We start from the raw sequence: 53234 nt of genomic DNA, 5'->3' as shown, positions 1-53234 counted from the left end.
CCCAAGAACACCATTCCTACCTTCAAACATGGAGGTGGAAACATTATACTTTGGGGGTGTTTTCTGATAAGGGGACAGGACAACTTCACCACATCAAAGGGACGATGGACGGGGCCATGTACCGTCAAATCTTGGGTGAGAACCTCCTTCCCTCAGCCAGGGCATTGAAAATGGGTTGTGGATGGGTATTCCAGCATGACAATGACCCAAAACACACGGCCAAGGCAACAAAGGAGTGGCTCAAGAAGAAGCACATTAAGGTCCTGGAGTGGCCTAGCCAGTCTCCAGACCTTAATCCCATAGAAAATCTGTGGAGGGAGCTGAAGGTTCGAGTTGCCAAACATCAGCCTCTAAACCTTAATGACTTGGAGAAGATCTGCAAAGAGGAGTGGGACAAAATCCCTCCTGAGATGTGTGCAAACCTGGTGGCCAACTACAAGAAACGTCTGACCTCTGTGATTGCCAACAAGGGTTTTGCCACCAAGTACTAAGTCATGTTTTGCAGAGGGGTCAAATACTTCTTTACCTCATTAAAATGCAAATCAATTTATAACATTTTTGACATGCTTTTTTCTGGATTTTATTTATTTATTCTGTCTCTCACTGTTCAAATAAACCTACCATAAAAATTATAGACTGATCATTTCTTTGTCAGTGGGCAAACGTACAAAATCAGCAGGGGATCAAATACTTTTTTTCCTCACTGTACGTCAATCTTCACTTCTCTTCCTTCTCATGACTTTTTCCTTGCTTACCTTATTCACTCTATCCCTTCTGAAAGCCACTTCATGCCTTTCTCCATCCAACATGTACACCTCTCCATAACAATGCCCATTCATTCCATATGTACCGGAGTCCCTCTTGTAATATTTATTATGTGCATGCATGCTATGGCACTTTAGCGTTGACACACTTTACTTCAGAGAAAGCATACAGTCAACACTGCAACCTCTCTCTCTCTCTCTCGCTCTCTCTCTCTCTCTCTCTCAGGAGTGCACAGATGGTTATGAGTGGGATGTTCAGAGTCAGCACTGTAAAGGTGGGTGGTTTATTTTGGTTGTAATGTTAAAGCGAGGGGTGTGTATGAAAAAGTTATGTCACTGTGCTTATGAGCGGATGATGTCACACTGTACTGGCTTTTCACTTATCTTCTGTCTCATTGATCTTTCACTTATCAATGAGTGTGAGGCTATTGCAGAAGCCTGCTGGGGGGAGATGAAGTGTTTTAACCACTATGGCGGCTACCTGTGTCTCCCACGCTCTGCCTCTGTCATCACCACCCCTGAACCCTCCAGCCAGTCAGTGGCCACCCTGCCTGTGAAGTCCTACGAGGCCTTGCGATTGTGTCATCTGTGGATCTGTTGGAACGGTATGCGAATTGGAGTGGGTCCAAGGTGTCTCGGATGATGGTGTTGATGTGAGCCATGACCATCCTTTCAAAGCATTTGATGGCTGCAGATGTGAGTGCTTACGGGGTGATAGTCATTTAGACAGGTTACCTTGCCGTTCTTGGGCACAGGTACTATGGTGGTCTGCTTGAAACATGTAGTTATTACAGACTGGGTCAGGGAGAGGTTGAAAATGTCAGTGAAGACACTTGCCAGCTGGTCAGCGAATGCTTTGAGTACATGCCCTGGTAGTCCGTCTGTCCCTGCAGCCTTGCGAATGTTAACCTGTTTAAAGGTATTACTCATATTGGCTACAGAGAGCATGATCACACATTCGTCTGGAACAGCTGGTGCTCTCACGCATGGTTCAGTGTTGCTTGCCTCGAAGTGAGCATAGAAGGTATTTAGCTCATCTGGAAGGCTCGTGTCACTGGGCAGCTCGCGGATGGGTTTCCCTTTGTAATCCGTGATAGTTGGCAAGCCCTGCCACATCCGATGAGCGTCAGAGCCGGTGTAGTAGGATTCGATCTTAGTCCTGTATTGACGCTTTGCCTGTTGGGTGGTTCAATGGAGGGCGTAGTGGGATTTATTATAAGTGTCTGGGTTAGTGTCATGCTTCTTGAAAGTGGCAGCTCAAGCCTTTAGCTCAGTGCGGATGTTGCCTATAATCCATGACTGTGGTTGGGATATGTACAGTGGAAGTCAGAAGTTTACATACACCTTAGCCAAATACATTTAAACTCAGTTTTTCACAATTCCTGACATTTAATCCTAGTAAAGATTCCCTGTCTTAGGTCAGTTAGGATCACCACTTTATTTTAAGAATGTGAAATGTCAGAATAATAGTAGAGAGTGATTTATTTAAGCTTTTATTTCTTTCATCACATTCCCAGTGGGTCAGAAGTTTACATACACTCAATTAGTATTTGGTAGCATTGCCTTTAAATTGTTTAACTTGGGTCAAACGTTTCGGGTAGCCTGCCACAAGCTTCCCACAATAAGTTGGGTGAATTTTGGCCCATTCCTCCTGACAGAGCTGTTGTAATTGAGTCAGGTTTGTAGGCCTCCTTGCTCGCACACGCCTTTTCAGTTCTGCCCACAAATGTTCTATAGGATTGAGGTCAGGGCTTTGTGATGGCCACTCCAATACCTTGACTTTGTTGTCCTTAAGCCATTTTGCCACAATTTTGGAAGTATGCTTGGGGTCATTGTCCATTTGGAAGACCCATTTGCAACCAAGCTTTAACTTCCTGACTGATATCTTGAGATGTTGCTTCAATATATCCACATAATTTTCTTTCCTCATGATGCCATCTATTTTGTGAAGTGCACCAGTCCCTCCTGCAGCAAAGCACCCCCACAGCATGATGCTGCCACCCCCGTGCTTCACGGTTGGGATGGTGTTCTTCGGCTTGCAAGGTACCCCCTTTTTCCTCCAAACATAACGATGGTCATTATGCATTATGGCCAAACAGTTCTATTTTTGTTTCATCAGACCAGAGGACATTTCTCCAAAAAGTACGATCTTTGGCCCCATGTGCAGTTGCAAACCGTAGTCTGGCTTTTTTATGGCGGTTTTGGAGCAGTGGCTTCTTCCTTGTTGAGCGGCCTTTCAGGTTATGTCGATATAGGACTGATTTTACTGTGAATATAGATACTTTTGTACCTGTTTCCTCCAGCATCTTCACAAGGTCCTTTGCTGTTGTTCTGGGATTGATTTGCACTTTTCGCACCAAAGTACGTTAATCTCTAGGAGACAGAAGGCGTCTCCTTCCTGAGCGGTATGACGGCTGCGTGGTCCCATGGTGTTTATACTTGCGTACTATTGTTTGTACAGATGAACGTGGTACCTTCAGGCGTTTGGAAATTGCTCCCAAGGATGAACCAAACCTGTAGAGGTCTAAAAATAAAATGGCTGATTTATTTTGATTTTCCCATGATGTCAAGCAAAGAGCCACTGAGTTTGAAGGTAGGCCTTGAAATACATCCACAGGTACACCTCCAATTGACTCAAATGATGTCAATTAGCCTATCAGAAGCTTCTAAAGCCATGACATAATTTTCTGGAATTTTACAAGCTGTTTAAAGGCACAGTCAACTTAGTGTATGTAAACTTCTGACCCACTGGAATTGTGATACAGTGAATTATAAGTGAAATAATCTGTCTGTAAACAATTGTTGGAAAAATTACTTGTGTCATGCACAAAGTAGATGTCCTAACCGACTTGCCAAAACGATAGTTTGTTAACAAGAAATGTGTGGAGTGGTTGAAAAACGAGTTTTAATGACTCCAACCCAAGTGTATGTAAACTTCCGACTTCAACTGTACGTACAGTCACTGTGGGGATGACATCATCAATGCACTTATTAATGAAGCTGGTGACTGATGTGGTAAACTCCTCAATGCCATCGGATGAGTCCCGGAACATATTCTAGTCTGTACTGGCGAAACAGCCCTGTAGCTTAGCATCTGTGTCATCTGACCACTTCAGGATTGAGCGCGTCACTGGTACTGTTTGAGTTTTTGCATTTGAGCAGGAATCTGGAGGATAGAGTTATGGTCAGATTTGCCAAATGCAGGGCGAGGGAGAGCTTTGTATGCATCTCTGTCACGCCCTGGCTCTGGGGACTCTTGTATGTTGAGCCAGGGTGTTAGTTTCTTTGTGTAGTGTCTATGTTTCGTTTTCTATGTTCTGTTCTAGGTTATGTGGTTCTATGTTGGCCGGGGTGGTTCTCAATCAGAGGCAACGAGAATCAGCTGTTGCTTGTTGTCTCTGATTGGGAACCATACTTAGGCAGCCTGTTGTGCACTTGTGTTTTGTGGGATCTTGTTCCGTGTTGGTTTGTGTTCATGACCGAGGACTTCACGTTTCGTTTTGTTGTTTTGTATTTTGTATCGTGTTTCTAGTACACTATTAAAGAGATGTACGCATATCACGCTGCGCCTTGGTCCAATCATTATGACGAGCGTGACAGAAGATCCCACCATCAAAGGACCAAGCAGCGTGTCCAGGAGCAAACGCCGGAGGTAACGTTAGTGGATGTCCTCCTCGGTTGGGGGCAGATCACGGAGGAGGAGGCCGTCCGTTACCGGAGGGCGATGAAGGGGGAGACCCAGGCAGGAGAGGAGAAGCGGCGCCAACCGGGCCGTCGTCGGACAGGCGAGAGGCACCCCCAATATTTTTTTGGGGGGGGGCACACGGCATGGACGACGGGGCTGCTGGAGGCAGATAAAGGGCGAGTTTGTGGACGAGGAGAGAAGGCCACCAGGTTACAGGGCCATTGGTCAGTAGAGGGAAGGAGAGTGTAGAGGCACGGCGAGAGGTACTGAGGTGTGTTACCAGTCCGGTCCGGCCCGTTCCTGATCCCCACACAAGGCCAGTGGTGTGTGTTCCCAGTACGGTCCGGCCTGTTCCTGTCCCTCGCACCAAGCCTGTGGTGCGTGTCGCCAGCCCGGCCCGGCCTGTTCCTGCTCCTCACACCAAGCCAATGGTGCGCGTCGCCAGCCCGGCCCGGCCTGTTCCTGCCCCTCGCACCAAGCCAATGGTGCGCGTCGCCAGCCCGGTCCGGCCCGTTCCTGCTCTCCGCACCAAGCCTGTGGTGCGCGTCGTCAGTCCGGCACAGCCCGTGCCTGTTTCACCGGTGCCTGGTCAGGTACCGGTCAGCTGCTCCACACCGGAGCCTAAGCAATCCGCTCCACCGATGTCCAGTCCAGCTCCAGCCAGCGGGACCAGACCAGGGGCGCTACGGGGGGGTTGTTAGAGGGTGGTGGTCACGCCCAGAGCCGGATCCGCCTCCGAGGAGGAATGCCCACCCGGCCCCTCCCCTGTTGGGTTTATGTTGGCGTGGTCGCAGTCCGCGCCTTTGGGGGGGGGTACTGTCACGCCCTGGCTCTGGGGACTCTTGTATGTTGAGCCAGGGTGTTAGTTTCTTTGTGTAGTGTCTATGTTTCGTTTTCTATGTTCTGTTCTAGGTTATGTGGTTCTATGTTGGCCGGGGTGGTTCTCAATCAGAGGCAACGAGAATCAGCTGTTGCTTGTTGTCTCTGATTGGGAACCATACTTAGGCAGCCTGTTGTGCACTTGTGTTTTGTGGGATCTTGTTCCGTGTTGGTTTGTGTTCATGACCGAGGACTTCACGTTTCGTTTTGTTGTTTTGTATTTTGTATCGTGTTGCTAGTACACTATTAAAGAGATGTAGGCATATCACGCTGCGCCTTGGTCCAATCATTATGACGAGCGTGACAATCTCTGTGTGTGGAGTAAAGGTGATCTAGAGCTTTTTTCAGCCTCTAGTTGCACAGGTGACATGCTGGTAGAAATTTGAATGTCTAGAATGTCTAGATGTCTGCATGTTACACAAACATACCTATCAAGAGCTAATATCTAATACTGCCTACTACAGTAGTAGGGGAACAAGAATGATTGGTTTTGAAGACAGAATACTGAGTTAAAATGATGATGATTCAGTCCTTCACTTTCATACACTACCACTACACCTTCCTCTATTTTTTCACAGCAAATTAACAACATCAGTGCCATGCTGGTTCAGACCCGTGCTGTGACCGGTCCCGAAGAGTACACCCTGGAGCTGGAGATGGTGTCTGTTAACCCCTTCATGAGCTATCAGACCAGCTCTGCCCTACGACTGTCTGTCTTTGTAGAGCCATACGCCTTCTGAGGAGAGAGATGGAGCAAAGAGAAAGGAAGAGTGCAGGAACAGAAATAGAGAGTGGGAGACAGATGTGAGATGAGAAGAACTGTTAAGGACATGAGACAGGAACATTTCTCAGACACATTACTACTATACAGTGGGGGGGAAAAGTATTTAGTCAGCCACCAGAAACAAAATTGTAGACCTGCACCAGGCTGGGAAGACTGAATCTGCAATAGGTAAGCAGCTTGGTTTGAAGAAATCAACTGTGGGAGCAATTATTAGGAAATGGAAGACATACTAGACCACTGATAATCTCCCTCGATCTGGGGCTCCATGCAAGATCTCACCCCGTGGGGGGACCTAGTGAATGACCTGCAGAGAGCTGGGACCAAAGTAACAAAGCCTACCATCAGTAACATACTACGCCGCCAGGGACTCAAATCCTGCAGTGCCAGACGTGTCCCCCTGCTTAAGCCAGTACATGTCCAGGCCCATCTGAAGTTTGCTAGAGTGCATTTGGATGATCCAGAAGAGGATTGGGAGAATGTCATATGTTCAGATGAAACCAAAATAGAACTTTTTGGTAAAAACTCAACTCGTCGTGTTTGGAGGACAAAGAATGCTGAGTTGCATCCAAAGAACACCATACCTACTGTGAAGCATGGGGGTGGAAACATCATGCTTTGGGGCTGTTTTTCAGCAAAGGGACCAGGACGACTGATCCGTGTAAAGGAAAGAATGAATGGGGCCATGTATCGTGAGATTTTGAGTGAAAACCTCCTTCCATCAGCAAGGGCATTGAAGATGAAACGTGGCTGGGACTTTCAGCATGACAATGATCCCAAACACACCGCCCGGGCAACGAAGGAGTGGCTTCGTAAGAAGAATTTCAAGGTCCTGGAGTGGCCTAGCCAGTCTCCAGATCTCAACCCCATAGAAAATCTTTGGAGGGAGTTGAAAGTCCGTGTTGCCCAGCGACAGCCCCAAAACATCACTGCTCTAGAGGAGATCTGCATGGAGGAATGGGCCAAAATACCAGCAACAGTGTGTGAAAACCTTGTGAAGACTTACAGAAAACGTTTGACCTGTGTCATTGCCAACAAAGGGTATATAACAAAGTATTGAGAAACTTTTGTTAATGACCAAATACTTATTTTCCACCATAATTTGCAAATAAATTCATTAAAAATCCTACAATGTGATTTTCTGGATTTTTTTTTCTCATTTTGTCTGTCATAGTTGACGTGTACCTATGATGAAAATTAAAGGCCTCTCTCATCTTTTTAAGTGGGAGAACTTGCACAATTGGTGGCTGACTAAATACTTTTTTTCCCCCACTGTACATGTATCTTTAAAAAATCTGCTTGGGGCAAAGCAAGTTGTGAAACCATTTTTCCATAATTCTGTGTCACCACAAACACACATGCTCATGCACACACATACAGACCAGTGGTGGCTGGTGATGCTTTAAATCGGAGGACGGGCTCATTGTAATGGCTGGAATGGAACATATCAAATATGTTTTTGATACTGATTGATTTATTCCGTGCCAGACATGATTATAAGTTGTCCTCCCTTCACCAGCCTCCTCTGACACACACGCACGCATGGCACACTGGCACAAGGTGCAAATGGCTGGCACACGGGTACATCACAATAGTTCAAGACATTCCAGTCAGTAATTTTCACGTTACAGTTATATTAACAGATTAACCTATCACCTTTTGTTCACCATAACACAGTTGGAATCTAGTGTGCATCAATCTGCAGTGTGCATCATCTTTTCAATAGTTTCTTACTGCACAGAAGATTAGCCAAGAGGGTCCATTATCTTGTTACCAAGGCAACTGATAAAAACATCCATTCAAAGCTACCATTTCAGCCCATGTCATGTCATACTGTATGGTATTTTTCTCTCCATCAGGGTCGCTCTCTTCTCTTCCTAACTGTTCTCCAGATAGTCCACTCTTAACTGTAAAGAATTAACATTGTTTGTTACTATTCTGTCTGGATTTTTCTTTTACAATTTATGGTTGTTTTGACATGTTACTAAAATTTAAAGAGATGAAACCAACATTTGGATGAATGATGTTCCTTTTAGTTGCTGTTCCTCCTCTTCCACCTCCCTGCACATGCACCTGCTTAACCTCTCTCTTACCTCCTCTTCTGCTTCATTAAGGCCCAATAATGGGTTCTCTTGCTGACCATCTTTTTTCTAACTCTTTCATTCACTCTGTCACGTTTGCTTATTTTCTTTAGGTACAGACACAGATAAATGCACTCTTTCAATACAAGGAACACTGCTTCAATATACTATCACATTGGAGTATAATTACACTACAGTATACAGTATGTGCAGTTACCATAGATTAGCATCTTACTTTAAATTGCCAAATTACCCTAACTACAGGTTTAAATGTCACCCTAACTACATGTTTAAACGTCTTTTAAATGTGTATACTACAGCCTAACTTAAAAGTTGGTAACAATTGGTTCAGTCAACAAAGTCTCCTTGTTATTTTAGCTTACTTTATCAATGTAATCATGTTGCGTCGATGTGGCTAGTTGGTCGAATTTGCATGAGGTCATCAACATGCACATTCTTTGTCTCATTTTAACACAAAATCAACAATAGGGTTCAAATCAACAATTCAGTCAAAGATCAACCAAATGGTTGATCTGACGTCTTGGTGAGTCATGTAGCTGTGTAAGAGTTAGAATTAATCTAAAAGTGGTTGTAGCCCGTTTATACCTGGTTCTAACATGCAGCCTTTGTCTTGATCTTATCCACATTCTGATTGTGCCCACACTTTTGGACAAGTGTAGACGATTAAAAGACGCATTGTGATCTGATTGTGATCAGATCTTGTAAGTGTAAACAAACAAGATCAGGACGAAGGACGCATGTTAACGGCAAGTATAAACAGGGCTTATGTGAATGCTCCGCTGTAGAATTGACTCCTACCTAAGACATGAAACACAGTTATCTGTTACCTAAATAATTATTTTGAGAAATTGATGTTATTGTCATGTCATCATATACATGTTCAAAAGGTTGACAATATGTGAATGTTCCACTTTAGAATTGACCCTTACCTAAGACATAATTCACAGTTCTCATCTGTTACCTAAATACTTATTTTGACAAATGGATGTTATTCTCGCTTGATCATGTTCTTTTTCACACAAACAGTTTTTTTTTTCAGCTTTGCCCCACACACACACGGCCAGTGGACTGAAATAGCAGTATAACTCAATGTCGCGACATAAATGTACATTTAGCAGACAGCCATATCCAGAGCGAACTAGGGTTAAGTGCCTTGCTCAAGGGCACAGATAGATTTTTCACCTAGTCAGCTTGGGGATTCAAACCAGCGACCTTTCAGTTTCTGGCCCAACGCTCTTAACCGCTAGTCTACCTGCCGCCCACATAGTGGCAGAAACATAGAAGCCTGAATCTGATTCCCTTGATTAAAAAACAAGAATAGTTAGAGTATTCAGAAGAAATCCTGGTTTACTCAAACCTTACATAAGAACGCGCAGCAAAAATGGTGTGTTTGCATGTTTCAAGTTTCATTAGTTGTACAGTGAGGGAAAAAAGTATTTGATCCCCTGCTGATTTTGTACGTTTGCCCACTGACAAAGACATGATCAGTCTATAATTTTAATGGTAGGTTTATTTGAACAGTGAGAGACAGAATAACAACAAAAAAATCCATAAAAACGCATGTCAAAAATGTTATCAATTGATTTGCATTTTAATGAGGGAAATAAGTATTTGACCCCTCTGCAAAACATGACTTAGTACTTGGTGGCAAAACCCTTGTTGGCAATCACAGAGGTCAGACGTTTCTTATAGTTGGCCACCAGGTTTGCACACTTCTCAGGAGGGATTTTGTCCCACTCCTCTTTGCAGATCTTCTCCAAGTCATTAAGGTTTCGAGGCTGACGTTTGGCAACTCAAACCTTCAGCTCCCTCCACAGATTTTCTATGGGATTAAGGTCTGGAGACTGGCTAGGCCACTCCAGGACCTTAATGTGCTTCTTCTTGAGCCACTCCTTTGTTGCCTTGGCCGTGTGTTTTGGGTCATTGTCATGCTGGAATACCCATGCACGACCCATTTTCAATGCCCTGGCTGAGGGAAGGAGGTTCTCACCCAAGATTTGACGGTACATGGCCCCGTCCATCGTCCCTTTGATGCGGTGAAGTTGTCCTGTCCCCTTAGCAGAAAAACACCCCCAAAGCATAATGTTTCCACCTCCATGTTTGACGGTGGGGATGGTGTTCTTGGGATCATAGGCAGCATTCCTCCTCCTCCAAACACGGCGAGTTGAGTTGATGCCAAAGAGCTCAATTTTGGTCTCATCTGACCACAACACTTTCACCCAGTTCTCCTCTGAATCATTCAGATGTTCATTGGCGAACTTCAGACGTCCCTGTATATGTGCTTTCTTGAGCAGGGGGACCTTGCGGGCGCTGCAGGATTTCAGTCCTTCACGGCGTAGTGTGTTACCAATTGTTTTCTTGGTGACTATGGTCCCAGCTGCCTTGAGATCATTGACAAGATCCTCCCGTGTAGTTCTGGGCTGATTCCTCACCATTCTCATGATCATTGCAACTCCACAAGGTGAGATCTTGCATGGAGCCCCAGGCAGAGGGAGATCAAATCAAATTTTATTGGCCACATGCGCCGAATACAACAGGTGCAGACATTACAGTGAAATGCTTACTTAACCAACAGTGCATTTATTTTTAATAAAAAAAAGTAGAATAAAATAACAAAGAAGTGTTGAGAAAAAAAGAGGAGAAGTAAAATAAAATAACAGTAGGGAGCAGTGGCGGCTCCTGAAAAAATTCTCAGGAGGGGCAATTTTTCTGATGATTTAGGTGACCTACACACATTTAAAAAAAGATATGTCCAGCAACAACATGAAGACAGGGGCAGCATATAAGTCAATACCAGAAGCATTTATTGACTGATCTCAAAAGTGTTGGCTTACCAGGGTTGGTGGAGCCCTCAGTTTCATCTTTGCCTCGCAAAGCTAACTCAAACACTCCGCAAAACTTCACACACTGGATTAGCCGGCTGAGGATGTGGCGGTTCTTGCTAATGTCGTAGTAAATATATTTGTTATAGTGAATATGGAATATGATATGTTGAGTAAAATGTTGTGCTAAGATCTATTTAGGTCAGGAGCTGGTTATAAGTTATGTTCCTATCCAATAACAATGGACAAAAGGGTCCTATCTTGTCAGCCTTGTCAGCAGGTGGCCAAGGACAACACCCACGCCATAGGCCTCTCAGTTCTTCCAACTCACGAGTTCTTGCTCTGAGGACACACACACACACAAACACACACACACACACACATCATCACTGTTAAACACACACACACACACACATCATCACTGTTAAACACACACACACACACACAAAAATCCCCTCTCTTAGGCTGAACATTTGAAGACAGAGAACCCGACTCAGAGCCAATGCAACAGTGACAGTAGCCTGGAGGTGACCTCGCCCAACTCATCAGGACCAATCAGAAGATCAGAACTACTAGATTGAACCTACTTCATTTATTGCATAAAATGTCTGCACACAATGTTTCGGGGCTCTCTTCAGATAATAATAATAATAATAATAATAATAATATGCCATTTAGCAGACGCTTTTATCCAAAGCGACTTACAGTCATGCGTGCATACATTTTTGTGTATGGGTGGTCCCGGGGATCGAACCCACTACCTTGGCGTTACAAGCACCATGCTCTACCAGCTGAGCTACAGAAAGTGGATACTCATGGATGCGCATTGCAATTGTAAAATGTCAACACAATTGGAGACACCACGTCATTTTTGGAGACATGTTATTGACAGTAAACTATTGTAGATGCGACTGCTAACTAAATAAAACATTTTAGCTGGCTAGCTAATCATCTTAGCTAAATGTGGGGCAAACAATTCAGTTATTTACCGTTAATTTGAGGGATTGGGGTGAAAGAAATCGAGTTACATAGTGATACTTTACGATATACTGTATTGACAATATCGCAATATTTTAGCGCTAGTTGGCTGTACCTGCACCAAAACACCATTATTGTTCCTTCATAGCTTGTTCTCAATCTTTTCACATTGGGAGCCAATTTGTTTTCAGCACTTTTATTTCCATGACTGATCAAAACTCGTTCTCATGGCTTTCTGATCCCTCTGCAACAGACATATGGTGCGCAATAAAATCACAGTATCGAATCGCAATACGTATAGAATCATGAGACTCGCAATGCTGATGCATATATCTTATCGTGAGGTTCCTGGCAATTCCCAGCCCAAGTTCATTTGCCACAACAAATCTCTTCGCTAGCAAACGCGATGTCTTCTCCAAAACGGCAATGTGTCTCCAGCAATGTTTACTTTTTTGACGTTCTATGGCATCTCCACTTTCCAAGCATATATGACCACATGTAATATTTTGGTAAGTGATGCAAATAGTGAACTATGTAGGGCCAGGATGTAAAATATATGTAGCTGCAGCAATTTCTCTTATCTGATATGGTAAGTAATGGGGCTTAATTTATAGCTCCCTAAGAGTTTGACGAACGGGTCCGTGAACGCGATTCCAGATATATTTACCTCTGAATAAACTGCCTTTATTACACCATATCCACCCTGTCCAAAGTCTCTACTTGGTCTCAGTTGGTTCTCCAGTAAACTTGTGATTATCAACACTAACCTCATCGTTGTGGCGGCGGACAGCTAGCCTGTATCCCTCGTCATCCAGTTGAGTGAGTGGCAATGTCTTTTTTCGTTCGTACCAATTTTTGGAAAATCCTCGGGTGTAGGACTTTCCGCCTTTAGTAGAAACCTGTTGAATTATTAAATTTGGTCTGGGAGGTCCTAATTGTTTCGTTGCCAATTTATCTTCATTTGTTCGCCGACAAAAAGGAACTTCTTTCAAACAATCCACTCTTTTCTCAGTTACGTTCATGGTTACGTCACGTATGACGAAAGCGCGTAAGTGCAAGCCCACAGACACCCATAGAGAATGTATTGAAAGCTTTGAAATTTGAAAAAAATAGATTTTACATGACAGGCTATGAGAGACTTCTGGGCGATTTTCAACTTGACTGAAATCGCCCCAAAAACGGGCGGGGCCATTTGAAGCACGACTTTAGCCTGATTTGACATTTAGTGGCTGGCAGATCAGACGTGAACACTGATAACTACTGTTGCCGTGATATAATTGATTAGAAAAAAAATCCCTTCCTTTTCCCGTTTGGCAGTGCGTCGCCCATATCGCCCTATTGAACAGGCCGTCCCTGGTAGGGAGGCTATATATACAGGGGGGTACCGGTGCAGAGTCAATGTGCGTGGGGGCACCGGCTAGTTGAGGTAGTTGAAGTAATATGTACATGTGGGTAGAGTTAAAGTGACTATGCATCAATAATTAACAAGAGTAGCAGCAGCGTAAAAAGATGGGGTGGGGGGGCAGTGCAAATAGTCTGGGTAGCCATGATTAGCTGTTCAGGAGTCTTATGGCTTGGGGGTAGAAGCTGTTGAGAAGTATTTTGGACCTAGACTTGGCACTCCGGTACCGCTTGCCATGCGGTAGCAAAGAGAACAGTCTATGACTAGGGTGGCTGGAGTCTTTGACAATTTTGAGGGCCTTCCTCTGACACCGCCTGGTATAGAGTTCCTGGATGGCAGGAAGCTTGGCCCCAGTGATGTACTGGGCCGTACGCACTATCCTCTGTAGTGCCTTGCGGTCGGAGGCCAAGCAGTTGCCATACCAGGCGGTGATGCAACCAGTCAGGATGCTCTTGATGGTGCAGCTGTATAATTTTTTGAGGATCTGAGTTCCCATGCCATATCTTTTCAGTCTCCTGAGGGGGAATAGGCTTTGTCGTGCCCTCTTCACGACTGTCTTGGTGTGTTTGGACCATGATAGTTCGTTGGTGATGTGGACACCAAGGAACTTGAAGTTCTCAACCTGTTCCACTACAGCCCCGTCGATGAGAATGGGGGCGTGCTCAGTCCTCTTTTTTTTCCTGTAGTCCACAATCATCTCCTTTGTCTTGGTCACGTTGAGGGAGAGGTTGTTATCCTCGCACCACACGGCCAGGTCTCTGACCTCCTCCCTATAGGCTGTCTCATCGTTGTCTGTGATCAGGCCTACCACTTTTGTGTCGTTGGCAAACTTAATGATGGTGTTGGAGTCGTGCCTGGCCATGCAGTCATGGGTGAACAGGGAGTACAGGAGGGGACTGAGCACGCACCCCTGAGGGGCCCCCGTGTTGAGGATCAGTGTGGCAGATGTGTTGTTACCTACCCTTACCACCTGGGGGAGGCCCGTCAGGAAGTCCAGGATCCAGTTGCAGAGGGAGGTGTTTAGTCCCAGGATCCTTAGCTTAGTGATGAGCTTTGAGGGCACTATGGTGTTGAATGCTGAGCTGTAGTCAATGAATAGCATTCTCACGTAGGTGTTCCTCTTGTCCAGGTGGGAAAGGGCAGTGTGGAGTGCAATAGAGATTGCATCATCTGTGGATCTGTTGGGGCGGTATGCAAATTGGAGTGGGTCTAGGGTTTCTGGGATAATGGTGTTGATGTGAGCCATGACCAGCCTTTCAAAGCACTTCATGGCTACAGACGTCAGTGCTACGGGTCGGTAGTCATTTAGGCAGGTTATCTTAGAGTCCTTGGGCATGGGGACTATGGTGGTCTGCTTGAAACATGTTGGTATTACAGACTCAGTCAGGGACATGTTGAAAATGTCAGTGAAGACACTTGCCAGTTGGTCAGCACATGCTCGGAGTACAGGTCCTGGTAATCCGTCTGGCCCTGCAGCCTTGTGAATGTTGACCTGCTTAAAAGTCTTACTCACATCGGCTACGGAGAGCGTGATCACATAGTCATCCAGAACAGCTGGTGCTCTCATGCATGCTTCAGTGTTGCTTGCCTCGAAGCGAGCATAGGAGTGGTTTAGCTCGTCTGGAAGTCTTGTGTCACTGGGCAGCTCGCGGCTGTGCTTCCCTTTGTAGTCTGTAATAGTTTTCAAGCCCTGCCACATCCGACGAGCGTCAGAGCCGGTGTAGTACGATTCAATCTTAGTCTTGTATTGACTCTTTGCCTGTTTGATGGTTCGTCGGAGGGCATAGCGGGAATTCTTATAAGCGTCCGGGTTAGAGTCCCGCTCCTTGAAAGCGGCAGCTCTACCCTTTAGCTCAGTGCGGATGTTTCCTGTAATCCATGGCTTCTGGTTGGGGTATGTACGTACGGTCACTGTGGGGATGACATCATCGATGCACTTATTGATGAAGCCAGTGACTGATGTGGTGTACTCCTCAATGCTATCTGAAGAATCCCGGAACATGTTACAGTCTGTGCTAGCAAAACAGTCCTGTCGCTTAGCATCTGCGTCATCTGACCACTTTTTTATTAACCGAGTCACTGGTGCTTCCTGCTTTGGCTTTTGCTTATAAGCAGGAATCAGGAGGATAGAGTTATAGTCAGATTTGCCAAATGGAGGGCGAGCTTTGTATGCGTCTCTGTGTGTGGAGTAAAGGTGGTCTAGAGTTTTTTTTTTCCTCTGGTTGCACATTTAACATGCTGGTAGAAATTAGGTAGAACGGATTTAAGTTTCCCTGCATTAAAGTCCCCGGCCACTAGGAGCGCTGCCTCTGGATGAGCGTTTTCCTGTTGACTTATGGCCTTATACAGCTCATTCAGTGCAATCTTAATGCCAGCATTGGTTTGTGGTGGTAAATAGACAGCTATGAAAAATATAGATGAAAACTCTTTGGTAAATAGTGTGGTCTACAGCTTATCATAAGATACTCTACCTCAGGTGAGCAAAACCTCGAGACTTCCTTAGTATTTGATTTTGTGCACCAGCTGTTGTTTACAAATATACAAAGACCGCCACCCCTTGTCTTACCGGAGTCAGCCGTTCTATCCTGCCGATGTAGCGTATAGCCCGCTAGCTGTATGTTGTCCATGTCATCGTTCAGCCACGACTCGGTGAAACATAAGATATTACAGTTTTTAATGTCCCGTTGGTAGGATAACCGTAATCTTAAGTCATCCAATTTATTCTCAAATGATTGAAGATTGGCTAATAGGATTGATGGGAGCGGCAGTTTACTCGCTCGCCGTCAGATCCTTACAAGGCACCCCGACCTACGTCCACGATATCTCAGTCTCTTCCTCATGCGAATGACGGGGATTTGGTCCTTGTCGGGTGTCTGTAGGATATCCTTCGCGGCCGCCTCGTTGAAGAAAAAATATTTGTCCAATACAAGGTGAGTAATCGCTGTCCTGATATCCAGAAGCTCTTTTTGGTTATAAGAGACGATGGCAGAAACATTATGTACAAAATAAATTACAAATAATGTGGAAAAACACACATAATAGTTCAATTGGTTAGAGGGCTGTAAAACGGCAGCCATCTTCTCCGGCGCCATTTGAGATTGACAGTTATTTTGTGTTTCTTCCATTTGCGAATAATCGCACCAACTGTTGTCACCTTCTCACCAAGCTGCTTGGCGATGGTCTTGTAGCCCATTCCAGCCTTGTGTATGTCTACAATATTGTCCCTGACATCCTTGGAGAGCTCTTTGGTCTTGGCCATGGTGGAGAGTTTGGAATCTGATTGATTGATCGCTTCTGTGGACAGGTGTCTTTTATACAGGTAACAAGCTGAGATTAGGAGCACTCCCTTTAAGAGTGTGCTCCTAATCTCAGCTCATTACCTGTATAAAAGGCACCTGGGAGCCAGAAATCTTTCTGATTGAGAGGGGGTCAAATACTTATTTCCCTCATTAAAATGCAAATCAATTTATAACAGTTTTGACATGCGTTTTTCTGGATTTTTTTGTTGTTATTCTGTCTCTCACTGTTCAAATAAACCTACCATTAAAATTATAAACGGATCATTTCTTTGTCAGTGGGCAAACGTACAAAATCAGCAGGGGATCAAATACATTTTTCCCTCACTGTATGTATAGGATACATACTGTATGGTATACACCGTCCAACAAAATTGGTTACTTGCAGGTTCCTTCTCGACAATGCAACAACAATAAGAAATAGGAAAAGATAAGAATATGAGAATACGCATGTGAGATAATGTGTGAGTATATTTTGGTATGTTTGTACCAGAGTGTTGGGCATTCCTCTGTGGCATCGCCAGTGTAGGAGCTGAGAGCCAGGTAGTCCAGGCACAGACGGTATGTAGGTGGGCAGGAGAAGCAGATGGGTGTGGGTGGTGGGTAGTACAGGGGGTAATGTTGTCAGGGCACACCTGGGATTGGATGGATTTCATCACAGGGTGCCATGGCATGGGCGACACGGGTCACATAGCAGGCTCAGTCTGAGGTAGATGGAGAGTATTTTACATTTTAGTCATTTTAGCAGACACTCTTATCCAGAGCGACTTACAGTTAGTGAGTGTATACATTTTTTATACTGGCCCCCCGTGGGAATCGAACCCACAACCCTGGCGTTGCAAGCGCCATGCTCTACCAACTGAGCTACAGGAGGCAAGATTAAGGCCATCAAACAAAGATGTGGGTATGCTCCTTGCAGTCAAATCACACTCAAATGCCGAAACCCGGGATGAAACCAGGGACCTTTGGATCTTCAGTCTAACGCTCTCCCAACTGAGCTATTTCTGCAAGTATGAATGTACATTAGGATTTAGTCTGAACATGAATTAGCCTACCAGAGAGGACTTAAAAGGTTATTATTAATCGTGTTGACACTGAACAATGACTCATTTGTATATAGAGCATAATAATAACATATTTACAATAAATGTCTAAATCCTCACAACATATTCCAATTATATACTGTAGCTTCACCACCAACATCTTTTATTAACCTATGCCGACGTGAAATGGTTTCTAGGCTTATTTATTCCTGTGAATAAATATATTTTTATATTTTCTGTACAGAGAGGAGGAAATTGAGCTGGGTCAGGTGGAGAGCAATTTTCTCCCCACCCCTCAAGAGTCACTAGTCATCATCAGTCAATTAAGAGAAGGGAGAGACATAAATTAACAAATGCATGAAAAAGGATATGAATAATCGTTCTATTCACATTTAAAAAGTGTAGGACAGTATGAGTGAAAGAAGGATTTTATGTTTATTTTCATTTAGCTTGTACATAAAAAATGTAATATCATTAGAGAAAATGTAATCATATCATGACTAGAGCCAAATGTGCCACCATTACCTGATAAAACTCTACAGAGGAATATAATGTTTGGTCATGTTACACATCATTTCTCTCTACTGGAAAGATCACACTGTGCTCTTCCTAAACTGAACTTATGATGAAGAGATGACAGTGGTCCATGTAATCATATCGCTCTACATTAAATTGCATTAGATATTCAAAAATCGTATTTTACATCTCTGACAACATACTTGCTCTTATCTGTAATCCGCCTGTAACTAATAAATTGTGGTTATCACCTGCCGGCTTAAATGGTGTCTTTGAGAATAATTCCTTTCCTCACATCTCTATTTGTGGACCAATGTGGTTACTAAGTAACCACAGTATTGTTGCCATGGGCACAAAGATGGAGACAAGCAAGTGACAAGTACCTTGTGCTTGATGAATGAATACAGAAAGAGAAGGAAATAAATGCTGAGTTAAAGAAAGAAAAACTTGCCAACACCTCTAAAGATGCTATAACATGGGGAAATGTCTCTATATACAAAATAGCAAAAATAACAATTAAAGAGTTGGGTGAATCAAAGCCCTGCACCATCAGTGAATATAGATGCTCCATAACTCAACATCATTGTGGTTTCAACAGATGGCCACACCACCCACGATAAAAACATAAATTTCCACAGGGTGCTCAGGATGTCAAACAGTAGTTCCCACTGTGTCCCATGGCCCCGGACCAAACGGAAGCCAATAAAATCACAATCTATCTGACGTTATCTGATTATTAATGTTTTTATAATTACAGGAGAATCCAGTTGGTCAGACATACAGTACATGACGATGACACTTCAATGTTGAGTAAGGCAATCAGTAACGAAAAAGTGGGTGGCTGTAGTCTCATTTGTGGTTGCAGTTAAACAGTATACCACATTTCTAAATAGAGTATACTGTTTGACTTCAACACCTGATATATATTATCTTCACTCTAATGTACTGTAACTCCAACTCTATGAACAAATGTAGTCTTGACCCTTTGTAATTTAGCTGTAATTGGTGCTGACCTCAACCTCAGTATGAAAAGTGAGGTAGCTAAAAATAGAGTATCATTACAATCAAAACATTCTACTCAAATCAATGTTCTAAAAATAAACTGAACAACCAAGGCAAGAATAAAGCAAGGGACATGTACAAGGCTGAATTCTTGCCAGAGAGAGAAGGGAGGAGGAATGTGTAGGTGTTTGCTTAGTTCACCTGGAAACAACACTTATGTGCCTGTGCTTTTGTCAACACACACACGCACTCTCTCACTCTCTCTCTCTCTCACTCACTCACAGTACACACATGCAGAAAACATGCTGAAATATACAGATGGATGCTTTCTATGACACTTGATAGAGCAAGAGAGAGAGAGAGAGAGAGAGAGAGAGAGAGAGAGAGAGAGAGAGAGAGAGAGAGAGAGAGAGCGAGAGAGAGAGCGAGCGAGAGACAGCGAGCGAGAGAAACAGAGAGAGCATGCAGTCCTCAATGCTAATCAACCCCTCCCCATCTCCTTTCAAATTCTATTCATACTTATGGTTGCTCAACCACCTCTCCACCCCAACATCAGCCTATATAAAGAATATCCTCGTTCATGGACTTTATAATCACGACACAACTAGTCAACATAGACTGTTACCCTAACAGCCGTCTGCCCCCGGGTAGAGCAACTGGATAATAAAAACGGATAGAGACAAATTACAATTAATTGACAATACAAACGCATCTGTTAAACTAGTCATTCTCATTTTAACAATTCTGTTGTCAATTTATAACGTTCTAATGAAGTAGAGAGACAGAACAACACCCCGTCTTCTACAAACCTTCCAAACTCTGAACGAACACCTGTTTCAGACAGGCACGCGGCAATGAATCGGTCCACAAAAGGAGCATCGAAGGCTCGGAGGGACCAAATCAACGCAGAGATTCGGAACCTGAAGGAACTGTTGCCCATCTCCGATACGGACAAAGCTCGACTCTCCTACCTACACATCATGTCACTTGCCTGCATGTACACCAGAAAGTCTGTATTCTTCGCTCAAGGTAGGTTCACATTAAGTGTGATTAGGCTAATAGAGAAAGCTTGCTTTTGCTCTTGTGGTTTTTGTCACCAGGTGCACTTCAGTTTAACTTGCATGTTTGACAACTACTGCAGCATATCATGCACTGTAATTTAGAAGTTGATCTATTATTTTATTATTTGGCTATAGTTCGATTTTTTACATAATGACCCTACAAGTCTTTCGCTGTCCAACGTGCTGAATGTGTTTGGCGCTGTCCATGGTAGTCTGTTGCAGTGAGTAAAGAGTGCTCGTGACTCCAACCTGTTTGAGGCGTAATATTTTAGTATGAACACCATCCCCATTGAATCAAATGCAAATACTAGAATGTCTTCTGTGCTTTTTTGTCTCATTGAAGATATTCACAACTAATGTTAGACCTCTTCTTTTCGCTGCCAAAAACAGACGCTCTTCAAGACGAGACCATGGATTTCATGTATTTTCACGAGCTTTCGGGGTTGATGCACGAATTGTCAGGTTTCATGCTACTCCTAACAAGCGACGGAAAACTTCTGTATCTATCAGACAACGTCGCCGACAACCTCGGACATTGTATGGTGAGTAGCCTAAGCTACAAACTGGTGGCTGTTGTTACTTTGACATACCATACACTGAAAGTATTTGTATATAAGACTATAAAAGTCTCATTCAATGTCACTCAACTTGGTTTTCTCATTCAGGTGGACCTGGTTGCCCAGAGTGACAGTGTGTATGATATCATCCATCCTATGGACCACTTTATCATGAGGAGCAACATTGCAGGTCTACCAATAACCACTTCTGATACAGGTAGACATCTCTCATTACTGTGCTGACTTTCATTACTCAAATGTATACCCGTTCTTATAATTACAACAGATTACATCAATCTACATCAATTTACATCTCTGTTTTGTCCTCCTCCAGACAGGTTATTTCGATGTCGCTTCAATACTACAAAGTTCATCCAGCGGCAAGGTGCAAGGAACAAGTTGATGCTGGTCAGAGCTCGCTGCCTCACCCCACCTTGCCCTGTCTCTAATTACTGGACCTCCAACCCAGTATGGGTGTGTTTCTGTACCCCTCTGAAGACAAAAATGTCTAACCTCACAATCGCCAAGAGTGCCCCCCTTAACCCACCCCCTGAGCACACCTCCCTGCTAGCTTGTTTCCACTCTCAACACCACAGGGACATGAGGCTTTGGGACGCGCAGGACAGGTAAGAATGAGCCTGGTTCATTCAAACACTTTTAATTGAGTATAGGCATGAGAACAGGGGGTATGTTATCAACTCTGTCTTCCCTTTTCCCTCCAGTGTGAGTGTGTACCTGGGCTATGATGTGGAGTCTCTACGCTCTCGCTCCTGGTACAGCCTGGTTCATCCCAGGGATCTCTCCCATGCCTCTGAACAGCACCATATCCTATGTGAGTACACCCACAATAACACAACTACTCAACCAGACTATGGCACCACAGCCACTTAAAATACACTCCAACACAACCAATAATAGAAACACATGAGGAAGACAGACCAGTGAGCAGATGTGAACATGGGAATGTGTCTGTCTCTGCAGTAAATGAAGGAGGGGAGCGGCAGGTGGAGATGGTATTGCAGGTGGAAGCAGCAGACCACTCCTGGGTCTGGCTCTATATGGTCCTCCAGCTGAACAATGGAGAACACCCCATCAGCTGCCACAACTACATCATCAGGTACCACAGCTACACTTGTCATATGCCATTTGTTTAATCTCCAACCTTTAATAATAGCCTCTATACAATATCTGTGAGATCCAAATAATGATTGTCTCTTTTCCTCTGTCTCTCTTTCTCTCTCTCTCAGTGAGTCAGAGGCGTGGTCAATACGCCAGCAGCTGTGTTTGGAGCAGAGCCAGTTCCCTGGGTATTTGGGTTCTGGTGAGAGCCTGTCCAGTCCAGACCAGGTCTTCACCCCCAGCAGCAGTGGCCTGTCTGCCCACTCCTTAGACTTCAGCACTGCCACGTCTGGTGTGAGCGCTTGTGAGGAGCCCATGCAGCCAGTTGGTTATGGTCCTCAGTCCAGCCTGTCATCTCTGGATGAGGAGAACTTCCCCGAGACACATGGAGGACAACACCAGTGGAAACCAAAGTCCAGCCATCTCTCTGTTGGACCAACCACTGTGGACCCTCCTGCCTCACTGACTGACCCTGAGTCTGATATTCTGTCTCAGAGAATAACCTCTCAATCCCTAACCAATATTTCAGACCCCCTCCCCTCCTCCCTCACCAAGCCCCTTGACCCTCTTACTATGCCCCACCCTCAACAGATGGGGGAGTTTGCATGCACTCCCCCGTACACCCCTCATCTTGTAAGTGGCGGTTTTCCTTTTGGGGAGCAACTGCAACTCAATTTAGTTCACATCAATGCTGCTGTGTCATGCCCAATTATTACCTCAGCACACAGAGCACCAGCCTTCTCCCAGGCTTTCTCCTCTGATCATCCTGAGCTGTTGTTCCCAGCAGAGCCCCATAGAAAGCTGCCCCCCACCACCAATAGTTTTGGGGGAGATGAATGCTCCATCATGGGCCTGCCACAGATTATGGGGCCCTTGTATGTGGATGTTCCCCACAGGCCCTTCCATGGCCCTCTGAATGAGCTCCTCCTTACCCCAGAGGCATCACCCACACACCCGCCCTGCTCCTTCCTCTCCATAGATAGAGAGCAGGAGAGAGAGAATGAGGACATTTCTCTCTTGGCTAAATATATTAGCTCTTTAGCTGAGGGATTTTGCTGTGACCCGCTTCTCCCCAGAGTGACCCCATCCACCTTGACTTCACCCGGCCTTCAGGCCACATCCCAGAGTTCCTCTCCTCCTTGTGGAGGTGAGTGCCAGCCATGGAGGGGGCTAGACCCGCCCCTAAGCCGAGAGGATATCTCTCTGTATGAGGAGAGTCTGTTACTCGAGAGCCTAATTGAGGAGCTTTCATCTTTCCCTTTGACCCGCTCTTCATGTTCCTCTTCTCCCTCTTCCCCCTCATCCTCCTCTTTTAACTCCTCCTCCTCTTGCTCGCCACTCACTTCAGTGAGCAGATGTAACCCCAGCCTCATCGAGGGTGAATCTTCAATCGGTGTAAGACATTTCTGTAGCGTCCAATCGACGCAGTGTAACTGCATGGCAGTGGGTGGAGCTATGATGGTCATCAGGGTGATGGATATGGAGGTGTCAGAGGGGCCTCCATCGTCGCTACCATCATCAGCCATCGCTCTCACAGCCTTCCAGGAGTGTGCCTCTGCCTTGGTCCATCCGGCCCCCACCATTGGTTTGCCCCATGCCCAGTCCCTTCTGGAGGAACTGGGGGCCATGGAACCTCTGTTTGATGCAGATGCCTCTTCCACCCCGTGTTGGGGTAACAACCTGAGTTGTATCAACTCCCACTCAACCATGCATTCACAAAGCTTTCACCAAGGTAAGGGGCCATTTTTGTCATGCTCATATGTTAATATAAGACAGCAGGCTATATTACCACTGGCACATACATTTTTTTTCTTTGTCTCATCAGTTATTTCCATTTTACAGTATAAGATGCATGAGACTACTAAGAATTCAGTGTGTATAATACTGGTTGCGGAACTAAATTAACTAACTCTTCTCTGTTGTTTTCTTTCATTTCAGATGGAAGCCTGCGTGACCCTACGTTTTAAAATAAGTCTGTGACTTACTTCATTCAGTATGGCATATTGTCATATTTTAAGATGCAGCTTTTCCTGTAAATGTATACAAAATATTTCCTGTAAATGTATACAAAATATTCAGAAAAGTGAAAATGTATATTCTCCTATCTATATTTAGGATACTTAAAATCCAATATTGTATAATACTGTTTTCTGATGATTCAGTTGTACATGCATTACTTTTAATTGATTTTATTACTAAGTAACCTCATAAGAGGTAATTTAAAGTGCCATATTTATATTCACTCATAGTGAGGAAGAAGGCTTATTTGAGCACAAAAGATCACATGGTACAAATCACAACAACAATTTTGTTTGGTTTTATGTATAAAGATACAGAGCTTGTTTTGTACACTGATCTACAGTGGCTTGCGAAAGTATTCACCCCCCTCTGCATTTTTCCAATTTTGTTGCCTTACAACCTGGAATTAAAATGGATTTTTTGGGGGTTTGATTAATTTGATTTACATAACATGCCTACCACTTTGAAGATTCAAAATATTTTTTATTATGAAACAAACAAGAAATATGACAAAAAAACTGAAAACTTGAGCGTGCATAACTATTCACCCCCCCAAAGTCAATACTTTGTAGGGCCACCTTCTGCAGCAATTACAGCTGCAAGTCTCTTGGGGTATGTCTCTATAACCTTGGCACATCTAGCCACTGGGATTTTTGCCCATTCTTCAAGGCAAAACTGCTCCAGCTCCTTCAAGTTGGATGGATTCCGCTGGTGTACAGCAATCTTGAAGTCATACCACAGATTCTCAATTGGATTGAGGTCTGGGCTTTGACTAGGCCATTCCTTAAACCACTCGAGTGTTGCTTTAGCAGTATGCTTAGGGTCATTGTCCTGCTGGAAGGTGAACCTCCGTCCCAGTCTCAAATCTCTGGAAGACAGAAACAGGTTTCCCTCAAGTATTTCCCTGTATTTAGCGCCATCCATCATTCCTTCAATTCTGACCAGTTACCCAGTCCCTGCCGATGAAAAACATCCCCACAGCATGATGCTGCCACCACCATGCTTCACTGTGGGGATGGTGTTCTCGGGGTGATGAGAGGTGTTGGGTTTGCGCCAGACATTTTCCTTGATGGCCAAAAAGCTCAATTTTAGTCTAATCTGACCAGAGTACCTTCTTCCATATGTTTGGGGAGTCTCCCACATGCCTTTTGGTGAACACCAAACGTGTTTGCTTATTTTTTTCTTTAAGCAATGGCATTTTTTCCTGCCACTCTTCCGTAAAGCCCAGCTCTGTACGGCTTAAAGTGGTCATATGGACAGACACTCCAATCTCCGCTGTGGAGCTTTGCAGCTCCTTCAGGGTTATCTTTGGTCTCTTTGTTGCCTCTCTGATTAATGCCCTCCTTGCCTCGTCCGTGAGTTTTGGTGGGCGGCCCTCTCTTGGCAGGTTTGTTGTGGTGCCATATTCTTTCAATTTTTTAATAATGGATTTAATGGTGCTCCGTGGGATGTTCAAAGTTTCAGATATTTTTTTATAACCCAACCCTGATATGTACTTCTCCACTACTTTGTCCCTGACCTGTTTGGAGAGCTCCTTGGTCTTCATGGTGCCACTTTATTGGTGGTGCCCCTTTCTTAGTGGTGTTGCAGAGTCTGGGGCCTTTCAGAACAGGTGTATATATACTGAGATCATGTGACAGATCATGTGACACTTAGATTACACACAGGTGGACTTTATTTAACTAATTATGTGACTTCTGAAGGTAATTGGTTGCACCAGATCTTATTTAGGGGCTTCATAGCAAAGGGGGTGAATACATATGCTCGCACCACTTTTCCGTTATTTATTTTTTAGAATTTTTTGAAACAAGTTACCTTTTTCATTTCACTTCACCAATTTGGACTATTTTGTGTATGTCCATTACATGAAATCCAAATAAAAATCAATTTAATTACAGGTTGTAATGCAACAAAATAGGAAATACTTTTGCAAGGCACTCTACATGTTAATTGACTTGGTCTTATTTTGTTGAATGGATGCATTTTGGTTTGAAAATCATGATGGGTTGTCTTTCAGCATATGTGCTCTTCGCATACTGTGTTTGACTGATCTATTTAATACATGTTTTAAATGACTAAAAGTGGAGTGAAAAGTGTGTATTACCAGTGTACCAATAATATATGCTTTACATTCATATATTATATCACTTTCTGATGTATTTATTTTATCAGAAAATGTACATCCAGTACATTAGCTATTATATTTAATATAAGTGATGGAAATGATGAATGTGTTTTTTATTGTTGCCAATGTATTTGGATACCAATGAAAAGCAAATTAAAATATATATTTTTAAAGTCTTTGTGCCTTACTGAGGAATTAGACACTGTAGTTCTGTCAATAACCCGTCCACCTGACTTTCCTTCTCTCCCTCATTCTCTCCTCTCTATTGTGTGCTGAGAGTCAGGGACACTTCTGACGTACACTGTGACGCCTGTCACACAATCTTGACTATGGGGAACAATCAGCATCCCATACTGAGTTACAGGCTTTAATGTGCCTGCATTTGCACACACACACACACACACACACACAGAGAAATCAGAAGGCTACCATGAACAGCCACATCATATTTAGCTTACGTTGATTGGACAAAATAGTTTTGGTATCTTTTAGTTGTCACTGTATTAGACTAAGCATAGGTGATTAGATGATGTTCAAATGTTGAAGTTGAAATGGTGCTGGATTAGTGGAGGCAGCGGCTGTTTTCTTTGTGACTTGCGGTAACTCTCCGTGTGTCATGGGCCTCTCACTCCACCGGGTTACCACCTTAATTTTCTTCCACTCTGCTCACCACTCTCTCTACTCAGCCTAACTAGCTCCACCTGTCCCTGCTCTGCTCTGCTCTAATTACTCTGCCAGCTGCGCTGCATTACCCACTACCTCTCCCAGTATTTAAGGCCCTGTCTTTCAGCTCTCCGGTGTCAGATCGTCTGCAAAGCTCACACCCGGAACCTGTTTGCTCGCGCTTCTGGCTCACCCTGGTTTTGTGACCCCGGACCTGCCTGTTTTTTGGATACTCTTCTGCCTCAGGAGATCCAGACCTGCTTCTGCCATTACGACTCCTGACTACTCTTCAATCCCGGTAACTCTGACCAGCCTTCTGCCTTGCTACTACGTATTTTGGATTTCCCTTGAACTGTACTGCTGCCTTGTTTCATTCCGCCCTGTTGTGTCTGTGTCTCCCCCCCCCAGGACTTCTGGACCACCCACCACCGGCTTCATAGGACGCATCGCTGCCACTGGGGGGGGCACAGACCCAGCACATTGGACGGGATCCCTGTTACCCCTGGAGCCTTCATTCACTCCCTACTTCCCTTTTCCCTTAAGTTTAATAAACTTTCTGGTGTGACGCAATTGTGGTCCTCTGGTCGTCTGTCTGAACCGTGACACCGTGGCTCTAAATCAATAGTTTTTTACTAGTCCGAAAAAGTCAGAAACATTAACTTGCTTGACCATGCTGTAGGTCATGTAACTGTTTATTATATGCAATATGCTTTGTGGACTTCACCGGACAGATGTTGCTCTCCGGTTATATGATGAAACAAAGGTGTGGTTGAATCTATTCTGCCACTGTGTATTCTTATTGTCTCGGCCTTAGGCCTATATGTCACGGTGTCAAGGCATATGAACTAACAGGTTATAGAGCAAACAAAGCAATTATCACAACACATACACTACATGACCAAAAGTATATGGACACCTGCTTGTCGAACATCTCATTCCAAAATCATGGGCATTAATATGGAGCTGGTCCCCCCTTTGCTGCTATAACAACCTCCACTATTCTGGGAAGGCAGATGCAACCTTTAATATATTAACTAGAATTATATTAAATGACCCTCATTCTCAAATACCATCCACCCTCCTGGCCCTTTACACCCACTGGGTCTTGTAACGCTGCTGAGTTCTATGAAAGAGGTTCATATTTCTAATGCTCTCTCATTCTATCCTTCCTGCCCTTCCGTCCTTGTGAAAATTGAAGAGGGACGAAAATAGACTGAACCTACATGAGAGAAAAACAGGAGCGATAAAAGGGTAGGAAGACATACAAGGAGGACGGACTTTAGATGTTTTTTTCCCTCCCTCCCTCTCACTTGTTATCTCTCTACCTCTCCCTTCCCTCCCACTCATCCATTCAAGCCATTCGCTTTTTCCTTTCATCTTCCCTCTTTCACACATCTGTATTCTCATGTTCATTCAGTACCTCATTCATGGTAACCATCTCCTTATGAGTCATTGACACCATACTCCTGTTCTCTTCTCCCTCGCTGTGCATCCGCTTGCTACTTAATCTGCTCCACACAGGACCATACACATAGACATTCACACGCACACGCACACGCACACGCACGCACACAAACACACACACACACACACACACACACACACACACACACACACACAACGACTCCCCTCTCTTTCTGGTAGATGGATGTGAAGAAATTATATCCACCTGACAAAAATAACCTTATGCAATGGTCTACCTGTGGTGGATCTCAACTGTTAGATTATTTTCTTCCTGTCAATTATAAACATAGACAAACCATTCTATCAAATATAAGGAACTAGTGAGACGCATGATCTGTCATCTTTGGCTTACCCTCCAGCTTCAGCACAACCCTATTTCAAGGGTTCTAAAATATAGGATACCTTGGGGCTTGTTCAGAAAATGATCGATATCAGATCCACAATCACTGTTTTATCCTCTTGCCAACTCATGCGCATGGTGTTTGTTTTGTTATTTTCGGGTAACCAGCCAGTAGGTGGCAGTAGTGCTGTTATAAAATCTGCAACGGAAGCCGTCGCACTCAATGCGGAAGAAAATATCAAATACTTCCTGCGGTCATACGCGTGAGAGGGGTTATGATTTCTTATTTTCCCTATTATACAAATTGTTATATAGTTTAAAAATACACGTCGGTGGTTTGTCCTTGGAAAGGAACTGAAAATCAGCAGGTACGATTTGAAAATACTGTAGAACATGGCTTTGGACTAAAGGGTAGGGTTAGCTGCAAGGTTAACAATGTGACACGGACAGGTTCCCTTAAATCCTATATTTGTCTCTTTTGCAGGGATGGCGTCATTGGGGAGTCTGAGACCAATGTTGACCTCACTTCTGCAAGGTAACCTCATTATGCCTGCCTATTTTGCACACACACCGAAAAATGTAGGCACGCATGACTGTAAGTTGCTTTGAATAAAAGCGTCTGCTTAATGGCACATAATACAATATAGTCATATTACACACACACGTTTGTTTTACTATCCTTGTAGGGACCAAACGATCGATTGATTCCCATTCAAAATCCTATTTTCCCTGCTAACCTTAACCCCAAACCCTAAACCTAATTTATAACCCTAAACCCTAAAATAGCATTTTTTCTTGTGGGTACCAGTGAAATGCCTACACTTGTCTGAATCTTCCTTGTTTTACTATCCTTGTGAGGACTTCTAGTCCCCACAAGGATAGTAAAACCAAAAACACATGCACACACAGAGGGTTGACATGCATGCTCTTGACTTCAGACCTGCAAGGGTGGGGAATCTTACCTTATGAGGGCCAGTGTGCGGAAACACAGCTGATTAGACAAAAATTATTTTATTATAGACCAGATGATGATAAGCTTCTAAGTTGAATGAAGTATGGTACTGCTTTAGCTGCAGCAAAATCCTGCACACTCACTGCCCCTTTGCGAAGATGATTGCCCATCCCTACTTCAGAATTTCCTCAGCATCTTATTTAGGCCCACACCAGCTGCTATGTTTACGGTTTACTCTCGACATTAGAAGTTGAAGCAGATCTCTTACTCACTCTTTGTACCCTACTAGTGTCTCAGTCTGTATCCCAATGGTCCGGACCTGTCCTCTCCAGAACTATGGCTACTCTGAATCAGATGCATCGCCGGGGAAAGCCCTCCCCCCCTCCCCCGAGTGTCAGCGCCATGTTCGGCCGCCCCCAGCTGAAGGCAGTGATCCTGAAGACAATGATCCGAAAACCCAAGAAGCCAAACTCGGCCAACCGTAAATGTGCCAGAGTCCGCCTGAGTAATGGCAAGGAGGCAGTGGTCTTCATCCCCGGGGAGGGACACAACCTCCAAGAGCACAATGTAGTACTGGTGCAGGGGGGCAGGACACAGGACCTGCCAGGAGTCAAGCTGACTGTGGTCAGGGGAAAATATGACTGTGCTCATGTTGTGAAGAAGAAAAATAACTGATGGGGACATGGGAGAGGGATAAGGAATGTGTTTTTGTTATATATGTGTAATAAATGTCTTAGTTCAAACTTGGCTTGGACCCAGTGATTGATCTCTCTTGTGATTTATCCCATGTTTCAGTAATTACCTTTTGCGGACTTCAGCAACAGACCCCTACGCTATTTCCAGAGATGAGCACATTGAGCAGAATCATTGAGCAAATCTCTTACAGGATATGAAATAAGATTAAAATATTTTAATATCTTGAGATATTACTGCATTATATACTGTTTCATTAAAATGAAATAAATAGCTGCAATTTTAACAGATTAGATATAGAGCATATGTAAGACTTTTATTTTGAAACATGAAACAGGCACATGACAACAGCACTCGCGACGCAAAACGCTTGTTGGTGGAGGCGGAGCTGAATATTTGAAAGTGGCGGGCAAGACGGGTCCATGACAAGCACCGACCGAAGTTCTTTTGAAGGAAAAAAAACGTTGTCGTCAAAATATCTTACTACAACTGATGCGTGGTTACATACGGTTCTTATTCTATCCTCTGAAAAAAAAAATATAGTTTTAAGAAACATTTAAGTAACGTTAGTGGTGATTAATTAGCAAGCTAGAGGCACACTCATTTTAGCCAACGTTAGCTAGCTCATTGCAGGGGTTAAGACCAACGTCTTGACGCCAGCCCAAAAGGTAAGTGACCGTCCTTGGCTACTAAACGTGATTGGCATGGTAGTGAAGTGGTATGATCAATGATGGTTCAGCTATCGGCAAGATAGCTGAACGAACTGCAAAAATCTCTGAAGCTGGAGACACTTATCTCCCTCACTAACTTTAAGCATCAGTTGTCAGAGCAGCTTATCGATCACTGCACATGTACACAGCCCATCTGAAATTAGCCCACCCAACTACCTCATCCCCATATTGTTATTTACATTGTTATTTATTTGGCTCATTTGCTCCCCAGTATCTCTATTTGCACATCATCTTCTGCACATCTATCACTCCAGTGTTAATACTACATTGTAATTATTTTGCACTATGGCCTATTTATTGCCTAACTCCATGACTTACTACATTTGCAGACTGTATATATATATTTTCTATTGTGTTATTGACTGTACGTTTAGTTTATTCCATATGTACCTCTGTTGTTGTTTTTATCGCACTACTTTGCTTTATCTTAGCCAGGTCGCAGTTGTAAACGAGAACGTGTTCTCAACTGGCTTACCTGGTTAAATAAAGGTATAAAAAAGATTGCTAGCTAGTTTGGTAACCAAATACAATGAAGCTAGCAGCCACCGTCCGTACTATCATCAAAGATGGTGGTGGATAAATGAAGAGCTCACTCACACGCCGTTTACCAGTGAATATAAATAGTCAGTTCCGGTTTACTTAACGGGGTGGCTCGGTCTACCAACGAGTGCGTGTCGCATCCTGTTCCCTCTGATATCAGGCGGCTTTGAATGAATTACAATGAGGCAAAAGTAGCTTTCAGAAAATAAAGTTTTCCGATTTGCACTTTTTCAACACTTCCTTTTCCTTCTGATGACAACATTGATTTGATATTGGCTACCCTGTCAGTTACATAAACCTTTTTATGCATCTGTCAATTACCTGATTTCGCAGCATGACAAAGGAGGATGATAAGTCCATCCCTGTGCGAGTTGCCCTGCGGTGTCGACCTTTGGTTCCTAAAGAAATCAACGAGGGTTGCCAGACCTGTCTTACGTTCGTGCCAGGGGATCCACAGGTCAACAATCGATTCTACAAGACATAACACAACACTTGGCCTTGCTTCGTCCCGCAATGAGACATTGTTTACAGATTGCTTGTTGCGGAAGCTTCCATAGCCTGGCGTCCTTAATCAACCAAACCTAAACTATTCGGTTTCACCAAAATATCTAGGAACAATACTTACGATTCGTCAGATTGAATGTGTCCTTCACTGTCAAATAAGCGTTTAAAACACGTTTTTATCCAGGGTCTTCCATCTTCAGCCTGTGGGAGATTTGACGTGGTAGCTTACTCTCGCGTGACTGCATGGTCTTGAGTTGACTACAATGGCAGCCCACAGGTGGAAAACCGGACACCCTGGATAACACCATGTTTTAAACGCTTATTTGAAAACGAAGGACACATTCAACCCTAAGAATCGTAAGTATTGTTCGTACAGATTTGGATATGCTTCTGTTGACGGGAAACATTATTGTAGTGAAACCAACTAGTTTTAGGTTTGGTTGATCAAGGACGCCATGCTATGAAAGCTTCTGCAACTAGCCATCTGCAGCACTTGGCATGATCATATATGGATTCAATTCCATACATAAGGACAATTGTAGGCTCTTATAATTATTCTCTCTTGCAGGTGATTGTTGGCACTGAAAAGGCATTCACATACGATTATGTATTTGATCCTACAACTGAACAAGAGGAAGTCTTCAACAGTGCTGTTTCACCGTTGTTGTGTGGTCTTTTCAAAGGTACGGGGGAAAAAACGTTTACTTTCACACAGGATTGCCTATAGAACCAGTAAGGGTTCTATGGGCAAAATGGAATGGGATCAATAAGCTGTATGTATAATGTTTCTACTCTTCTTTTCAGGCTATCATGCTACTGTGCTTGCGTATGGACAGACTGGTTCAGGGAAGACCTTTTCTATGGGAGGAACCTATACATCGGCCCAAGAGAATGAGCCCACCGTCGGAGTCATCCCCAGGGTGGTCAGAATGATCTTCCAGGAAAGAGAGAAGCATACAGATTGTGAATTTTCTCTGGCAGTGTCTTACCTGGAGGTGTGTGTGAACCTATGTGCATTATTCATCATGACTGTCATAACACAATGCATGTTTTTACTGTAATGATGGACAAAACAATCATTGTTACCGGTACATTCCAGATTATTGACGAAATTCTTTGTGTCTGGAAGTATCCTGGGCATGTTTTTCTGTAACGTTTTGTCTGAATTTTATGTGCCATAGATATACAATGAAGACATCCTTGACTTGCTCTGTCCATCGGTATCCAAAGATAAACCATCAACCATCAACATTCGGGAGGACCCCAAGGAAGGCATAAAGGTGTGTGAACTGTCTGTTACAGTTGAAAATGTTGCTAAATATGTTTATGAAACGAGTCAAATGCACTTGTTTAAAAGGACTGTTTGGGGGAATGTACGTTATAACCCATTCTCCCTCTGCCTCCCTATCTTAGATCGTGGGCCTGACTGAGAGGGAGGTGTTCTCTGCCCATGAGATGGTGGGCTGCTTGGAGCTGGGGAATTCAGCCCGGACTGTGGGCTCCACTGCCATGAATGCTGCCTCGTCTCGCTCCCATGCCATCTTCACCATCACCCTGGAGCAGCGCAGAGGGGCAGATAAGTCAGTCTTCTCTCTAGCTTTCTCCCATAGAGCTGTCTCACTTTCTTATTTTCATCCCAAGGAAACGTTGCATTTCATAAATGTATCCGACACGCAAAGCGCAGCATCATTTTAAAAAATATGCAAATCTCTGTTGATATACAGTAGCAGTCAAAAGTTTGAACACACCTACTCATTCAAAGGTTTTTCTTTATTTTTTTACTATTTTCTACATTGTAGAATAATAGTGAAGACATCAAAACTATGAAATATCACATATGGAGTCATGTAGTAACCAAAAAAGTGTTAAGCAAATCAAAATATATTTGAGATTCTTCAAAATAGCCACCATTTGCCTTGATGACAGCTTTGTACACTCTTGGCATTCTCTCAGCCAGCTTCATGAGGAATGCTTTTCCAACAGTCTTGAAGGAGTTCCCACATGCTGAGCACTCGTTGGCTGCTTTTCCTTCACTCTGCGGTCCAACTCATCCCAAACCATCTCAATTGGGTTGAGGTCGGGTGATTGTGGAGGCCAGGTCATCTGATGCAGCACTCCATCACTCTCCTTCTTGGTCAAATAGCCCTTACACAGCCTGGAGGTGTTTTTGGGTCATTGTCCTGTTGAAAAACAAATGATAGTCCCACTAAGCGCTAACCAGATGGAATGGCGTATCGCTGCAGAATGCTGTGGTAGCCATGCTGGTTAAGTGTGCCTTGAATTCTAGATAAATCACAAGCAAAGCACCATCACACCACCTCCATGCTTCACGGTGGGAACCACACATGCGGAGATAATCCGCTCACCTACTCTGCGTCTCACAAAGACACGGGTTGGAACCAAACATCTCAAATTTGGACTCCTCAGACCAAAGGACAGATTTCCACCAGTCTAATGTCCATTGCTCATGTTTCTTGGTCCAAGCAAGTCTCTTCTTCTTATTGGTGTCCTTTAGGAGTGGTTTCTTTGCAGCAATTTGACCATAAAGGCCTGATTCACGTAGTCTCCTCTGAACAGTTGATGTTGAGATGTGTCTGTTACTTGAACTCTGTGAAGCATTTATTTGGGCTGCAATTTCTGAGGCTGGTAACTAATGAACTTATCCTCAGCAGCAGAGGTAACTCTGGGTCTTCCTTTCCTGTGGCCGTCCTCATGAGAGCCAGTGTCATCACAGGGCTTGATGGTTTTTGCGACAGCACTTGAAGAAACGTTCAAAGTTGTTGACGTTTTCCGGATTGACTGACCTTCATGTCTTAAAGTAATGATGGACTGTCGTTTCTCTTTGCTTATTTGAGCTGTTCTTGCCATAAAATGGACTTGGTCTTTTATCAAATAGTGCTATCTTCTGTATACCCCCCTACCTTGTCACAACACAACTGATTGGCTCAAACGCATTAAGAAGGAAAGAAAATCCACAAATTAACTTTTAAGAAGGCACACCTGTTAATTGAAATGCATTCCAGGTGACTACCTCATGAAGCTGGTTGAGAGAATGCCAAGAGTGTGCAAAGCTGTCATTAAGGTAAAGGGTGGCTATTTGAAAATATATTTGGATTTGTTTAACACTTTTTTGGTTACTACATGATTCAACTTTTGACTGGTACTGTAGTTCATTCAACTAATTTGATTTAAGTAGGTCTGCAAGTTGATTTGTCCTCATTTCTTCCCTTCTGTTTCTAAATGTGTGTTTGTAGATCTGACAATGTGGTGTCAAAACTACACCTGGTGGATCTGGCCGGCTCTGAGAGGCAGAAGAAGACCAAAGCTGAGGGCGATCGTCTGAAGGAAGGTGAGTCAACTACCAGAGGCTGACCCTTTGGAAAACAGTAGTAAGCTGTGTGCTTTAAAGCCCATTTATGCGGTCGGAGGCTTCATATGGAGATTGTGACGCAATTGTGGAGGCATGCAGAGGTCAAATCGAGCTCTGTACCTCATCACCGCGGGCCTCTCAAATGTTGTAATAATGCTGATTGCTCCACATTGACATGATTGGTTGACAGTAGGTGGGGGCAGTACATTGTGTATAAACACAAACTCACTTGCTTGACAACTTCCTTCACTATCTCTGCTCCACTAAGCGCAAGAAGTATGAAAGCCCTGACGTCTGCGGCGGCTGCATCGCAGTAAATGCTATATGGCCACTTCAGACGTCGGGTTGACGATGCAGAGCCTTTTAGTATTGTTCTAATAATTGACCATAACAATCTCCATGTTTAAATGACAGTTCCAGTTCTAATTCAACGTGTGATTCGTTCAGTATCAGAAACGTATTGATTCTCTGCTGTCATCCTGTCTGCTCCAGGCATCAGCATCAACCGAGGCCTGCTCTCCCTGGGGAATGTGATCAGTGCCCTTGGTGACGAGAGCAAGAAAGGCACCTTTGTCCCCTACAGGGACTCCAAACTAACCCGCCTGCTACAGGGTGAGAGCTCGATGGGATGGTTGGGTTCAGGGGGATGTGGTAGTTGGGCAGTCCAAATCCTGGGATTGCCGCCCATGTACAGTGGGGGAAAAAAGTATTTAGTCAGCCACCAATTGTGCAAGTTCTCCCACTTAAAAAGATGAGGCCTGTAATTTTCATCATTTTCAACTATGACAGACAAATTGAGAAAAAAATATCCAGAAAATCACATTGTAGGTTTTTTAATGAATTTATTTGCAAATTATGGTGGAAAATAAGTATTAGGTCAATAACAAAAGTTTCAGCATTCTTTGTCCTCCAAACACGACGAGTTGAGTTTTTACCAAAAAGTTATATTTTGGTTTCATCTGACCATATGACATTCTCCCAATCCTCTTCTGGATCATCCAAATGCACTCTAGCAAACTTCAGACAGGCCTGGACATGTACTGGCTTAAGCAGGGGGACACGTCTGGCACTGCAGGATTTGAGTCCCTGGCGGCATAGTGTGTTACTGATGGTAGGCTTTGTTACTTTGGTCCCAGCTCTCTGCAGGTCATTCACTAGGTCCCCCCGTGTGGTTCTGGGATTTTTGCTCACCGTTCTTGTGATCATTTTGACCCCACGGGGTGAGATCTTGCGTGGAGCCCCAGATCGAGGGAGATTATCAGTGGTCTTGTATGTCTTCCATTTCCTAATAATTGCTCCCACAGTTGATTTCTTCAAACCAAGCTGCTTACCTATTGCAGATTCAGTCTTCCCAGCCTGGTGCAGGTCTACAATTTTGTTTCTGGTGTCCTTTGACAGCTCTTTGGTCTTGGCCATAGTGGAGTTTGGAGTGTGACTGTTTGAGGTTGTGGACAGGTGTATTTTATACTGATAACAAGTTCAAACAGGTGCCATTAATACAGGTAACGAGTGGAGGACAGAGGAGCCTCTTAAAGAAGTTGTTACAGGTCTGTGAGAGCCAGAAATCTTGCTTGTTTGTAGGTGACCAAATACTTATTTTCCACCATAACTTGCAAATAAATTCATTAAAAATCCTACAATGTGATTTTCTGGATATTTTTTTCTCAATTTGTCTGTCATAGTTGACTTATACCTATGATGAAAACTACAGGCCTCTCTCATCTTTTTAAGTGGGAGAACTTGAACAATTGGTGGCTGACTAAATACTTTTTTCCCCCACTGTATGTTCTTTCTGGGTCTAGTGGTATCAATTCAGGGTTTGCTTGTAAGTACAATTAACATAATAAAGATGTGGTACAAGGCCTTGTGGTAGTCGGATGACTGAGAACAGTCGAGATGCATACGTTGTATACCCTAAAGCAGGGGTAGGCAACTAGATTCAGCCACAGGATGATTTTTGTCTGAGCGGATGGTCGGGGGGCCGGAACATAATTATAATAATTTGTACAATGCAAATTGACCACAACTAAGCCCAAAAAGAGATTGTGTTTTCAAATTCAATAATTTCATACCTTGATTACATTGAGACACAATCACATATGTTTATTTTTTTGTGTGGGAATACTTGGGAACAGATTGGCTAAATTAAACGATTTTACAGTATTTTTTTGACCCAAAACAAGACTTTGGGGGGCCAAAGAAAATCGCTGGCTGGACTCCTGTTGCTGACCCCTGCCCTAAGGCATTCAACTCAACACCAGAATGTTTCTTAGATTTAGAGACTGAATAGATATATTATACTAAGACTTCAAGTTTAAAAGTGGCCATTAAATAATAAATTCCTGCTTTCTCCAACAGATTCTTTGGGAGGTAACAGCCACACCTTGATGATAGCGTGCGTCAGCCCTGCAGACTCTAACATTGAGGAGACCCTCAACACATTGCGTTACGCTGACAGAGCTCGCAAGATAAAAAACAAACCTGTGGTCAACGTGGACCCTCGAGCTGCTGAAATGAAACGCCTGAAGCAGCAGGTAGGTACAGTGACCACTGACCACCGTACTAAGTGACCCTACAATTCCACCCTACATTTACATGGTTTAAGTGTCTATTGTTTTGATGGAAATGTTTCCTCTTTTGGACACAGGTCCAGGAGCTACAGGTGATGCTTCTGCATGCACGTGGGGGTGTGGCACCAGTGCTTTCTGGGTAATTACTAAATCATTTCCCCAACTAACATATGTCCTAAGTTCTCTATCCATCTAGTCAGCCAAATAATCTTTTAAACCTATGATGACTGGCAGAATGAACATCCATGGTCCTGGCTATCTGTGATCCTTGGGACATCTCTACCCCATTGAAGGTGTATTTTAAAATGGTTAGGTTTAGGGTAAGGACGTCTCAAGGGTCCCAGATAGCACTACTCGAACATCCATATTGAGAGCTTAAAAAATGTAATTTCCTTTATAAATAATGAATAAAAAAATACTACCAACAAGTATCTCACTGACTCCTTCCATCCCTTCTCTGAAAAAGGACTGAGCCAGCAGAGAACGTGTCAAAGATCCTGGAGAGGACCCGTGCCCTGCAGGTTGAGAACAACAAGCTGAGCCGTGCGCTGAGTGAGGCAGCAGGCCAGACTGCCCTGATGTTTGAGAGGATCATCATGGTAAGGACCTGCACTGGTCTTGGACTGGGTCTGTCATACCGCAGGCCATACCAACATCACACAACAATGCTGACTGACAATTTCAAATATTTGGAGATATTACCAATGATTGTCATGTGCCATACTTTTTTTGTCACTCCACCCACAGACTGAGCAAGCAAATGAGAAGTTGCAAAGCAAACTGGAAGAGTTGAAACAGCATGCAGCGTACGTCTGAACTTATGCATTATGCTCATTGCCTTCATTGTCCTTATAGGTCATTTAGCACCAGAATTATTTGTGTTAAAATATAAGGCTTATCGTTTAGGTGTAAAGTGGACCTGCAGAGGGTGATGGAGACTCTGGAGGACCAGGAGCTGAAGGAGAATGTGGAAGTGATCCAGAATCTGCAGCACGTCATCTTGCAGCTCCAGGTACTGCCAGACGAGAGAGCTCTAATAAGCCACAAGGCTGGATCTACCACTGCATGACTGACTGCATTCAGTCCCTTCTATGTGTTTAGCGAACAATGTCTGCATTCAATTGTAGGTAAGCTGTTGCTGTGCAATGCTATTACTTTATACACTATGAAAGTGGCACAGAATTTTCCAGGAAGTGGCGTTGTTGATTTTTATTTTATTTTGTAGGCTTTTTGAATGCTCTTCAATAGGCAAAAACGTTGCGCAGTGGTCTTCAGTGCAAAAATGTCCTAAAAGGCATCTGGCAGAAGTAAATTCATCCGGAAACACAAAAAATAATTTTATACAGTGCATTCGGAAAGTATTCAGACCCCTTGACTTTTTCCACGTTTTGTTACGTTACAGCCTTATTTTAAAATTGATGAAATTATCAATCTACACAATACCCCATAATGACAAAGCGAAAACAGGTTTTATGAAATGTTAACAAATGTATAAAAATAAAAAAAATGATACTTTATTTACATTAGTATTCAGACCCTTTGCTATGAGACTCGAATTTGAGTTCAGGTGCATCCTGTTTCCATTGATCATTCTTGAGATGTTTCTACAACTTGATTGGAATCCACCTGTGGTAAATTCAATTGATTGGACATGATTTGGAAAGGCACACAACTGTGTATATAAGGTCCCACAGTTGACAGTGCATGTCAGAGCAAAAACCAAGCCATGAGGTCGAAGGAATTGTCCGGAGAGCTCCGAGACAGGATTGTGTCGAGGCACAGATCTGGGGACGGGTACCAAAAAATGCCTGCAGCATTGAAGATCCCCAAGAACACAGTGGCCTCCATCATTCTTAAATGGAAGAAGTTTGGAACCACCAAGACTCTTCCTAGGGCTGGCTGCCCGGCCAAACTGAGCAATCGGGGGAGAAGGGCCTTAGTCAAGGAGGTGACCAAGAACCCGATAGTCACTCTAACAGAGCTCTAGAGTTCCTCTATGGAGATGGGAGAACCTTCCAGAAGGACAACCATCTCTGCAGCACTCCACAAATCAGGCCTTTATGGTAGAGTGGCCAGACGGAAGCCACTCCTCAGGAAAAGGCACATGACAGCCTGCTTGGTGTTTGCCAAAAGGCACCTCAAGACTCTCAGACCATGAGAAACAAGATTCTCTGGTCTAATGAAACCAAGATTGAACTCTTTGGCCTGAATGCCAAGTGTCACATCTGGAGGAAACCTGGCACCATCCTTACGGTGAAGCATGGTGGTGGCAGCATCATGCTGTGGGGATGTTTTTCAGCGGCGGGGACTGGGAGACTAGTCAGGATCGAGGGAAAGATGAACGGAGCAAAGTACAGAGAGATCCTTGATGAAAACCTGCTCCAGAGCGCTCAGGATGTCAGACTGGGGTGAAGGTTCACCTTCCAACAGGACAACGTCCCTAAGCACACAGCCAAGACAATGCAGGAGTGGCTTCAGGACAAGTCTCTGAATGCCCTTGAGTGGCCCAGCCAGAGCCTGGACTTGAACCTGATCGAACATCTCTGGAGAGACCTGAAAATAGCTGTGCAGCGACGCTCCCCATCCAACCTGACAGAGCTTGAGAGGAACTGCTGAGAAGAATGGGAGAAACTCCCCAAATGCAGGTGTGCCAAGCTTGTAGCGTCATACCCAAGAAGACTCGAGACTGTAATCGCTGCCAAAGGTACTTCAACAAAGTACTGAGTAAAGGATCTGAATACTTATGTTAATGTGATATTTCTGTTTATTTTTAATAAATTTGCAACAATTTCTAAAAACCTGTTTTTGCCTTGTCATGGGGTGTTATGTGTAGATTGAGGGGGGGGGACTATTTAAGAATAAGGCTGTAACGTAGCAAAATGTGGAAAAAGTCAAGGGTTCTGAATACTTTCCGAATGCACTGTATGTATCTTAAATTACCGCGTTTTCACGAATGTCATTATTTAATCGCCATGCCCATTCCAAATATTAAGGGACTGATCCCGGAAGTATGACGTAGGGTGACGCCACGTTCACAGCGTATTGATCATGCTAATCATAAAGATAACGGACACTTGATTTATTTTCAGTTTAATTACACACATTGCACGTGTAACACTATCATTTGAATGGCTGGATATTTTAGTTCCCTACACCATATTTCAATCCAATAATAAGAAGCTGCTTTGCATCATGTCTGGGAAATAATATCTGCTCTTGTTCCTCCAGGATGAGAGTGCTGGCCTTGCTGCCAGCATAGAGGCATTGGCTGCAGACTGTGGGGCTGACGGAGATGACAGCCCTCATGGGTCAGGCAGCGGCAACGAGACCCCAACTGATGGATCCCCTTCTGTAAGTCTCTGGTCATCTAGAACTTCTCATCTAATGCAGAAGGCTGTCTGTGCTGCAGATGGACTCTTCTGCAAGGCTGTTGTTTCCTGAAGACATCCTGACATGCATCTCATTTTGGGATTATTGTATTTTCATTGATTCTTTAGAATTGTTGTACATGTTTGTGGGTTTTGTACAACAGGTATGTTGTCTGAAACGGGTGTGTTTTGTTGTCATACAAACATACATCCTCTTCCCCACCCTACACAGGCTGATGCTGACAAAGACTCTACAGAGGGCTTCACTACCCAGCATGCCTTGCGCCAGGCCCAAATGTCCAAGGAGCTGATTGAGCTCAACAACGTTCTGGCTCTAAAGGAGGAGTTTGTCCGGAGGATGTGCCAGAACGACAGCCACCTGGAGCCTATGCAGACTGAACACCAGGTAGGGCTGGAGATGACAGATGGGAGAGAAAATATGGGTTAGCTGTAATGGAGGTTGAGAGGGCTGAAACAGGGGAGGCAGCACCAGCACAGCACTTTGATTCTTATCCACTAGGAAGGTTTTTGACAGGCTGCTTCCAACTGAACTGGTGGAGCAACATTTGAATCTTAACTCTTCATTGATGGTTCCCATCCAGAATAACATCAAAAGTCTGCAGACATCAGTGGGCTCTCTGCAGAAGGAGAAGGAGGACCTCATCCTGGCTCTCCACTCTGCCAAGAAGGACGTCAATCAGGCTAAGTAAGGCACCTGGCCTCATTGGTGGGGTTCAAACAAGGATATTACAGCATCTTTATGTTCAGGCTGTGTATTGAATTGATATGATATCTGTTGCAAGAGTCTCCTTCATAAGAGCCATGAGCTTGGTGTGTAATCATTTACATTTTAGTCATTTAGCAGACGCTCTTATCCAGAGCGACTTACAGTTAGTGAGTGCATACATTTTCATACTGTATGTTTAGTATAAACATTCCTCTGCATTTAGAATGGAATCATCAGTAATTTCCCTGTCTCTATTCCCTCTCTCTCCATCTGTCCACCAGGCTGAGTGAGCAGCGTAGGAAGCGTCTGCAGGAGCTGGAGGGTCAGATCACAGACATGAAGAAGAAGCTCCATGACCAGTCCAAGCTCCTCAAGCTCAAAGAGTCCTCTGTCCGCAACGTGGCCAAGCTCAACCATGAGATCCAGGTATGACCGGGTGCTTGCCTCAGGTGTGTCACGACACTGCGTATATACTGTGTCCTGTGAATATGCCAGTGACTGACCTAATCAGCAGGATTTCAGGACAATGAGAGGTTTTCAGTTGATGGTCATCTGAATCTAAAAACTTGAATTCGGTCTAATGATGGTAATCTAAGACGTGGTTGTTGATGGCTTCCCTGTTTGTCTGCTCTCTTTCCCTGTAGGCTATGAAGAGTCAGCGTGTACAGCTGATGAGGCAGATGAAGGAGGACTCTGAGAAGTTCAGAGTGTGGAAGAACAAGAAGGACAAGGAGGTTCTTCAGCTCAAGGAGAAGGTGTGTGTGTCCATAATCCATACATAAGACACACTGTTCACCACATTCATTTCCATGTGGTTAAGATTGATTTGTTTTTTTCACCTCGCTCTCAGGACCGTAAACGTCAGTTTCAGATGGTGAAGCTTGAGAGTGACTTCCAGAAGCAGGCTAATGTCCTGCGTCGTAAAACTGAGGAGGTGAGGCCTATGTCTAGTACACCATGCTTCTGTTTTCATCTGCAGACCTAATCGACCAGGAAAAAGTGTTTTGTGTCAATTCTTTAATGGTTGTTAGCTGGAAGTACGGAGAGATATTTCTAACTCTGCGGGTGTTCTCCTTCAGGCTGCAGCAGCCAATAAGCGTCTGAAGGATGCCCTGCAGAAGAGGAGTGAGGTGGCAGAGAAACGAAAGGACGTCCAATACAGAGGGATGGAGGGAGCAGCCGGGAGAGTGAAGGTCTGGTCACCTTTGTTTGATTCTGTATGTGTTGGTGTACTGTGAGTTCTTTGATCAGTTTTGAGTGTGAGAAGTCCTGGTTTGCAAGCAAGGAAATGATTACCATAATGTGTTATATGAATCTGCATGCTGTGGTCTGAGTGATTGTGTGTGGTTTCAATGAGTGCTGTCGCTGTGTATTATGTACAGTTGTAGTCGGAAGTTTACATACACCTTAGCCAAATACATTTAAACTCAGTTTTTCACAATTCCTGACATTTAATCTTAGTAAAAATTCCCTGTCTTAGGTCAGTTAGGATCACCACTTTATTTTAAGAATGTGAAATGTCAGAATAATAGTAGAGAATTATTTATTTCAGCTTTTATTTCTTTCATCACATTCCCAGTGGGTCAGAAGTTTACATACACTCAATTATATTTGGTAGCATTGCCTTTAAATTGTTTAACTTGGGTCAAACGTTTCGGGTAGCCATCCACAAGCTTCCCACAATAAGTTGGGTGAATTTTGGCCCATTCCTCCTGACAGAGTTGTTGTAATTGAGTCAGGTTTGTAGGCCTCCTTGCTCGCACACGTTTTTTCAGTTCTGCCCACAAATGTTCTATAGGATTGAGGTCAGGGCTTTGTGATGGCCACTCCAATACCTTGACTTTGTTGTCCTTAAGCCATTTTGCCACAACTTTGGAAGTATGCTTGGGGTCATTGTCCATTTGGAAGACCCATTTGCGACCAAGCTTTAACTTCCTGACTGATGTCTTGAGATGTTGCTTCAATATATCCACATCATTTTCCTTCCTCATGATGCCATCTATTTTGTGAAGTGCACCAGTCCCTCCTGCAGCAAAGCACCCCCACAGCATGATGCTGCCCACCCCTCTGCTTCACGGTTGGGATGGTGTTCTTCGGCTTGCAAGGTACCCCATTTTTCCTCCAAACATAACGATGGTCATTATGGCCAAACAGTTCTATTTTTGTTTCATCAGACCAGAGGACATTTCTCCAAAAAGTACGATCTTTGTCCACATGTGAAGTTGCAACCCGTAGTCTGGCTTTTTTATGGTGGTTTTGGAGCAGTGGCTTCTTCCTTGCTGAGCGGCCTTTCAGGTTATGTCGATATAGGACTCGTTTTACTGTGGATATAGATACTTTTGTACCCGTTTCCTCCAGCATCTTCACAAGGTCCTTTGCTGCTGTTCTGGGATTGATTTGCACTTTTCGCACCGAAGTACGTTCATCTCTAGGAGACAGAACAAGTCTCCTTCCTGAGCGGTATGACTGCTGCGTGGTCCCATGGTGTTTATACTTGCATACTATTGTTTGTACAGATGAACGTGGTACCTTCAGGCGTTTGGAAATTGCTCCCAAGGATGGTCTTTTCAGTTTAATTACAGGTCTTGGCTGATTTATTTTGATTTTCCCATGATGTCAAGCAAAGATGCACTAAGTTTGAAGGTAGGCCTTGAAATACATCCACAGGTACAGTGAGGAAAAAAAGTATTTTATCCCCTGCTGATTTTGTACGTTTGCCCACTGACAAAGAAATGATCAGTCTAGGTTTATTTGAACAGTGAGAGACAGAATAACAACAACAAAATCCAGAAAAACGCTTGTCAAAAATGTTATAAATTGATTTGCATTTTAATGAGGGAAATAAGTATTTGACCCCCTTTCAATCAGAAAGATTTCTGGCTCCCAGGTGTCTTTTATACAAGTAACGAGCTGAGATTAGGAGCACACTTTTAAAGGGAGTGCTCCTAATCTCAGCTTGTTACCTGTATAAAAGACACCTGTCCATAGAAGCAATCAATCAATCAGATTCCAAACTCTCCACCATGGCCAAGACCAAAGAGCTCTCCAAGGATGTCAGGGACAAGATTGTAGACCTACACAAGGCTGGAATGGGCTACAAGAGCTCTTGTTGAGAAGGTGACAAAAGTTGGTGCGATTATTCGCAAATGGAAGAAACACAAAAGAACTGTCAATCTCCGTCGGCCTGGGGCTCCATGCAAGATCTCACCTCGTGGAGTTGCAATGATCATGAGAACGGTGAGGAATCAGCCCAGAACTACACGGGAGGATCTTGTCAATGATCTCAAGGCAGCTGGGACCATAGTCACCAAGAAAACAATTGGTAACACACTACGTCGTGAAGGACTGAAATCCTGCAGCGCCCGCAAGGTCCCCCTGCTCAAGAAAGCACATACATGACCATCTGAAGTTTGCCAATGAACATCTGAATGATTCAGAGGAGAACTGGGTGAAAGTGTTGTGGTCAGATGAGACCAAAATGGAGCTCTTTGGCATCAACTCAACTCGCCGTGTTTGGAGGAGGAGGAATGCTGCCTATGACCCCAAGAACACCATCCCCACCGTCAAACATGGAGGTGGAAACATTATGCTTTGGGGGTGTTTTTCTGCTAAGGGGACAGGACAACTTGCATCAAAGGGACGATGGACGGGGCCATGTACCATCAAATCTTGGGTGAGAACCGCCTTCCCTCAGCCAGGGCATTGAAAATGGGTCGTGGATGGGTATTCCAGCATGCCTTGGCCGTGTGTTTTTGGTCATTGTCAACAAAGGAGTGGCTCAAGAAGAAGCACATTAAGGTCCTGGAGTGGCCTAGCCAGTCTCCAGACCTTAATCCCATAGAAAATCTGTGGAGGGAGCTGAAGGTTCGAGTTGTCAAACGTCAGCCTCGAAACCTTAATGACTTGGAGAAGATCTGCAAAGAGTGGGACAAAATCCCTCCTGAGATGTGTGCAAACCTGGTGGCCAACTACAAGAAACGTCTGACCTCTGTGATTGCCAACAAGGGTTTTGCCACCAAGTACTAAGTCATGTTTTGCAGAGGGGTCAAATACTTATTTCCCTCATTAAAATGCAAATGAATTTATAACATTTTTGACATGCGTTTTTCTGGATTTTGTTGTTGTTATTCTGTCTCTCACTGTTCAAATAAACCTACCATTTAAAATTATAGACTGATCATTTCTTTGTCAGTGGGCAAATGTACAAAATCAGCAGGGGATCAAATACTTTTTTCCCCTCACTGTACACCTCCAAATGACTCAAATGATGTCAATTAGCCTATCAGAAGCTTCTAAATCCATGACATCATTTTCTGGAATTTTCCAAGCTGTTTATAGGCACAGTCAATTTAGTGTATGTAAACTTCTGACCCACTGGAATTGTGATACAGTGAAATAATCTGTCTGTAAACAATTGTTGGAAAAATTACTTGTCATACACAAAGTAGATGTTCTAACCGACTTGCCAAAACTATAGTTTGTTAACAAGAAATTTGTGGAGTGGTTGAAAAACAAGTTTTAATGACTCCAACCTAAGTGTATGTAAACTTCCGACATCAACTGTATGTATCAATGACCGAGTGAGTAATGTGTGCTGTGACCTGAATCTGAACTGTGTGTGTCTGAGAGCAGACCTGGCTCCTGAACGAGGTGGAGGTGCTGGTGAGTACAGGGGAGGCACGGCGCCACCTGCAGGACCTGCTGGAGGACAGGAAGATCCTGGCAGAGGAGATCTCCCAGCTCAAACAGCAGATGGAGGCAGGGGAGCGGCCCGCTGCCAAAGTCAGGGTGAGTGACGTTGCGCTCTTAAAGAGATCAATGAGAATCTTGAGCTTTTAGTAAATGAGGATACAGTGGAAATGTCCACCGCTAGGCTACATGACGAAATGATGACTCTTTGTTTCTCTACAGAAGTTAACTGTTGTTACTGTGTGTTCTCTCTCCCTGTACTCCCACAGCGTCGGACCCTCATCATCTCCGAGCTGGAGAGTCGGGGAGAGCTGGAAGCGTCTCTCAGTAAACAGGTGGACAACCTGGAGACGGAGATAAACCTCAGGTGAGTCTGACTAGTACAGACCTTACCCATTACCTCCACAGCTGAGGGATGCCTTCAAACCTAACACTCACATTGACTTCCCCTTACTGCTAATGCATTTGGGTGTTTTTCATGACTCCACTGATAAAAAAGGGTATCCAGATCATTTGTCTTTTAGTTGCATTGCTATGCATTTTTCCAGACCCTTTTCTCCTTTGCTTGCCTGGAGAAATGTTGTCATAGTAAGGCATTGCTCCAAAGCGCCTTCCCATCTGTTCATTGTTAGTTCCTGTTGATAGGGTATTGTGAATGCTGCCAGATGCAAGTCCTTAAGAACTCGTTTTTTTTAATGAGGACATCAGAATAATGATATGTGATTGATTGGCATAAAATGTGATCAAGTATTTACATTTGGTCAGGTGAATCGCATCCATGTGCATTTATAGACACACATTCACATGTGATGTTCCATTGATTTCATCTTAGGAGTGCCCAGATAGCTGACCTACAGCAGAAGGTTCTGGATGCAGACAATGAGGGGCGGTTGAAGCAGCGCTGGGACAACATCAATAATATAGTGGAGGCCAAGTGTGCCCTCAAGGTCCTCATGTCAGAGGTGAGACATACGCTTATTCGCATATCGTTGAACTGAATGCTTTTTAGTCTCACAAATCAAATTCTAAATGTTTTGAAAAGCATGTTATTCTCTGCCTATTAGCCTACCTTGTAAGCTAATGTTTACTGACAAAATACATGACAACCAAAAATGTCACCACCTCCACAGTTGGTGTCTGCCAAAACGGCCAGTTCTAAGCTGGAGAGTGAGCTGAAGCAGGAGAAGGGCAATGTGCTGGACCTGCAGAAGACTCTGTGTGATGAGAGGAAGCTGATGTCCACCATGGACATGGAGCACCAGCACCACCTGGTGGAGTTGGAGCAGAGACACCAGGAGAAGGTCCTCTACCTCCTGGGCCAGCTGCAGAGCAAGGAGAGCAAGTCAATGGAGAATAAGCAGGAGGAGGAGACTTCAAAACGGGAGAGGGAGCTTCTGCAGCGCCTCAAGTTCCAGGTCTGTCACACTGTCCTCTCAGCTACTGTGCACACTGACATGTTGGAGGAATGTTCATCATAGTCATACAGTCAGTCAGGTAAAATGCACTTGTTTCTACTATTAATCCTCATTGTCCATGTAGGTTGACTTCACTAAAAGTTCAGCTCAGTGTTGAGGTTGAAACCAAAACTGCCAGAGACTGATCAGGGTGAATAAAGGTTCTAACCCCCTCCAAAAAAAAATCTGTCTCTGCAGGAGGATGAAATTGAAAAGATGCAGAAATTGAATGAGCAAAACCAGAGGCTGTTGGACGACAATGAACAATACCAACAGGTAAATACACAGATGGGCATGTACAAGGACAATAGAACATTCTAAGCTATATACAAGAACAAAGGTCTACAGTTAACATTATTATAATAATAATAATTCATTTAATTTGTAAATCGCTTTTCTCACACCCATTGCGCTAAACATTTAAGGTCTACTATTTGTTGAAACTGTCCATATCAAGCAACTTTTGCTCTGTTCTCAGAAACTAACACTGCTCCAGTTGGCCAGTGGGAAAAAGATCAACAACGTCCTGCCAGCATCCACTCAGTCCCCAGACGACTCCTTTGAGTACATTCCGCCAAAGGTAAGCCACTGACATCCTTCCTTACCACTGTCTGTTTCATATCCAACTGTTAGAGTGAAAATGACCCCTATATGAGTCTAGGGGAAGGTGACCCTGACCTAGGCCAGTGCTGGGAGGCTGCACCATCTCACTGGTGGTGTTTTTTACCTCCTGCAGCCTAAAGGCCGGCGTTTCACTACAGCCAAGGCTCCCCTGGAGATGGCCATCGACATGGAGGAGCTGGAGTCTGTCTCGGAGGAGGAGGAGGAGGAGGAGTGGTGCCAAGAGAAGAATGAGAAAGGCTGTAACAGAAAGAACTCCAACGTCAAGAAACCCAAGGCAACAGGGGTGAGAACATAGACATGGTGTATATTTAAATGATTTTGTGAGAAAGGCAACACTGTCAGTTTAGAGATGGTCAGATCACTATTATCATGCATTTGCAGTGTTGTTAAAAGTTTGCACATCTGTATATTTGTTAAGTGTGCCTGTAAGGGTCGCTGTGGCAACAAGCTGTGCCGGTGCCGTAAGGGAAAGATGACCTGTGGGGAGAACTGCCAGTGTGACCATGAGAAGTGTCGTAACATGGGCTACCAGACGTCCAGTATAGTAAGTTGAAAAAGCCCCTTTGTTGTATACTACATAGTCTCCCTACACTCAATAGAATGTTTCATTGATTGTGCACTTATTTTTCATAATCATTTTCCTCTCTTCCTAAAAGCAGGACTCTAGCGAAGTCACAGACGATGTGTCCAAAGATTCCGTTTTTATTCCTCAAGACCCCACAGCCATTAGCTCTGGGGACGCCACCTTCTTTAAACCACCCTGTGTCACTCCCACCAAGGTAGGCTTCTCTATACCATCAACAATGGTCTCAATGGTTGTAATCGAGAAGGGTGGTGACATCATACCCGTAACAGACTCATCACACTCTCTTCCAAAAGAGCACTGTTTAAGTGTCAAGATGCCTTGGGTAGTGTTATGGTTGAGTTGGTAATTAATCTGGTGTGGTGATATTATTTTACACTGAGCTGCACTTTAAGTGGGTATTGGGTATTTCAGATCATGTCCTTATTTAGAGTGCTGAAAAATCTTCCTTGCTGTATTCTTATAGCTTGTGAGGAAGTCTGTCTCTGCTGAGGAGGATGATGATGATGAAGAGGAGGATGAAGAGAGGAACACGGCCAGCTTCTTGAAGAAGAAGAAACGAGCCCTTACTAGCTTCCAGAACAGCTTTTTCTCTGGATGTACGCCCATCAGGGAAGAGTCTTAAGGTGGGCTAGTATAGACAAATCATGCAAGAACTTAGCCTCTGCTGTAGGATAGTCCTTTCATCTGTTTGTGTTTTTGTCAGTGTTTTGTTATTCATTTTTCAATATATTTTAATTGTCCACTCCTACGTTCCTTGTAATAAAGTGTAGCAATTTATTCTTAATTAGACTTCACTCTTATCTGTCTGAATCTTAGAGGGCACTGGAAAATTCACTTACTGTGAACTGACTTAAATGTCCTAATTTTGAGGGCTGAAATGCACTAAGCTGATCAATTAGAAGTTGATCATACAAGGGAATTATTTTGTCACTTGAAATATAAATGTTTAATAGGTTGTATGTAACTGATTTTCTATCAATAGAAATGGATCATTTCTTAATACTAATTTTTATTGTTATCCATAATAAATGAATAATTCATTATTTGTTCTATAGTTAATACATCTCAAATTCTTTACACAGTTGTATAACAAATAACCTCTGTCAAATCCAATTATCACCCCTTCAGTATGAAGGATTCTGGATCAGCTTTGCAATGTTGTCATTAGCATTCCCATTGAAGACTATTGCAGTGTTTTCACTCGGCTCCGAACCTTTTTAATGCTACAGTCCAGAGTTAACATGACATCCACTCTGAACTGCTGCCATTTTAAGACTCAGTCAAAGCAATGTGGTTATATAGAAGGCCAGTGTTGGCCCAAATTCAAAATGGCAGTGAGTCTAAGAGAGAGCACTTTAAAACCAAATACCTTATGCTGAAATGGAAAATGGCCCAGTGTGATTTGGATGATAGAGGTCTGGAAACATTCTAAGGCGAGAACAAAAATGACTGCCCTGTTTATTCACAGCCCAAATACTCTTACACTTTTACCTGCCTGTATTTTGCATAGAATTTCCTTCTGGTCATCCAATATTGCAGTGTGTTATGACGGTTTATGCCCACCTAGCCATATGTTCTTTCTGATAGGTGACTGAAGGCAATTTTAGAGTGAGGTTTGTGTTGCATCTGTACATGGCTCTTGGTTGAGAGAACGAGGTAGAGGTGATTTTATTATGCAGTCAGTGTCTGCATAAGATTCAAGCGAGTCCTAAGTTCAGGTGTGATTACTTCCCTGTCCTGAATATATGAATGTTGATGAGGCTGTGCAGCCAGTCAACCATTTGGATTTCTATCAGTGAATGGCTTGAAGGCATTCCTCTACTGAAGGTTTCCAGCAGTCCAAACTGCTGCGGCACATAATAATTTAGCATCAGACGGTGTCCTTGGAATACTATTGGTTGGTAGTGTCCATCTGACTGTGCTAAGCATGCTTTAATTGAACATGTGATTTGTATCTTATCAATCATGCTATTTTATCATGTTTTGTATACACATCTGTATGAATGGAGCTCACAATATGGAGGTAGTTGTCACCATTATAAGTCTAAATTGGTTAACAGGGTGCCTCTGAGGCTGCGTTTACACAGGCAGCCCAATTCTGATATTTTTCTAATAATTTGTATTTTGACCAATTAGATCAGCTCTTTTGCCCATAATGGGGCAGCCTGTGTAAATGCTGCCTGAGGTTGCCAGAAATGAAAATGTTGTAGTCAACATGTTTCTGAGTAAAACACTAATTTAGTCAGGTAAAAACAAAAAAATCTGCAAGAGTAAATCTAATGACCCGATTGTCTGGGTATATATTGTTAGTGAGGACCATGCTCCTCTGCCTTTGAAGAGATTTAGATGTATGACTCATATCTGTGGGGGGGCGTATGTCTGATGGAGGAAATTGGTTTCATATTAAGAGTACCTGGAGGCCTGTTGCTCACATCATCTTCTAGACAAAATATAGACATCTCCCCAGCTGTTTCTTGCTGCCTCGTCTTGCCCTTTTTAATGTCAGAATTGTTCACCATTACAACCATATTTGAGCCCGTTACATACACTACCAGTCAAAAGTTTGGACACACCTACTCATTCAAGGGTTTTTCTTTATTTTTACTGTTCTTTACATTGTAGAATAATAGTGAAGATATCAAAACTATGAAATAACACATGGAATCATGTAGTAACCAAAAAAGTGTTTAACAAATCAAAATATATTAGTCAAATAGCCACCCTTTGCCATGATGACAGCTTTGCACTGCCTTCTGAAAGTATTCAGATCCCTTGACTTTTCCCATATTTTGTTACGTTACAGCCTTATTCTAAAATAGATTTTTTAAAATTACAAATCCTCCGCAATCTACACACAATACCCTATGACAAAGCAAAAGCAGGTTTTTAGAAATGTTTCCAAATTTATTAAAAAACATACCTTATTTACATAAGTATTCAGATCCTTTGCTATGAGACTCGAAATTGAGCTCAGGTGCATCCTGTTTCCATTGATCATCCTTGAGATGTTTCTACAACTTGATTGGAGTCCACCTGTGGTAAATTCAATTGATTGGACATGATTTGGAAAGGCACACACCTGTCTATATAAGGACCCACAGTTGACAGTGCATGTCAGAGCAAGAACCCAGCCATGAGGCCGAAGGAATTGTCTGTAGAGCTCCGAGACAAGATTGTGTCTGGGGAAGGGTACCAAACAATGTCTGCAGCATTGAAGGTCCTCAAGAACACAGTGGCCTCCATCATTCTTAAATGGAAGAAGTTTGGAACCACCAAGACTCTTCCTAGAGCTGGCCGCCCAGCCAAACTGAGCAATCGGGGGAGAAGGGCCTTAGTCAGGGAGGCGACCAAGAACCCAATAGTCACTCTGACAGAGCTCTAGAGTTCCTCTGTGGAGATGGGAGAACCTTCCAGAAGTACATCTCTGCAGCACTCCACCAATCAGGCCTTTTATAGGTAGTGTGGCCGACGGAAGCCACTCCTCAGTAAAAGGCACATGACAGCCAGCTTGGTGTTTGCCAAAAGGCACCTACAGAGACTCAGACCATGAGAAACATGATTCTCTGGTCTGATGAAACCAAGATTGAACTCTTTGGCCTGAATGCCAAGCGTCACATCTGGAGGAAACCTGGCACCATCTCTACAGTGAAGCATGGTGGTGGCAGCATGCTGTGGGGATGTTTTTCAGTGGCAGGGACTGGGAGACTAGTCAGGATCGAGGGAAAGATGAACGGAGTAAAGTACAGAGAGATCATTGATGAAAACCTGCTTCAGAGCGCTCAGGACCTCAGACTGAGGCGAAGGTTCA

The 53234-nt window shown here is 43.7% G+C and overlaps 3 protein-coding genes across 3 annotated transcripts; all 3 read left to right on the top strand.

Annotated features, from left to right (window-relative positions):
• Nucleotides 1–20124: 20124 nt before the first annotated feature.
• LOC311143139 (neuronal PAS domain-containing protein 4B-like) lies at nucleotides 20125–23974 on the top strand (the record flags this gene model as incomplete). Its single annotated transcript, XM_084178936.1, has 9 exons — nucleotides 20125–20299; nucleotides 20722–20873; nucleotides 20997–21105; nucleotides 21223–21514; nucleotides 21611–21720; nucleotides 21870–22005; nucleotides 22136–23154; nucleotides 23356–23739; nucleotides 23946–23974. 9 exons carry the CDS (start codon nucleotides 20125–20127, stop codon nucleotides 23972–23974), a joined length of 2406 nt encoding a protein of 801 aa, XP_084035062.1.
• Nucleotides 23975–28840: 4866 nt separating this feature from the next.
• On the top strand, nucleotides 28841–30317 carry LOC311142154 (small ribosomal subunit protein uS12m-like). The gene is made up of 3 exons (XM_084177746.1): nucleotides 28841–28986; nucleotides 29103–29153; nucleotides 29860–30317. The coding sequence occupies exons 2-3, from the start codon at nucleotides 29105–29107 to the stop codon at nucleotides 30243–30245; spliced, it is 435 nt and encodes a 144-aa protein (XP_084033872.1). The 5' UTR covers nucleotides 28841–28986; nucleotides 29103–29104; the 3' UTR covers nucleotides 30246–30317.
• A 374-nt stretch (nucleotides 30318–30691) lies between these two features.
• Nucleotides 30692–50483, top strand: LOC311142033 (chromosome-associated kinesin KIF4-like). Its single transcript, XM_084177579.1, has 30 exons — nucleotides 30692–30931; nucleotides 31868–31991; nucleotides 32607–32721; nucleotides 32843–33033; nucleotides 33220–33318; nucleotides 33452–33618; nucleotides 35293–35387; nucleotides 35901–36020; nucleotides 37767–37942; nucleotides 38056–38117; nucleotides 38445–38577; nucleotides 38726–38784; nucleotides 38885–38990; nucleotides 41207–41329; nucleotides 41579–41752; nucleotides 41949–42052; nucleotides 42355–42499; nucleotides 42718–42828; nucleotides 42924–43007; nucleotides 43153–43266; nucleotides 46706–46861; nucleotides 47032–47129; nucleotides 47595–47724; nucleotides 47893–48177; nucleotides 48415–48492; nucleotides 48695–48796; nucleotides 48953–49123; nucleotides 49259–49384; nucleotides 49497–49619; nucleotides 49890–50483. The coding sequence occupies exons 2-30, from the start codon at nucleotides 31869–31871 to the stop codon at nucleotides 50046–50048; spliced, it is 3729 nt and encodes a 1242-aa protein (XP_084033705.1). The 5' UTR covers nucleotides 30692–30931; nucleotide 31868; the 3' UTR covers nucleotides 50049–50483.
• Nucleotides 50484–53234: the final 2751 nt, after the last annotated feature.

This window comes from Coregonus lavaretus (assembly GCF_964263955.1).
Source record: "Coregonus lavaretus genome assembly, chromosome: 15".
Taxonomy (NCBI): domain Eukaryota; kingdom Metazoa; phylum Chordata; class Actinopteri; order Salmoniformes; family Salmonidae; genus Coregonus; species Coregonus lavaretus.
This window is presented reverse-complemented; position numbering and strand designations above follow the sequence as displayed.

Excerpts from the sequence above, each read along its gene's own strand:
- LOC311142154 (XM_084177746.1), top strand. The coding sequence starts at position 29,105 with ATGGCGTCATTGGGGAGTCTGAGACCAATGTTGACCTCACTTCTGCAA. Across the intron at positions 29,154-29,859 it reads GTTGACCTCACTTCTGCAAG|TGTCTCAGTCTGTATCCCAA; the intron begins GTAACCTCATTA and ends GTACCCTACTAG.
- LOC311142033 (XM_084177579.1), top strand. The coding sequence starts at position 31,869 with ATGACAAAGGAGGATGATAAGTCCATCCCTGTGCGAGTTGCCCTGCGG. Across the intron at positions 46,862-47,031 it reads GGCCCGCTGCCAAAGTCAGG|CGTCGGACCCTCATCATCTC; the intron begins GTGAGTGACGTT and ends GTACTCCCACAG. Across the intron at positions 48,178-48,414 it reads TGCAGCGCCTCAAGTTCCAG|GAGGATGAAATTGAAAAGAT; the intron begins GTCTGTCACACT and ends CTGTCTCTGCAG.